This window comes from Acartia tonsa, chromosome 6 (assembly GCF_053477335.1).
Source record: "Acartia tonsa isolate MP-2025a chromosome 6, ASM5347733v1, whole genome shotgun sequence".
NCBI classification, from domain to species: Eukaryota; Metazoa; Arthropoda; class Copepoda; order Calanoida; family Acartiidae; genus Acartia; species Acartia tonsa.
Genome location: NC_137265.1, coordinates 43,640,766 through 43,712,854, shown reverse-complemented (window position 1 = coordinate 43,712,854; position 72,089 = coordinate 43,640,766). Strand labels below are relative to the sequence as shown.

The window sequence follows — 72,089 nt, the reverse complement described above, 5'->3', positions numbered from 1 at the left end:
TAAACTGACCTTAAAATAAATATTTTTTCTTTATATAATACAAAAAAACAATTAAGTATTAAATCAAAGGCAAGGTCCACTAAACATAATAGAAAAATTTAATTAAAAAATAAAGACTTTATCTTATAAAAAGGCAAATAATTGTACAGTTGCTATAATTAAATTTTAAACATATGAATAATTAAGAATTAGCAAGGCTCGGCAGCCTCAACCACAACAAACCATCTGCCTCGCCCACTGCTGCGAGACTGTCAGTCTTGTGGCTTAAGGTAGCTGTGGCTGTGTATAGAATAATTTTCATAATAAAAACTTTAGACTCTCCACTCCCTTCTCCCTGCATAGTGATCAGGGAGGTAGGGGACATTGGACTGTAAATTAAACTAGTACCCAACATTTTTCTTATTTTTGGATGATTTTTACAAATTTTGTACTTCTGGCTACAGCTAGGGGGGTAATTTTGTCTATCACCATAAATAACTCATATCAATTTATTGCCTATTGTCTTATCCCTTGGAATTCCTGAAAGTTATACAATATGAGCTAGTAAACAAGAGTATTGTTTGAAAACCAAAATAATTTTTCACAAGATGGCAAAATAGGCCTACATGTGTAGTTCGAGTAGAGGTGTGCAATCACTCGCACTGCGGCTGACAATCTAGGGACCTAAAGGGATAAGACAATGGCCGATAAATTGATGTACATCCTTAATGATGATAAATAAAATTACCCCCCTTGTAGATAATTAGTGGTTGAAACATTTGAACATTGAACTAAATTTACCAACCAATCCAAATTCCATAAAAGTACCCTAAGTTTTTAAGCTATTGAATAAAACGTTATTTTAAAAATTTTGGGACTAGTTTAATAAACAGCCCAAAGGTCCCTTCCCTCTCTACTGACAATTGCATAAGGACAAAATAACCTACAAGAGGTAATTAATTCGATGAGAAAAGAGGGGAAAGAACAGTTTGTGCTGTTCCCTTGTAATAATGCACTGCGATTATGATAATAATTAACAATTTTATACATTTGCGGAAGTGAAGGCACACCGTGTGATATGATTTTAATTGGAGCATTCTGCATTTATATTAAAGGGGTTTTTAGTTTGCCCTTTTTCTTTACGGATAATATTAAAATGTTGATGTTAAATTTCGAAACCCTGCAAAATGCAAACTTTGCATGATAATTCCTATAGCAGTTAGGTACGTCCATAAACATGCTGATTTTTGAAATGTTGATTCTTTGGACAACAAATTACAATATTATAAGCGAGGCATCTCTAAAATAAAATCCTAATTATAAAAGTTTGTCCTTTCATTGTATCCTCCATTGAAGCAATTTTACAACAAATTTATGTACAATTTCGTTTAGACTTTATTAGAAGTTAATGTTTTGCTTAATGTCCTTCCATCAGATCATAGATCTTCGCTTTTATAGATGTTGTCATCCTTGTTTTAATATCTGTTATTACCTTTTAAAGGGAGTCCTGAAAGGACAACCCCACCCCATTGTTTACGTCCTTGTGTGGTATATTATTTTTGTACGTGTTTTTCCTTATGGCGTTTTTATTTCATTAATTTCATTAATGCTTTTGTTTTCACTGCCAATTACAAAATTTTAACAAGGATCATTTTTTCAACAAGATGTAGCACAATGTTTAAAATACGACAGTAATGTAAAATTTATAGTCAAAATCAGAACAATATCGATGCAAAATGAAATCATAATAGGACTTGCATAATAAGTAAAGGATTAATCCTTACAATAAAGTAACAGGATGTTCTGTTTGTCTGTACTGAAGGATCTCATAGCCGCTGGACCGATATATTTCTCCTTTTTAGGTTAGTTACTCATAGGTCAGGGAATGGTTAGTAGCTATATGGGGGAGGGTACCCTTCCAAGAAAAATTTTATTAAAAATTGTGGTCGGGTCCCCCCCACCCCCGAAAAAAATCTAGAATAAAGAATTGAGTTATCGAATTAAACACCACCCTCCTCAATTTGCCCTAGAGGCCTCTAGGGGGCGTAGCCGCTAATATTAACATATAACAAAATAAGCATATACCAATAGAGTAGCTTTGCTTAATGTGGCATTTAAATTAAAAATGATTCAAATCAGTTGTTTAAAAAGTGTCTTTTATCCCAGAGAGAGAGAGAGAGAGAGGGGACAATGGACTGTTTATTTCACTAGTCCTCAAAGATTTACAATAACGTTGTCTTATTCGTTGTCTTAACAACTTTGGGGACTTTAGTGAATTTTGATTGGTTGGTTCGTTCAGTTGAGTGTTCAAACGTCACAATCACTAATTTTAAAATACAGAAGGGATTATTTTGTGTATTATTATTGGGGATGTACATCAATTTACTGGCTATTGTATTATCCCTTTAGATCCTATTATATAAAATAGAAAGGGTTTTTGGTAATCTTTTAAAATCTCTGAACTATTTTTCAAAAAAACAAAATAAAATCTCTTTAGTTTTAACTGTTTTAACTAAGATACTAAAATTTCACTTTAAAAACCTGATTAGTCACATACTTTTCCACCAATTAAACGTAAATAACCATTTTATATTGTCCCTTGAACCTGATTAAATGACTACCAGAACCACAGGGATAGGACAATACAACATATATTAATCTTCACGCAATCTATATATGTTCATAATTCTGTGTTTGTATTATAATTATTGCAGGAAAAAAAGTACTTAGATTATTTTTTCCCCTTGTCCTCTCCCTGAATATATTACAAACATAAAAACCAATACATTTTGTCTCAAAATGTCATTTTTGCTGACTTAAAAGTTATTTTTTTATTTAAATATAGCTTCGAAACCGATGAATATCCGATGGATTTGGACTGGTTTTTAACCATACTGAAAAATCATGTATTGCATCGTATTACAGACAATTTTCCATGAATAAATAAAATTAACCCTGGGGTCTAACAAAACTGGTTTAATTATTATAATTTTTCATTCTAATATCCGCGGAAAGCTGTCTATAATGCGATGCGCTAAATAACTATTATTATATTTATTATCACTATGTTGTGTATGATATTAACTGTATGGTAGCCACAAGTCTACTGTTGTTGTATTTTTACGTATCATTACTATTTGGTTTAGACCACTTTTTTGCCATACATATGCTCATACGCATTGCGTACAACCACACACACTAACGCACACATACACACACACACATAAATACAGACATACACAAAAACACAAAATATTTACGTTGTTCCACGCGTGAAAGAGATATTAATAAGATTTTTAAAAATGATATTTTTAGGAAATATATTTCATTTTCCCCCAACTAATCGTCCGGTAAAAATACTGTGAGTTTATTGTATATTACTAAATACTTTTACGTTATAACTGTTTTTTAGCTTATATGTTTATCTCTTAAGCTTTTCCACGCCCCTAGCATCTAGCACTCAAAGGAAAATCAAAAAAAATAGCCTAAAACCATCCCAAGACTTACAAACAAATATTAAATAGCCTAAAACCATATAGGGACCAATTTGAAGCTTTTAAAAAACGTAGAAAACTCAAACGGCTCAGTAGTTATCAATATCTTAAGCTACAGATTAATAAACTTTATACTATGTTATAAAAAAAACTATCAGCTGCGCCCCAAGCATACAGGGGCTATGTATTCAAAGGGTTATCAATGAAAAAATAGCTTATACAGTGTGTTTTTTTTATGATAACTTTTTTGAAAGCAATTTTACCCCACTTATAGTTATCAGAATTTAATGATTAATGGCTTATTTTCTTCGTTTTTTAAGGTAATTAATAGAACACCAAAAAAGGATTTCAGTTTTTATCTAAAAAGTACAGTAAAAAGTACAATCATTAAATTCTGATAACTATAAGTGGGGTAAAATTGCTTTCAAAAAAGTTCTCATAAAAAAAACACACTGTATAAGGCCTAAATCTAAAAGTAAAATAGCCTAAACTTACACAAGAACCTATATGAAGCCTCCCTTAAAAGGAGAACTCAATCGGTTTAGTAGTTATCGAAATCTTAAGATAGAGACAAAAAAAACCTAACTAATTTATATAATAGGATAGCCAATATCTTTATCCTTGAGTAACCATAGACAAAGCTGCGAGTTTTAAAAACTAATTCTTCTAAGTGTCACAGTAGATTTATTACTTAGAAACAGCTGTAATTAAAATGTTACTAACATATATGTGATTAACTTTATATCCCGTAATATAGTCAAAACAAATATTTGATAATTTATAAAAGCTTCCTTTATACCAATAATTGGTATTATCCCTGTGGGCTCTAGTGGATAAAGTATCCTTACACTTTATTGGTTAGGTAAGCCCCGCATGGTATTTAGTCCAAGAGAGACTAAAAACAATGGGCCGTTTATTACACTAGTCCCCAAAGTTTTATAATATTAATAACGTTTCCGTATTCGTTTGGTTTACAGCTTTGGGGACTTTAGTGAATTTTGATTGTTTGGAGCATTAAGTTGGTGTTCAAACGTTGCAACCACTAATTTTAATCTACTGAAAGTTTAATTTTATGTATCATCATTGGGAATGTACATCAATTTATCGGCCATTGTCTTATCCCTTTAGATCCCGGATTATATCCAGTAGAGCCTAATAGACAACTAACCCTTATCTTTTAAGTCTAACATAATATTTGCGCATTTTTTATGGGCTAATGCATTCCCCCCACACCAACTATCGTATCACGCACCTGACATAGTGGAAGTAGTGAGGGTAAATTTTTTTGCAAGTTTGCAAAAATGAAAATCTACACAATTATTTGATGTACCCAAAACCCATACACTCAACCAATAGACTGTAGTAGACTCTGAGCCCACTGAATCTTTGACATAATATTGAAGCTAAATTTGTTATGTTAGATGCGTGACATTTATAGTTATATTAGATAAAAAAGCTTTTAAGCATTCCCTATTTTCCTCATTTTCATCAATGGAAAAAAAGTGTATTTTTTTCTAGCTGGATATAAGGTTCTTAGGACATAATTCCTTTCGTGACATTGCTTCTTAAGGGGAGTTTCGTCGTATTTTCACAGTAGCTTTTCTCCTATTTCTAGCCTCTGCGGGGCAATCACCTAACCTAACCTAATAAAAAATAACCTATCAAAAGCTACTGTATAAATACGCCATAACGCACCTTAAGAGGCGATGTCACGAAAGGTACTATACCCGGTTTTTTCGTCCATTTGAAGCTTACGAACTGCTAATCCAACTAGAATTTTTCCCTACTGGTCTAAATGGTTTTAGGCTATTTTTCAGAAAAAAAAACCTTCCCCACCTAAATAGTGTTGAATGTGGTTATGATATAATATGGACCTATATTTCAGAGATAATACCTGCCAATATAATAAAACTCTATTGTTAACTCTACTAAGTCAACTCTTGAAATCACGCAAGACTCGCAAAAACATAAAAGGATTGTCAAGACTAAATTTCCTGATTTATACAGCATATAATGATAAATTACACGCTGTTCTACAGTGCAATCCGTCTGCTAAACCTAAATTAAATATCAGCTACGTTTCCAGCAATGTGCCTTATCGTCTTAGAAACATATATTTAAGAATTATTTTTCTTGGAATATTTTATTAGTTAAAATATGAATGCTAAAAAATCTTTATAATTAAAATGACTTTTTGATAATGATTAAAGGGTTCATTTGCTTTCTAGATATAAACTATTTTTATAAAAAATCATCAATAAAGGTTTGAAACCAATAGGGTGATTCTAAAATCTAATCAAGTGTATAGCTTTAATTTATGGTCAGCCAGACGGACGGAAGTAGAAATGCTTCTTTTAAATAATTTTTTTTTTAAAGTGTATAAGTTTTGGAAATACTTATGAGTTGTATTTGAATCATTTTAATTGACAATCAAATACCTTTCGTTAAATTCAACTAAACAGAAGAACATCGACTAGATTCGTGTTAGACATGGAAGTATTAAAATGACATTCGTTCTTAGTGGTTTATTTCGACGACAATATGGTATACATTTAGTACAATTCGTATTAAGCGAGATATTCCATAGTATAAAGTACAATAGTTTTTTTGTCTGTCAATTAAGACCTCGCTAAGTACTGAACTGATTGAGTCCTTCATTTTTGAGAAGATTCATTAATATAGGCTGCAACATGTATAAACAAGTGAGCATTACTACTAAAAACCTCCATTGACTTTGTAACACTGTTCTCATTATGACATAAAAAATAGGTATATGTTGATATAATATAAGCGCCAAAGCTTACAGGGAAACATTAATTATAAAAAAAATAAGCAAAAGAAATGTAATAAATAATAAATAATACTAATCCTTATAATAAAGTAAAAGGATGTTTGTGTGTTTGTCTGTCTGTACCTAATGATCTAGCTAACCGCTGAAACGATATGGTTCTCCTTTACAATCAACCTCCATATAGGTTCTGGGAAGGTTAATAAGTATTTTGGGGGAGGGTACCTCAATTTTTTTTCTTTTTAAAACTAAAATTGAAAATAGGGGGTCCCACAATAAATAACATCAACCCCCTAATTTTTTTTTAAGAGGGGGGGGGAATTCAATCCTACACCATCTCAAGTGCCCCTAGAGACCTGTAGTCAAGAAAAAAGTAAGGCTATTGCTACTGTTTACAATGTTTCCGTACAATCTACCACACAAAGTACAATAGCATGCTGTAATTGTTACCAAAGAAACCAATACATTATTTAATTATTTATTCCTAGATAGACTAAATATCATCTATGTAAGTCTAAAAAATTAATATAATAATGATGAATAATTAAAAAAAATTTAAGACGTAAATATGAAGATCTTCCTTTTTGTGTTTTTGTACCAAATCATCCTAGGTATTACCAATTCAAGTTGACAATTAGATGATTGAATCATATAAAAATTGGACCTTAAAATATATATACAATCAGCCTGTTTTAAAAAGCGAGAAAAAGTTTGAAATTGAAATTGATAGACCAATTCCAACATATCTTTTTAAGCTATTGTTAACACCTACAAACTAACCTTAAATGTAGAAAGTTTATCTTTTAATAATCTTGAATTGATATAAAGAACTATAAAACAATTAAAAATCACTAATTTCACTTTATCATTTTGGCTAAAAGATGTAAACTTTTCCAACTTTTCCAACCAAGTACAAATACACGTTATCAAATTGAAATTTTAAAAATATAACTGAATCTTGAATCTCATTCTCTGGAAATACACATAGGCCAGAGGGCGTGTTAGGGGGTGTGAAATCGTTTACGCATGTGTATAACATTATCAAGTCATCAGAACCGCAAATTGTTACTATAGCACAGGCTGCCTCTTTTCCTTTTGAGTAGCGTAGCTACCTTGTAATTATCTTTGCATGTCCGTCCGTGCGTCCGTTGGCTACAGATTCTTTTTTGTGAACATATCCCTTTCCAAAGAGCATTCATTATACAACTTACTTGGTCTGTCAATCTGTTGGTCATGCTACTAAATGTATAGTTTATTACCACTCAATTTCTGCTTTGTAACTCCCTTTGTCCATTTTCCCGTCAATTAAGTTTTTTGATTCCCTATTTATGTTATTGTCATCCTTGTAACTTCACACTCTTATCATTTAAAACGTTCATGCTTTCGCAATTGTTTTTTTTTGCGAATATGAAATACTATGATGATGTTATGATATGCAGAAGTAAATGCACACCAGAGCTTTATATATATGTATATATTTATGATTATATACTAAAGATGTATTTTAATATTAAAAGTCTGTAATGATGTTCGACAAATACCACAAAAAAATTCTAATACAGTTATAAAAATGGGAAGGAATTTTCTAGCACTGATTTCGAGTCGCTAAGTTTCTAAATTGTACCTAACTAAATATTATATGAATCAGCATACAAAATTTGAAATCGATTTCCAACATTTCCAACATGCCCACATTAGGAAGAAAAGTTATATCTTACGGATGGACGGACCAAAATTACTGAATGAAAATAAGCTTTGCCTTTAAAAATCAATAGACAAACAGTAAAATGTATTGGCATTTAAAGACGCACCAAAAATCTACGAGTTTGGGGAAACGTCTCTATATATCGTCCCACAGAAGTAAGACAAAAATCGCGGTCGGTCGGTGACCAACGCTTGGAATTTGGGGCATAGGAATCGGTAAAAATTTGCTGTTTTCATATCGAACTAAAAATTTAAAAAACTATTTTAAGTCTAAGATATATTAAAAGTAATTTAAAAAGCAGAAAAGTTAAGGGAAAAATTGTTGTTTTTAAGATTATCTATAAGATAATTACCCTAATTTTTATCCGTGGCATTAATTATTACAAAAAAAGCTTTTTGCCATAAGCTTTTCCAACAGTCAATAATTAGCTTTATACTATCCTTTTATATAAAGTAATAAGGTTTAATTGTCTGTAACTGAAGGTTGAGGTCTCCATTTTAGAGAAGGTTCACAAAAATCTCAAAATAGTTTAGGCTAGCCTTTTTTTTATAGATGTAAGTTTTTGAATGGTTTAAGGCTACTTTTCTGCTAATCCCTATACTTTCCAATACAAAGACCCTTAACGCTACAGGGTGCAGTCGCTATTAAACTTGAATGTAGATATAGAAAAAATACCTTTTTTCTACATATTTTTTTTAGCCAATATAGTGGTCCGTTTTTCTAGCTAAGAATTCGATAATTCATATGTAGGATTTAATGCCTTCTCTTTTTTAATCAAAAATGCCCCCTTCACTCCCCAACCTCTATCTCCTTTCTTTTTTAAATGGAAGGGAGAAAAGTCCAATGGCCAAAACTTTAATTTTAACTGTTCCCTCTTTAATGCTTAATTTCAAATGGTAAACCTTAAAATTAAAATTGGGTAAAATATAAATTTGTTGAACATTGTCTTATCCCTTTAACCTGATGCTTATGAATCGCCACAATGATATTTCTGTTCTTTCCCGTTGTTCATTAAAAGGACGGTACATTTATTTTTTATTAATTCTAATGAAAGTGCAAATGTACTTACTTATTTAGCAGTACATTTAATCAAAAATTTAGTAACATTCTTACTCAAAACTTTTTAAAAATATATCCGGTTTTCTCTTACCGCTTAAATATGGACCAGAAAAGAAACCTTTTGAAGAAAAATGTGTTTGGAGCTTTTTTAGGTTAGGTTAAGTAAAAGTTATAAGTTATAAGAGGCACGCAGGAATAGTACTCCGCAAAAACATGTTTCTTCCCACCCCCGGGAGCAAAAAAACGTAAAAATTACAATCTTCATAAATACAAAAAAATTCAAACCTTTAACTTTTTATTAAATCCATTATAATTACTATTTCTTTTTTTAAATGATTTTTTTCTAATTCCTTATTATTGTTGCGCTACTATTGTGCATACCTTTCAATATTAATCTAAAAAGATATCATACAAGTAGGCTTTCTTTAGAAAAATTGAAATGTACACTTCTTTTAAGTAGCTAGTATTGTCTCTATATCTACTTTAAATACCACCCCTGCCTGACAATTTACTGGGGGATTTTTACCCCCACTGAACTAGCGAGATGTGTGTAGAGTTGAACGTATAAAATTTCCGTAAGCGCTATATAGTGTTAGCGTATTTGCCTTCCCTTTCATATAGTCTGTCTGTTTATTGAAACGTTTTCAAGAAACTGCTGCAATTAAATATAGACAGCTGCTTTTTTTATGAAGGCTGCTTTTGCCGATATTTTTTTATACTTTGTCCGTCTGTCTGTCTATCCATAATCATTTGAATGAAGTTTGAAGACGGGAAATTAGTTTTTAGATGCGCTTTTTGCGTTTTCTAAATTAGTGGATTTTTTTGCTATGCAACATTATGAGTCAGGGGGAAAATTAAGGTGTCAAATGTATTTAAATTCATAAGATAGAAAGAATTTTTATATGTGCATTATTTTAATTATTCATTTAAATTATAATTGTTTAAACATTTTCCAAATAGCAAAATTGTTTTTTTTTTACATATTTGCTAAAAAATAACAATAAATTTCGATTTTGTCATTTCTTAACCCAAGTGCATTACTTAAGGACGGAAAATCCAAATACTTACAACGTCCCACTTAATCATGAATACTAATAACTTCCAAACAAGGAGAACCATTGCCATTTTGGAACCAATTCAAAGCTTCTTAATCGTGTAAGTTGTTATCGAGATCTTAACTAACATACATTAGAAAACATACTACTTTATATACCTGCTAGAAGCTATGTCTCAAGCATCTAGGAGTTCTGCATTTGCAGTGGCAAAAATAGCATAAAACTATCCAAAAACTTTAATCTGTAAAAAAGATAACCCAAAACCTTTTTTGAAGCTTACCTTTAACAGAGAACCCAATCGGTTCAGTAGTTATAGAGTTCTTTCGGAAATAAACTCTAACTACTTTATATGAAAGCGTAAATAGAGTTTACTTTTCAACTAAAATATGATTTATCATTATTGCGGCGCTTCTTATGGAAAAAAATTGAAAAAAAGCTTTCTTAAAAATAGTACGTTGATTTTAAATCGATATAAAAAATTCCCACACACGTATTTTTGATGTTACCAAATATTGTTCTTAAGAAATCTACTAAAATGATATGTGGGTGTTTTCCAAAAAAACAAGGATGACAACATTCATAAAAGCGAAGCTCTAAAACGGGAGGACAAATATTTGTAGTGTGTCAGAACTGAAAAATCAGACCATAAATGTATAAATGTCGAATCAAAATTGTTAGTAAATTTGTTGAAAAACTGCTTAAAAACAGGATAATGTTTAAGAACATACTTACATTTTTAGGACTTGATTATAGAGATGCTTCGCTTATAACATTGTACTTTGTTGTCCTAGGAATCAGTATTCCAAAAATCTGGTCAATCGGATAATTTTGCCACATAAAAATTTGTTTTTAAAAAGTTAAGAAATCAACATGATTAAAATGGACGTACGGACATTCTGGTAACAATTATAGAGTTGCTACGCTTTCTAAATCGTACCTAACTACCACAGGAATCACCATTCAAAGTTTGAAATCAATAGGATAATTCTAACATGCCTAAATTAACGAAAAAGCTATCTGTTCCAGACGGACGGACGGACGTACAGGCAGACGGAAACCTCTCCATTTTCACTTTATTTCAAAATAATGTGTGGGAGGGGGGGAGGGTTGTTGTGGTAACCCAACTATCCTTATAATTTCTGATAAATTCCTTACATAAATGTTTATGAAAAAGAAGGTGTATCAACTTTTTTTTTTATAGCTAGCCGGTTCTTTTAGTAAGTAGTAGATGTAAAATTTTTCATAGAATTCAGATATGCAATCGGTTTTTTTGTAGACCTCTTATTTTTTAAGTAATTTAAGTTTTTTAAAAAAATAATTAAGTCGGTTTTAAGGTACTAAAACGCAACAAAAATAGTAAGATCTTTAATTTGACACACCTTCTTTCTATAAAAATGCTAATATTTTATAGAACCTTAACAGTAAACAGTTTGTAAGAAAGATTAGATAAATTTTTAAAAGCGAAGCTTTTCTATAATTAGGGTCGGTCCGTCCGTCCGTACGTCCGTCCGCCCGTCACGGATAGCTTTTTTCGTTAATTTAGACATGTTAGAATTGTCCTATCGATTTCAAATTTTGCATGGTGATTCCTTTAGTAGTTAGGTACGATTTAGAAAGCGTAGCAACTCTATAAGCATTACCAAAATGTCCGTACGTCCATTTTAAACATGTTGATTTTTTACTTTTTTAAATAGCTTTTTTCGTTAATTTAGGCATGTTAGAATTGTCCTATCGATCTCAAATTTTGCATGGTGATTCCTGTAATAGTTAGGTACGAGTTAGAAAGCGTAGCAACTCTATAATCATTACCAGAATGTCCTACGTCGATTTTAAACATATTGATTTTTTTACATTTTTAACAACAAATTTGTATGTGACCTAATTATCCGATTGGTCTGATTTTTGGTATACTGATTCCTGGGACAACAAAGTACAATATTATAAGCGAAGCAACTCTATAATCAAGTCCTAAAAATGTAAGTATGTCCATAATCATTATCCTGTATCAAGCAGTTTTTCAACAAATTTACTTACAATTTTGCTTTGACTTTTATACATTCGCATTCTGATTATTCAGTTCTGACATTATACAAGTGTTAATATCCGTTTGTCCTACCGTTTCAGAGCTTCGCTTTTATGGATGTTGTCATCCTTGTTTTTTAACGTTTTTGCATTATTAAAATTTTCCTTTAAATTTATATCAAATTTTGTGTTCAAAATGTTTTTAATGGTTTTCATGGAATGGTTTTTTATAATAAAATTTTGATATTATTCAAAATCATTGATTAGCTAGAAATATACTAAAGTTTGAAGTTTGAATAACAAATCTTGGCGTTCTCCTCAGGCTAGAGAGCCGAGCGCTGCGGCCAGAGTTGTTCGTTGTCGGGGGGCGGAGGGGGGTTTACTTAAATTTTCAAAATTGAAAAAAAATTCTAAGAGGATATTACCCAAATCTATAACACAGCCTAAACCTAATTACAATGCTATCTAAAGTAATATAACAATAACAAGTCAATCCAAATTTATTTAAGAATGATTTCATTGTTTTCTTGAGACCTAGAGGATCAGGAACGGTATCATTTTCGTGAGAGATTTTTATCCGCTTGTAATAGATGCAATACTATAACACACACTATTGGATATTAGGTTAAGACACATCCAACAGATAATTGACCCTTTGATTGCACAATCTTTGTCTAAAAGTCCTAAATGTGCACTGTATTAAGTAAGGAAAGGGAACTGTTTCTTGTAGACTTGGAGGATCAGGATCTACAGGATCATAGCTGGGACATGAAATTAACTTAGATTACCTAGGTTATTGCCTCATTGGGACAGGATTCTGCTTCTTTTTCAAGTGTTCTGTTCATCTAGAGAACCCAAGGGCATCATCTGCTTTTAATTGGATGCAATACTCTAACACACACTATTGGATATTAGGTTAAGACACATCCAACAGACAATCGGGCCTTTGATTGTACAATTCTCCTTTAGAAGTCCTAACTGTGTATGGTAATTAGTGATGAAAGAACATTGTTTCTTGGAGACCTGGAGGTCCTAAAATTGACTTGGACTCTTATATTTAGTATTATTCTACTTTTTTATGTTTTTAGTAGCGGAGCTACTATATAATTCACTTTGTCCGTCCGTCCGTCCGTCAGTCCGTCAGTCCGTCCGTAACGCTATGGGGGAAACGTGATTTTCTCGGCTCCTATTCAAGATAGACAGCTGAAATTTTTAGTGAAGATTCCTATTACATATTTCCATCTAATCTATACATTGTTTTGTCCGTCTGTCTGTTAATTGGGGTGCTAGATCGATTCCTAGATTTTTACGTTTTTGTAATTTTCTCGATTCCTGTTCAAGACAAATTTTCAGGGATTGAATAAATTAAGATTTTACATATTCCGATTAAGTTTTATTTAGATGCCTTTATTGGTTGGGGTGCTAGATCGATTCCTAGATTTTTAAGTTTTCATGATTTTCTAAATCCCTATACAAGATAGACAGTTGAGATTTTCAGGGATTGAACAAGTTTACACTCTACATATTTCCATTAATTTTTATTAAGATACCTTTATTGGTTAGGGTGCTAGATCGATTCCTAGTTTTTCAAGTTTTTGTGATTTTATCAGCTCCTGTTCAAGATAAACGGTTGGATTTTTTAGTGATTAATTAAATCAACATTCTTCATATTTTTAAAGACCTACTATTTTTTGGGGTGCTAAATCAATTCAGATTTTAACGTTTTTCTTATTAGCTTAATGCCTCAAAAGCATAGGCGTCAAAGGGGGGGGGGGTAATGGGCCATTTGGCACCCCCAAAATTTTTTGAACAATACCCCCCCCCCCAAAAAAAAAAATTACCCCTACCTTGGGGGTGCCGTAGGCACCCCCAACGATTTTGGGGGGGGTATTTACCCCCCCCCCCCCAAATTGAATGTTCTTAAAAAAAAAATTTTACTGAAAATTTTTTTTTGGGGGGGGGAGGGAGTAAACCCCGCCCCCTCCCCCCCCTAAACCATCCCGGGGATCTATGATGTAATTGTAAAGCACTGAAGATTCCATAAAATAGATACCTAACTAAATTAAATATTTCATTAAATAATGAAAAAGAATTTCTATAGGCGATTTCTTTTGGGAGGATGTCAGGGTGTCTCAAAACTAGTTATAAAACTTATCAGGACCTATAAGACGCTTCACTTTAAAGTATAATCATATTGGTTCATTGGTTAGTGAGTTAATTATTGTATTTTTATGTTCTAAAGAATGAGATACTACTATATATTTGAATAGTAGTGGCGCCCTTAGCATCTAAGAACTCGTGTTTTCTAAAGGGTAAAAAGGGAGGAGAAAAATAGCCTAAAACCACTCAAAGGATTGACCTATAATAGTGTGGAACCATCATGGGATCTATGTGAAGCTTTCCTAAAAAGGAGAACTCAGTATTAAAAGTAATGAAATCTGAAGCTATAGTCAAATAAACCTTACTTACTACTTTATGTTATAGGATAGTACTTATTAACTAAAACTTAATAGATTAGGTAGGTGCTTTTTTTACATAATTAAATTACCCCCCACAAAAATTTTACCCCCGGGGTAAATTAGTTTGGGGGGGGGGGGTAATTACCCCCCCCAACAGATTTGGGGGGAGTATATACCCCCCCCAACAGACTTTAGGGGGGGTAATTACCCCCCCCAATCAAATTTTACCCCCGGGGTAAAAATTTTGGGGGGGGTAAAAAAAAATTTTGGCGCGCTTCGCGCTTCATTTTACCCCCCCCAAACACGAATTACCCCCCCCCCCTAAAATTTTTTACCCCCCCCCAAAAAAAAAGCTTGGACGCCCCTGCTCAAAAGACCATTATACAATATACATTTTTGAAAGGTTTCGTGATTTTTATTATGGAAGATTTTTATTACATACTCTATATATCATTTCCAGTTGTCTATTTATAATTTTTGAGCTTCGCTACTTATGGATGTTGTCATCCTTGTTTATTATCTTATCCTAACTTATAATATCTTAGTAAAAATCTCTCATAAATATTCTGCTTTATACCTCTATGACCCAGCAAAGATAATCTAAGAAAGAAAAATATGTATGAAAAGTAGCTGTATAGTTGAAAATTAATTACTTACGACTAATTAAGATTTTACTTTTCACGACTTCAAACAAAATATTGTCCTCATGTTGTAAGCGAAGCTTTTCCAAGTTGCTGGTACGTCTACTTTTAGGTCTTTTACGGTTAGCTTATAGACACTTATAGTTTATGCTTTTTTTGTTTTAGGGAAGCTTCCTTATGTGAAAATAAAAGTTATTATCGTAAGTCGTCGATTACATTTTAAAATCAGTCTATAGTTAGTCTTAAGGATGGGGATTTGTCAACCTCTCTTGAAAATAGCTAAAAAACCACGGTAAGACTCTTAGTTTTGTAAAACATAGCCCAATTGGACCGGTGGTTGGTGAAATCTGTATGGGACGGATTGATAGTCAAAAAGACAGCCTGACTGACACATAGTTATAGTTTGTATTATTAATATTTCTTTAATGTATTATGCTGGGTTTTTATTATAATTATCATGCTTGTTTAGCTGTAAAAGTGTGAGTGGAGAAAATAATTTTTCAATTTGTAGGCTGTTAGAATTGGTGTGCATTCACGCCCGCATATCACATAGATATCACATTAGCAAATAATAATCAGAACCTAGAGAGAGAGAGAGAGAGAGAGAGAGGGGGGACACTGGGCTGTTACACTAGTCCCCAAGTTTTATAACTACGTTTCTTATTCGTTGGCTTAGCAACTTTGGGGACTTAAGTGAATTTTGATTGGCTGGCTCATTAAGTTAAGTTTTTGAACATTTTAATCACTAATTTTAATCTAAAGAAAGGGTAATTTTGTGTATTATCATTGGGGATGTACATCAATTTATCAGTCATTGTCTTATATTTTTAGATACCTGCCTTTTTGCAGATATAAAAATTGTGGACATAATAATATGTGCGGAAGTCAATACACACCGTATGTTATGTGTCAAATGCAAGATTTGGATTACTATTTTTTGTAGCGCAGCTACTCTATCACTAGGTGTTGTTCATACGTCTGTCAGAATATTAAAAAGATAGTTGACTGACATTTGTAGATGCATATGCATTTGTATTAGGTGTGTTCAACAAAACAAAAGTAGATAAAGTTTTGCTTTCCCTCATAGTGCCTGTTGGGCATTGAATCCACCTTCCTGCGGTGCCCCTACCCTGTTATTGATAGAATTGTCCTTGTTAGCTAGTTTGGGTCGTCATAATTAGAAAAATGTCTTTTTATTTCTTTAAGAAAACGGAAAAACTATAATAAATACAATATAATATAAAAGAAACATACATTAAAAAACTAACTTTTACATATTCTTTTCAGCAAAATTGTAAAATACTTTTGTGACTTTCTTTCCAATCCTATAAGGCGATAAATTAGGTTTTTAAACTATGGCAACACTACAACTTTCATAATATGAAAAACAGATTTAGATGTTATAAAAAAATAGGGGTTGGCCTATTTTTGAGACAGCAGGCACCGACAGTGATATATTCCAAAATTGGCGGCTGACACCAAGTTGTTCTATTCCTGAATATTAAAGCAATACTAACAGAAGCTAAGCCTAAAAATATGTATGGACAAACTAAAGTAAATTATAAAGTTCACATGACATAGATATGAAAGGAAGAAACAATAACAAGGAATTACAAATAATTGATAAAAAATGATAGAAAATCACGAAACCTTCATAAACAATAAGTCTTTTGTTATAATAAGTTGTATATTGGATGTACTTTGGAAAGGAACATTCTCACTAACAGAATAGGCAGTCTATCTCCAATAGAACCTGAGAAAATACACTTTCTTTATAGCATTACAGACTAACAGGCGGAAGGACACACACAAAAAAACTATAATTTAAACAAGGACTGAAATCAATTTTAAATTAATTTAATTGCTTTTCTGACAAAATATATACCCCTATAGGGAGGAGACATTGGGCTGAATTATGCACCAGTCCCCAAAGTTTTATATTAACGTTTTCTTCTTTGTTTGCTTAACAACCTTGGGGACTTTTATTGAATTTTAATTGGTTGGTTTATTTAGTTGTGTGTGTTCAAAAGTTTCGACCACTAATTATAATCTATTGAAGGGGTACTTTTGTGCAGCATCATTGGGGATAAACATCACCTTTAAATTTCTGAGGACCAGTGTTTCGGAGCCGTTTGATTTTGGTGCGGCTCCGGCTTCGGCTCCGACCTAAAATCAAGAAAAACTCGACATATTTTTTTCGCATAAAAAAAATATTTTTTATTTTTGACTTTTGAAGGTTTTTAAAGTTCAATTTTTGATAAAAATGGACTTTAAAAAACCAAATTATAATTTATAAAAAATCTCTTTATTTATCTAGTCCGGAGCCGGAGCAGTTTTTTAACGAAAATTACGGCTCCGGCTCCAGCAAAATATGGCGGCTCCACGGCTCCCGGCTCCGGCTCCGAAACACTGCTGAGGACAATGCTTTTTTGGATTTTTTGTGAATATCTTGTGGGTTAATCTTAAAAACATGATACTAACAAACAACATAAAATATATTTTCTACAATATCCTGCGTATAAAGTAGCTTTAAATTATTAAACTAAAATAATATTTTTTTTGCTTAACCTAACCAATGTTTTAAAACTAAATTTTATTTTTTATAAATTCTATACCTAAATGTTTTCTTCAAATAAATGCTTTTACATTTTCGTATGTACTCTCGCGCTTTGCGCTTATGTCAGGGATTATTAGGGATCTAAAGAGATAAGACAATGGCCGATAAATTGATGTACATCCCCAATAATGATACACAAAACTACCCCTTCTGTAGAGTACATTTAATGGTTGAAACGTTTGAACACTCAACACTCAAGCCGAATGTCCCCTCTCTCCTGGGGATAATGGTATTAAATAAATATTATCAATTTAATTTTCAAGGATAGATTTGTCCATTAATAGTGAAACATCAAAGCATGGATTAAAAAACAATATTAAATTGTTTTTTTTTAACAAAAAGGAACAAAATAAACTGTAATTTTCATCTGCAATATCCCTTCTTTCCCTGAAGTTAATGTTCTTGTATTTTTCCCCTAGATTTTTTTATTTAGTTATTTTGTTTACAACTTCTGTGCATTACAACAAAATTATCTGTGAAAAAATGTAGATTTTTAAAATTTTTGAATAGTGTTAGAATTATCAAAAAACAAGGACGCACAGCGGCCATATTTGCGTATATGTTCAATGATTACAAATAAAAATAATCTAAGCAAGAAATAATAACAATTGTGAATAAGAATGAAATTATAGATTAATATGTGGTCAAAGAAAAGAAAGAAACAAGGATGATAACGTCTTTAAGTAGCAAAACACAAATAAAACATGGAATAGGCGAACGAATAAAGTGGTTGATAGAACAGATTTTTAAAAATAAGGTCTTTTGAAGCAAAATTGACATAGAAACAGACAAAACAAAGTAAAGACTAGATGCGCATATGACATAGGAAACTTCTCTGAAAATCCTTATCTATAATTCATAGCAGTTAGGACTATCCTAAAAAGTGAAGCATTTTTATAATCAAGTTTTAAAATGTAAGTATGTCTACGCATTTAGCATACTGTATTAAAGTAATTTTGGGATAGGGTTACAGAATTTTTTTTTAGACTTCTAAATATTGTTGAATATTGATTGTCTTTGTCTTGATACTTTATATTTATCAATGTTCGTTTGTGTGTCTAATTTATTGAGCTTCGATTTTATGGATGTTATGTTATGGATATCATTTTTGTTTTCACTGGATGCTCGATTTTTGGCATAATCAGCAATTAAAGCGGCTTGCTGTCTAATTTAACGAATAAATAGGATACTTAATAAGTCGGTTTCTCTAGCAAATTAATTATTAGAGTAGCTTTAGTTGAAAAGTTACCAAAGCGGCTTAAAAACAGGAATTTCAAAAGATCAAGTAAAATTTTATTTTTATCAATATTGAGAATATTTTTGATAAAAAATTATGATTTTTATAATTGAATATTCCTAAACTAGGAGATTTTCTAAATTCTTAAGTTTTCAGTTGGTCCGTCTTTTTTTTATTATAGGTATGGAAATTAACAAATTGTTTATAATTTTTGGTGGTTTCCCTCAAAGTGCTTAGACGAGCACAACCCCTATATTTAGATGAATTCAAAATTACAGAGATAGTGAAAAAATTTTGTATGATGTAATTTTCAGAAAAGACATGATAGTAATATCCTATCGATTTCAAACTTTTCATTATGATTTATGTAACAGTTAGGTACAATTTAGAAAGCGTTGCAACTCTATAATCATTACAAGAAAGTCTGTATGTCCATTTAAGACATGCTGATTTTTAAATATTTGACAACATTTTTTGCATGACATGATTATCCTATTCATCTGATCTTTAGAAATTGGAATTATGATTCTTAGGACAACAAGATAAAACAAATCTATGTACAATTTCGTTTAGACTTAGAAATCAATTAAGTTCTGACCCTCTACAAGAGCTATTGTTGTTTTTCGATATTTTAATGGATGTTTTTTATCCTTGTTTAGATAAAAATGAGAAGATTACTAATTTTAATTCAATTTTGTCTCACCGCCACTGCATTTCAAAACAATGACACTGAACAAGATTTTGGTTATAGAGAAAAACGTTCATTTTACAAGTAAGTATTCTAGTGGTCTTATTGTCTATTAGCAGATATGGAACACCCCTAGAGTCCCTAAAGGGAGCGGGCGAAGTCAACCCTAAACTTCGGAGGGTTGAGGAACTATTCCCCAAAATAGCAAAATATTTTTAATTTTCTAGTCAATTAATTCATTGTTATGATAGGTTTTGTGATTTTCTTTAAAGATTTCCAAAATTGATATTACGTATATATGTATGTATTTTGTAAGGTTTAATAATTAGAAAATAAGTAACTGGATGTATGTGTGTAATGTGTATGCCATTTTAAAATTCTTTGAGAAACTTCTAAAAAACATCTAGATATTATTCTTAAGATCTGGAAAAGCACTGCAACATGAGACCTCTAGAACCTTGGAGTATCTCCCATCTAAACTAAATTATCTAGATATTATTATTAAGATCTGGAAAAGCACTGCAAAATGAGACCTCTAGAACTTTGGAGTTTTTTCCATCTAAACTAAGCTATCCAGATATTATTCTTAAGATCTGGAAAGGCATTGCAACATGAGACCTCTAGAACCTTGGAGTATCTCATATCTAAATCAAATTATCTAGATATTGATATTAAGATCTGGAAAAGCACTGCAACATGAAACCTCTAGAACCTTGGAGTATCTCCCATCTAAACTAAATTATCTAGATATTATTATTAAGATCAGAAAAGCTCTGCAGCATGAAACCTCTAGAAGCTTGGAGTATCTCCTATCTAACTAAAAGAATCTAGAAATTATCATTAAGATCTGGCAAAGCACTGCAACATGAAACCTCTAGAACCTTGGACTACCTGCTCACTGAATCTGGATATAATAAACGGGTCAGACCCTCATTTGGTGGCAACCCTGATGAGGTTAGTAAATTTTAATGTTACAAGAATTTATAGACAGCTTTCCGCAGATATTTTGTTGCCTCTAGGTGCCGATGGATTATCTTATAGTTTTTGTCTTATGATTTTTATTTTATTTCTCGTGGAAAATTGTCTGTATTACGATGTTAAACATAGTTTTCAGTACGGTTTAGAATTGGTTATTATCCATTTTCGATGCAATACTAACAATTTAATTTTGCAAACTTTTTCTAGCACTTCTATTGCCACCTATAAGATATTCAATTTTCTATATACAGAAAAGCCTTTTTTTTGTTAGAAGTCATGTTCATGCAGTTTTAGTGATGCCTGTTTATGAACCATAACATACCCCCCCCCCCCCCTCTACTAAGATGTTAGAGGAAATACTGTGTTAAATAATGTATTTTAAGATATTGTTCTAATTATAGGTTTTTGTTAATTTAGCAATCCGATCGATGGGTAAGTTTTCTTCTATTTTAAAATTAATTCAAAATGTTCAAAATTAGCGCAGCAATTTCAGACTACCGAAATCTAAAAAAATTTAAAATATCATTATTGCACAAAATAAATAAAAACCTGCCCAGATCTAAAACAATCATCCACCAGATTTTTAGTCAGGTAATTAGCGAGATCATTTTGCACAAACAAAAAGACATACAGAAATCGATATGTTGTATGTTGCACCAGAATTTAATTTACTCTGATAAAGTGATACTCGCAGCTGGCTAATATATTTCACCCCGTTTACCCCATCCCATTGCATCCCCTCCTATAAATGAGGTCCATAATAGCAAGCTAAATTGACGACAAATTTTCCCGTCAATAATTCTACGTATATCCTATTTCCATTCATACAGATATACAGAGTTTATTTTAGGAATATATTTATAGAAAAGTTCTATAATATTTATGGACAACATCCACAAAGCGAAGCTATGAAACAGTGAACAAACAAACATAAACATTTGTAGAGTATTATAGAGTTACTTCGAATATTGTACCTTGTTGTGATAGGAATCATTATTCCAAAAATCAGATTAATAGGATAATTATATAACATAAAAAAAATTTTGTCCAAAAAGTTTAAAGTCTACAAGTTTTAAATGGACGTACGGACTGTTATAGATTATAGATATTATAGATTTCTAAATCGTACTTAACCACTACAGGAGTTCCCAGCCGAGTTTGGACAATTATAAGATACTTTAATTAACGATAAGAGCTATCCGTTACGAATAGACGGACAGACCAACCCTTATTACAGAAAAACTTTACTTTTAAACATTTTTAAGTAACAAGCTTCAGATACTTTAAGAGTTTCCATTCAAATAATTTTCCCTTTCATACAAAATTTGATTCAAATATTCTCTAACAAATAGCTATACTGTTGATAAGAATACAGGTATAAGCAATGGCCCATTCCTCCTCAAAATTGAATGGCAGAAATTTAAAGGATTTTTGCATAGAATCGGGTTTGATTTTCTCATAGGCAAGACATAATTCTGACATTCTAGGGGGTAAAAAGGGGTGTTTACTTTCTCAAACTTTGTAACCCCTTATTTTACCCCTCTAAAATTTTTAAAAATACATTAGATTACCCTCTTTCAAACCTTTCAATCCTACTAAAAAAAGCTTGGACGTCCTTGTATTTTGATGTTATTTTAGGCGTGTATTTGTCAAGGACCTTCGAGAATATTTTGTACATTCTTATTGTTATAAAATTTATGAAAAGAACAATGACAAAATTTACGACGTCACTTCATTTAAATAATATTATTTAAATAATATTTTCTACATTAAATTCCTAATTTCAAGAACTAGATTGGATATATGAGGGATAGGATTAGTTGTTGTGTGAAAAGGTACATAGATTTCTAGGTGTTCTATAATTCTTAGCCTCCCTCTTTATGTCTGTAAATAACACTTACTATTGTAACTTTGGATATCATTATCTTTAAAAATACACTTTATACCTGCATTTCGATTTTGCAGCAAAAAATAAAGATTACCCATTAAGATATATAAGTTTTCCGGAATTTTAAAGTTAGGGGGAGATTTGAAATCTGCATCAAATTTTGAGGATTTTTTATAAAATTAGTTTTTTCTATAATTCTTTATCTAAAAGCGGAAATGCAATTTTAGTTAATTAATTTTGGCATCTGTGATTGGTGGATTTAAAAAATCTGCGCTCTGATTGGATGGCGTACATCATTCAACCAATAAGAGCGCAGGTAGTTTAAAATCCACCTATCCTATTGGTCAAAATTAATTAACTTAAAATGCATTTCCGCTTTTACATAAAGAATTATACAAAAATCGAATTTTATAAAAAAAATCCTTAAAATTTGATGCAGATTTCAAATCTCCCCCTAACCATAGAATTCCAGAAAACTTATATATCTTATTACCCATATCTGATCCTAATCCCTGCAAAGGGCCCTAACTCAATATAACCTAAAATACTTTTATAAACTATTAATCGAAACCCCCATCCCCCTACGTTTATTTTTATTTATTCAAATTAGATTTGTGTAGTATAATCTTAAAAAAATATTGTTTGGGTGAAAATTATTAATTTTGAATGTTTAAAGGTCCTGTGGATGAAAATAGAGAAATATTTTCTTTGGATTGTTACTTTAGACAATACTGGTTTGATAATAGACTAAGGTAGGTTATACTCTTTGGATTAATACTGGTTTGATTATAGATTAAGGTATGTTATACTCTTTGGATTATTACTTTAGACAATACTGGTTTGATAATAGACTAAGGTATGCTATACCCTTTGGATCATTACTTTAGACAATACTGGTTTGATAATAGACTAAGGTATGCTATACTCTTTGGATTATCACTTCAATATTGGTTTGATAATAGACTAAGGTATGTTATACTCTTTGGATTAATACTTTAGACAATACTGGTTTGATAATAGATTTAGGTATGATCTATACTCTTTGAATTAATACTTCAGACAATACTGGTTTGATAATAGACTAAGGTATGTTATACTCTTTGGATTATTACTTCAGACAATACTGGTTTGATAATAGGCTTAGGTATGATATACTCTTTGGATTATTACTTCTGACAATACTGGTTTCATAATAGACTAAGGTATGTTAAACTCTTTGGATTAATACTTTATCCAAAACTGTTTTGATAATAGACTAATGTATGACATACTCTTTGGGTTATTACATTCGTGGTTTGGTACAAGATTAAATTTGTTTCTACTCTAGCATATATACAGTTTTATTATGCACCTACGAATGCAAGTGGTTTTTAGTACCTTCCAGCAATGAAACTAAGTATTTCCTTTCAGAATACTCTAGTTCACTAATAATTCTTGCTTTTTTAACGAAAAAACTATGTTTTACCATCTTAAAATGAAGAAAAGTGAAAAATGCCCATTTTTGTCGAAATTTTATCAAACATTTTGTTGACTTCAAGGTGGAAGATTTAAAAATCTCAAAATTGCATTAACTATTTTTCATGTATGTTTGAATTAACACCAAGGTAGATTGGTTTACAACACCTATAACAGGAGTATTCTCATGTGAGTTAAATTTATAATTAAAATGTTTGAGTAAAAGATTTACAACTTATATCACAAAAATACAAGTTTTTAAAACAATTTCTCATAAAAAAAATTGCGAAAATCTAATTTTTTTCTGGTTTAGTGTTATAATGCCGTTTGCTGAAAATAAATGCAAAAAAATGTTTATATTCACTACAAGGAGGTGCTAAACATCCCTTGTCCTTGTTAATGCATAGTACCCTTTGTATGTATTCAATATTTTTATCTGCACATGTGTTATCATAAAATCAGAATCAAAGTTTATCAAAACAGTACAAACTTCCTATCTCGTTAACTTCAATCTAAAAGTTATACAGTCCCTTTTAATTATTTGCTTTAAAACACTTTGCGGATGTAAAAGTGTGTGGAAGTGAATGAACACAGGCAACATTATTTGCGATGAAATTTTTCGACTATATAATTTTTAGTAAGCTAACTTTATTCTAAGAAATTTAACTATTCTTAACTAACTAATTTAATTTTTTTCAAATGCTTCACTTTATACGATGGAAGAAATTGTTACAAGAATTAAATTACCCAAGAAAAGCTTTTTTATAAAATATGCGACAATTTATAGCTGACTCATAATGGTGGAAATAAAAAATTATGCCATTTCGTTACAAGATCTATAAATGTTTCAACCAATGAGATATCTTGAATGTCCCTTTAGTTTTCTCTTATTGGCTGATTTAGACAGTACGTCTCTAGGTTATCTCAATTCTAGGTACAATACCAGCGGCCTCCTTGAGCTGGCACTGAACTGGGCTTTCCTGGCAAAAATCTGGAAACCTGACACATTCTTTCTCAATGGAAAACAATCCTTCCTACATAAGATTACCGTTCCAAACAGGTATAATTCAGGGACTTTTCTTATTTTTTTATAGGTTGGTTCATTAAGTTGTGTGTACAAACGTTTCAACCTTGTAATTGTAATCTACAGAAGGGGTAATATTTGTATCATCTTTGGTGATGAACTTTACTGTTTCAGCCATTGACTTTAGAGGACCTATATAATACTTGGAGTTTAGCAGCTAGTTACTTTGTTTTGTAGGTTTGTTCGTATAACTCCAGATGGGAAGGTTAGCTATTCTCAGCGGTTGACAATTTGGGCTGCTTGTCCTATGAACCTTAGGTAACTTTTTTAACAGCGCAGCTACTCTATAACTAATTAGTATCGGAGCTATTTGAGCGGTTGTCAAATTAGCTATATTAATTTCATCAATAAAAAAATCATTAGTAGAATCGTCCTTCCAAATGAAACCATTACAGTTAGCTTCTTTTTATTGTAACTAGTTAAAATAAAAAAAATATTTATGTTTTAAATCGATTTTTAAAATAGTGCTCGCTAATAACTGATGATTATAGATAATAGCTTTACAAGAGAAAATAATAATTAAATTTTCATAAATACTTAATTGAAGTAAAAATCTATAGAAAAAATTTAAATTAAGCATTTTAATTTTAAATTATAGTAGCAAAAACGTCCGAAGAGAGGTATTATGGAATTTCTATAAATAAATATTTATATATACTGTTTCATTTATGAAATTCAGCCATTTTAAATAATAGCTATTATTTGGTTAGGTTAGGTTGAATTATGTTTCTATAGATTTAGCTAAATTTGTTGTGTAAATGATAAATTCACTAAGTGAAAAAGTCTTTGATACTTCCCAGCTATTTATTGAAATATATTTCGGTGGACATTGCACCCTCATCAGTCTAAATGACATAAATCATATTAATTTAATTTACATATTAAAAGATAGGTAAAAATAAAGAATTTTGTAGAACTATAAAGGCAGAAAATGTTGCTAAAAAAAGAAGAAAATTGTTGTGTAAACTTTTACAGATTTGAGATGTCTCATTTGTCATTCCGCTTAGCGCCTAGATGTTAGCTCAATTGGTTAAACTCATATTTTGTCACAAGCAAATTAAGTTTAACTCGAATTTTGTTGTAGAAAATTTCCGCTTGACTCCCAAACGTGCAGACTAGAGATTGGTTCCTTTAGTTATTCAGCTGAAGAATTGCATTACAAGTAAGCTTTATTTTTATCTTATATTCATTAATAAGGAAGGGACAACAATGAGCTATAAATTATCCTGGTAATAAAAGTTGTTAAAGCACACTCTCTTATTCCTTATCTAGAAGGCTTTGTTTACTTTTAATAAATTTGATTGGTTGATTCAAACTAGCAGTGGTCAAGTTATTCCAATAATTTTATTATAATCTACCGAATCGGTTTAGCAGTTGGCAAGTTATTTAGAGGAAAAACCAGACGGACGGTCTGACGAGTAGAACAGGATAGCGTCATTCCATTGTATGTGTGTCATAGATGTTGTTATTTTGATAAAAAAAATCTAACTATGAGACAAAATAGTATACATTTTTATATTAGGGCAGCTCCTCTATTCTATAAAACTGTGTTATGGTATTACATATAATATGACTATCTGACTTTCATTCGTTTTTCATTGACAATTTCTGGGGAGGGGGGGGGGGTTCTCACACCCCCCTTCTTATTTTAAAATTCAAATTAAAAACAAGGGGGTTAGAACTTCATGTGGAAATGTTTTACTTTAGGTTAGGGTAGGTTTTAATGGCCAAAGGGTAGCCAGGTAGGTTTGGGAAACCACAGTTATAGGCCCTGTAGGGTTACAGCCACCCTTCAGGAGTTTCAAAATAAGAGGGGGTTTTCTGTGCTCACCATATACTTTTAGGGAAAGCACCGATTTATTAATTATGAAAATAGCTCCTGCTGTCTAACTTTTAAGACAGTTGTCTATCAAAAATGATAAACTTTTATTATTAACTTTAACTTTTATCTTCATTTTTTAGTAGACAAACTACTTAACAAGTCTTACGTGTATGTCTGAATGTATTTTGGTTGTTTGGTAATGCTCGTGACGTTAGGATGACGCGATACTTATTTTTTTTTACTCATTTGGGGGGGGGGAGACCATATAATGGATATAAAATTAACGTTGATATAATTACAGGGGAAAACTTTACGTAAAATTAGGTTGCTAACATGAAACTCATTTATTGGTGAATTCTTTAATTCAGTGGGATGGCAGGATATAGGGTAAAAGGGGGTGGATGGGGGGTACCGCTGAGAGTTTCACTTTTTTAGAGAACATCCAATAATTTAATATATCCATTGATCTTATACACGTGTACACTCAGTAAAGGGGAAAAGAGAAAAGAATAAAAATACTAGAATAAAACTACTTATTATAATTGTTCTTGTTATGTGGGATGTGTATAATTCAATATTCATAATTAATTCATTATTATCAAATTATTTCTTTGTCTTTCCTTATTCTTCATTAAAGGCCTCTAGGGGCAATTTAAAGAGGAAGGGAAGTGGGGAGGAATCAAAGTAATTATTCAAGACTATTAGTCATACTCTATCTATCTATCTATTTATCTTTTATCTGTCTGTCTATTTTTATTGTTTAGATGGCAGAAAGATCCTTTATCAATTGATAAGGTAAATAGATTGTTTGTTTTTTAGAAGATGCTTTGCATATTTTATAAAGCTTTGGTTTCCTAACAACCTAACAACCTTGGGGACCTTGATTGAATTTGGATAGGTTCATTTATATGAGAGTCCAAACGTTTAAACCACTAATTATTATCTACTGAAGGAGTAATTTTGTGTATCATTGGGTATGCACATAAATTTATCGGCTATTGTTTTATCCCCTTAAATCCCTGCCCTCTCTCTCTCTCTCTCTCTCTCTCTCTTTTCTACTTTTTTCTGCATTCCATCCTTTGCATGTATTCTTCCTTTATCTTTTCCCCTTTTTTCCTTTTGTTTGTCGTTTCGCTACTTCTTTTAAAATCTGCGACTCTGGCTAAATACACAGCATACGCTCGTCGTCGGGGAGGTAATGGGTTCAAATCTCAGCTCAACACCGCGTCATAACTAAAAATATTTATATGTTCCTCCTGCTGCTATGTCAGGTGCGTGATATTAATAGTGGGGAAAATGCCTGGGTTATCCTTGGTTGTTAGACCTGACGTTAGAGTGTCATGGACAGAATCATATGAGGTACATTTATATCAACTATATGAAAGAGATTGATACTGAACAACTCAATGCTCAGATAAGATTATCTAAATGCTGTTTTAATTAATTAGGACGTTTCACTAGCTCAATTTCACCTGGCACATTGGTCTATTTCTAAGAATATTGGACACTCTGGACTTAGAACAAGGTATTAAAAGAATTGAAGCTTCACAAAGTGTCTCAAAAATCAGCCATGTAACGTCATAAAAATAAGGGATTATCCATCCTGTTTTTAGAGGTTTTCTTTCCCACTTCTCCTCTCATCCATCATTTTTTGACGTTACATGGCTGATGCATTTTTATGCATTTTATATAGCTTCAGAGAATTTAAACTTTTCCTTAAAACAGAATAAATTTATTTTAAATGTAATATTACTAGCTACTTCGCCTCTGGCATGAAGGGGCCAGAGAAAGGTGGGTAATAAATAGCTTTAAACCATTCCAATAAATTTATAAAGCTTCTCTGTAAGTATCAACAGACAAGACCATAAATTTATAAGATCTTAAGCTTCAGAAAACTGCGCCTCTTGCATATGGGGATTCAAAGAGGTAAAAAGGAAACAGAAAAATAGCTTAAAACCATCCCAAGGGAAAGATATAAAATTAAATTAAACCATACCATGACCTATGTTAAGCTTCCCGTGAAGAGAAAACTCAATCAAATTTATAATTAAAGAAAATTTAATCTAACTAATAAATTTAATCAACTTTGGGGACTTGTGTGAATGAATTTTGATTGGTTGGCGCATTAAGTTAAGTGTTCAAACGTTACAACCACTAATTTTAATCTACATAATGGGAATTTTGTGTATTAACATTTGGGATGTACACAAATTTATCGACCATTGTCTTATCCCTTTAGATCCCTGGTTATTTTGTTATTGTTACGCTGTATATTACAATGTTTGTCCCTGTTAAGATATGGATTAAGAAATGACTCGACAGTGGCCATTGACTTCTATTTTGAACGACAAACTGGATTTTTTCTTTTACAGGTAAAAACAAAACTAGGATGTAATTTTCCATAGAATTTTTTTAAATTAATTCTTCATTGAATCATTTTCATAGAGTAAAGAATTTCGCGTTTAAGTGTTATAGTACTAAGTTTTGATGGAGCTGCAACAAATTTGATTTTAAGCTGTTGATTGTAAAAAATGACGACTTCGCTATGTATGAAGATTTGGCAGCCAGTTTGACGTCTATTACTGCTGTTTATTTTTCAAAAGCATTTTGACTGCAAAGTGCTTACTTGCAGGCGGCTGTCTGCAGATTGTCTAAAATAGGACTGCCTGATGCAACCGCAACGCTAGTAAATATTTTATTTTTGTAGCTGCCGAGCTGCGGCCCATTCAATTAAGTTACAAGTCTTTTGGGAAATGTGTTCAAATAAAGGATTGGTTTTCTGTTGGATGTTTCTTTATCATTATTAGACTTACAGACAGACAATTTTAGTTATAGAGAAACATAACCATTATAAATTTGGGTCATAATAAAAAAGATTTTATAAAAAAAATTATTAAGACAAAAGAACAAATATCTATTGTTTTAAAATATTTTTTTATTTTTTTAATTGTTTATTTCTAATAAAAGGCGTAGTTTCTAGAACTTAACAAGGATGACAACAATCATAAAAGTGAAGCTTATCAAAAAATTTAATATGCATAATTTAGTATAAATTCAACCCAAAATTATTTAACATTGTACCTTTACTCCCAAGAAATCATTCTTCCAAAAAAATTAAGTGTTATCAAACTTTCTTAAATGTACCTAATTGTTTCAGGAATTATCATATCAAGTTTGAAATGGATAAAACATTTCATATTCAATTTAACTATAAAAGCTTTATGTTACGGACGGACAAGCCCTCAATGAAGAAAAGATTCACTTTTAAAAATCTAAATACATTGTACAGAAAATCAAAATAGTTTTATAATCTAAAAATATTATCATAGAAATAAACTATAATTAATTTTTATATATTTGTGACTATGCCCCTAGAGGCATAGAGGGGCAATTGAGGAAAGGAGGGAAAAGGTCGACCCTCCACATTTTTAGTTTCAAAATTAATGTTTTTGGGGGGTATTTTTTCCCAGGGGTGATTTCTCTTGAGGTGAAGAAACCCTTCCCTGAAATAAATGTAAATCTTACCTGAACCACACTAGATTTTTCACTATAAAGCATATCAATATCGGTGCAGCAGTTAGCGAAATCCTTCGGTACCAAATTTTAGTTGTGAGAATCATTATCAATATGAAATTATGTTTTTTAAGATTTACACTCCGCTGACTTTGATTGTGTTTTGTTCTTGGGTATCTTTCTGGCTCGTCAAAACGGAAAAGGTCAAGTAGATTTTATTTTTAATTTATTTATATTAATATTTACAGTACTAAACAAAGACATCCAAGCTTTTATATTTTTGGGGGTAAAAAAGTTAAAAAGGGTGGCTAATTTTTTTTATGTAAGGCTATAAAATCTTGGTGAGAAGCGCAAAACAAAGTTTTTATGTAGGTTTCTGAGATTGGGGGTAAATATTTTATTGAGTAAAAAAAATTATTTCCAAAAAAATCGAGGTAAAAAGATGTTTACTAATCTAGGGTGGAGAGGTACCTGCCAGAACAGCGCTGGGTACTACAACTCATACTAACTTAACCTATTCCAGGGTGGAGAGGTACCTGCCAGAACAGCGCTGGGCGCCACAACAGTGCTCTCTGTTGTTAACCTGGGCTTTGGTGGCAAATCTAAACCTAAGGTATGAGTATAAAAAGTGCTTCACCACTAGCCTCTAAGGGAGTACTGGAGAGGTCAGTTAAATGGTATAAAACCGACCTGAGATATCTATAAACTTAAAACTTTATATTATTCACTTCTGAAACACTATAGACTTAGGAAAGAGAGGAGTATTGATTAATTATATCTTTTCTGTTTTTACCAATCTCTACAAAGTAAGAATAGATGTATCTATTTCTTTTTTAGGACTTTCAATTTACCACCTATGTAAAAATATCAAAATTAAATAACTTAACTATTAAAATAAATAACTTAATTGGTAGAGTTTTATTTTATCTTGTTGTTGCTGTGTTACTTATGTACACAATTGTCCTAATATCATATTTTTACTTTAATTAGGTTGGGTATTCCACAGCCTTGGATATTTATATTATCCTGTGCTTTGCCTCTGTTTTCTTTGCTCTAGTGGAGTTTGCCTGTATCAACTTTATAGATACTTTTATTAAGCGGTTCAGGTAAGCTTTAGTTGCATGGGTATACAATACTGTCTACCTAAACAAAACCTTATAAAAATACGGGGAATGGACAGTGATTTAAATCAAGATTTATTAAAAGTAAAAACATAATTTTATTCAATAATTTTGGGTACCAGTATCATTTACAATCCAATGTCTTCTTTCCTGCAAGAAGAGAACATTTTAGAGAAATAAGAATATAGTAAAGGATGATAAGCTTTATTGAACTCGCTTTGTGCTTTTAAATGTAACACGAATGGATGCAGAATATAGGTGGATATTATGACAGGGGAAAATTGTCGTAAACTTAGGTTGCAATTTCCCCTGTTATTTGTTGGTCCGTTCGTTAATCCAGTCGGATGGGAGTGGAGGGTGTAAAAGGGGTGGAGGGGGAGCGATATTTGAGCCCACTACAAGTTTTACTTTATTAGAGTACATGAAAATCTGGTGTAAAATCCAAGTAGTAATAAATCCATTGTAACATGTCATAGGATTTGGGAAGATGAGCAATTGCAGAAGAAAGAAAAATTAGAAAAGGCAGAAACAGAGGTTTGATCAATTTTATTTCTCTATAATCAAGTTTTTAAAATGTCCTTAAACAGCATCCTATTTTCAAGCAGTTTAGCAACAAATTTACTTAACCCTTACAAATCAGGGGGGGGGAGGCTAATTCACCCCCCCCCCTCTAGTTTTTTCAATGTCATTTTTTTTGTAGGTAAGATAGAGAGCTGTGACTTCATGACTTTTTAAGTTTAGTAATTATACGTCGGCAAGAGTTGATTTTATAAGGATATCTGGTCTGTGTCGGTCGTGGTGTCCGGTCAAAGGCGGTTAGATAGCACCAAAATTAAAAAAAAATTCTAAGTAAATCTTAATTTCTACATTATGACTGTTGTGTATAAGGTAGAGGCCTAAACTTTTTTTTTTGGTGAATACTTAGATATCAATGAACATCTGAGAGAAGTAGTTTTATGACCGATTGACCGTTTGACCGCTCCCTGACCGATTTTATGGCCTATTTTTTGTCCATCTTTTACTATAGACATATATCATGAATATCGTGGTTTCTATTACAGCTAGAAACCTATAATTTTTCTATTCCTACCTGTAATTTTGCCGTTTGTAAGCTGCCGAATTTCAAAACAGCTCTAGACCAGCCAAATTTTTTATCTAGTCTTTTATTGTGATAAGAAACAGATAAAAATGTTAAGTAATTTTCTCTAAAAATACATATGAACCACCAGAAAAAAATTTTACGTCTCTATCTGTAACAGTGCCGAGATAGAGGGGGGGGGGGCTAAATTACATCCCCCCCCCCCCCATCTATTAAGGTGGGAATTGGGGCCCGATCTGTAAGGGTTAATATTTAGTTTAACTTATATTTTTTATTTTCTGCTTCTTTAGTTCTGACACTCGATCTACACTTGTTTATGTTCGTTTATCCTACCATTTCAAATTTAAATTTTTTTGGATGTAGCCTTATTTTTTTCTGTTTTTTAGAATGTAGAGAAAGACGAACCTGAATTGGAAAATCAAAATATTCTAACATATTGCAGGAAAACAGATAAAAAATAAAAATCAACATGTTTTAAACGGACTCAAGGACATTCTGGTTACGATTATAGAGTTGCTACGTTTCTTAAATCTTAAATCTGTTATAGGAATCAAAGAGTTAAACGTTCCAGAAGAACGGACTAAAACCCTAATTATAGAAAGCTTGATTTTTTTTTAAACTTGTAAAAATTTCTTTATTGAACAAATATAAAATACAATAAAAATATAATTTTCTAAATTTTCATCCGATGTAAACAAAATCATTTTAGAAATAGAAGACATTTTGCAAAAATTAAATTCGATTTCATTTTTTAAATATTTTCAATTTTTAGTAGTATGAAGTTTGAATTTATGGAATCCAAAAATAGTTTTATCAAATATTTGAAATAAATTTTGTATATTTATAGACAAGAAAGGTTTTAAATCATATTCGCGATTCAAGGTTATGATAAAATATTTTAAGTTGTCTGGATGTTTTGAGAAGTACAGCTTCTTTTCTTAGGTACGTCTGTCTGTTCGTTTGTCCCATCTATCAGACGTAGAAGTCTCTTAATAGTTTTTAACAGATTTACATTCTTGAAATTTTATTCTTTAAGATTAATTTTTTTAGCATAAATTATAAAAATGGAAGGATAGTTTTTTCTACGTGTAATCTAACCCCTCTGGGTGGCCACTGTCCTGTACCCTAACCCATCCTGACCTAAAGTAAAGAACAAACACACAAAAAGTAACCTCTCCTATTTACTTAGTACTATGCTCGACTGGTAATTTGAAGGAAATGCTAAAAAAAATTTTTGACTTTTCTAGATGCTTTGTAGAAACGTATTTTGCTGCGCTGCTTATGGATACAATTATTTTTGTCTTTATTAAAATTACATATTTCTTTTCAAATATTTTAACTTCAATAATTTAAAATTTTAGCTGTTTTTTTATTAGTTATGAGGACCAAGTGAAACATGGTAAGAAAATATACAAAAAAAATATCTTGAAATCAGAAGAAATAGGTCCCACAGCTTACAAGTTCATACTTAGCGGACATATAAACATACAGACACACATCTTGTTACTTAATTCAATTGAATAATCTGTATAAAAGTTAAAATAAATCAATTCCAGTTTTCAGGTTTACTTTTAATCTATTATTTTTCATTAAAATAACCGCGGAAAGATGTCTATAATACGATGCGATAAATAACTATTATAATATTAATTCTATGTAGTTACTACTAGAATTTTTAAAAATATTTACCTGGAATTTGGATGGCTTCTGTCTATAACTGCCAATGTTGATAGATCCAAAAATAATTTTCACGAAAAGTTGAAAATTTGTGCCATTTGAAAAGTCAGATTTTAAATTATATCTTTCACACTGTAAAATATATTTAGGGAGATATATTAAATCCCCCACCCACCACCCACCCCTCCCGGAATAGGGTTAAACAAAGTATAATTGTTCATGCTTTTTCATTTGAAATTTTGGATATTATTTACTTTGCAGATATTGACTTGGTTTGCTGTGAAGAAGGTAATATGAAAATACAGAGCCCAGGTATTTGAAAGTGTTGGACAAAATAACCCCTTATATTGTCTAATATTAATGGTGGAAAAGTTTGGACACTTAAGGTTTGTGGCAACCAATCAAATAAGATTTTTAAACATTTTGGTTACCAGTAAGGAATGAAGAGGACATTAGGCTGTAAATAACACTGGTACCCAAAGTTTTATAACATTAATAATGTTATCTTATTCTTTGCTTCAACAAGGATGACAACATCCATAAAAGCGAAGCACTGAAACGGTAGGACAAACGAGCATTAACATTTTTGTATAGTGTCAGAACTGAATAATCAGAATATAAATGTATAAGAGTCGAACCAAAATTGAAAGTAAATTTGTTGAAAAACTGCTGGATACAGGATAATGTTTATGGACATACTTACATTTTTAGGACTTGATTATAGAGTTGCTTCGCTTATAACATTATACTTTGTTGTCCCAGGAATTAATATACCAAAAATCAGATCAATCGGATCATTAGATCACATGAAAATTTGTTGTTAAAAAAGTAAAAAAATCGACATGTTTAAAATGGACGTACGGACATTCTGGTAATGATTATAGAGTTGCTACGCTTTCTAAATCGTACCTAACTACTAAAGGAATCACCATGCAAAGTTTGAAATCAATAGGACAATTCTAACATGCCTAAATTAAATAAAAAAGCTATCCGTTATGGACGGACGGACCGACCCTAATTATTGAAAAGCTTCGCTTTTAAACACTACTCAAATTTTGATTAATTGATTCCAAACTAGAAGTATCCAAACATTTCAACCAATAATTGTAATCAACACAAGGGGTATTTTATTTTAATAATTAAGGTTAGTTATCCATTTATCATCCATTGTCTTATCCCTTAAGATCCCTGTATAAAATGATCTGATATTTCTCTTCTTTTAAATTATCATGTATCAAAATATTAATTTCTTGTAAACCGTATATGTTTAAAGAAAACAATTTTGGTAAATTAAATTAATTCCTACGAAGTTGAATAGGAAAATAGCGGGAAAAATAAATTGAGTTCGGACCTGTGTTATTCAAAGATTCGACAGAAATTTTGTAAAATAAGAAAATACAAAAAAAATATAATTTTAGTTTTGGTTATATTTATATAGAATTTTATTTTAAGTTATTTGGAGGGTGAAAAAAATTTAAATGGAAGAATATAAAAATATTTTTCGATTTAACATTAATATGATTATGAATATATCAAAAGATTTTTGCTTGAAAATATTTCAAAGAAGTTTAATATTAATCAGGGGAGGGTGAGGACACAGAACTGTAAATTATTATGGTACCCAAAGTTTTATTATCTTTCTCTCTCATTGGATAATTTGTTTATACATCAATTTATTGTCCATTGTCTAATCAGTCAAGAGCCAAGGTAATATTTAATGATAGGTCAATTAAAAGATGCTAACTTAAACATGAGAATTAACTAAAGTTATAAGATTGCTTCGAATAGAAGATTTTTAGTAGCGAAGCTACTCTATAATTCACTTTGTCCGTCCGTCAGTCAGTCCGTCCGTCCGTCAGTCAGTCCGTCCGTAACGCTATGGGGGAAATGGGATTTACTCAGCTCCTATAAAAGATAGAATGCTGAAATTTTTTGACAACATTCCCATCATTAAGGAGCACAATTGACTATAAAACATCATTGGCGTTCGGACCGATTTTTAGCAGGTTTTAGGCTATTTTTATATTTTTCACATTTTTCTCCATATCTTCAGTGTTTATGGTCCGATTTTCAAAATTTTTTCAGTTACAGATATCAAAATTAAATTTCCCGTCGTTTAAAGGAACAACCATGAAGGCCAGACTGCCTTTTTAGCAGGTTTTAGGCTATTTTTATATTTTTCACATTTTTCTCCATAATTTCAGTGTTTATGGTCCGATTTTCAAAATTTTTTCAGTTATAGATATCAAAATTATATTTCCCGTCTTTTAAAGAAAACAATCATGACGGCCAGACTGCCTTTTTAGCAGGTTTTAGGCTGTTTTTTTATATATTTAACATTTTTCTCCATATCTTCAGTGTTTATAGTCCGATTTTCAAAATTTTTCAGTTATAGATATCAAAATTAAATTTCCCGTCTTTTAAACAAAATAACCATGACGGCCAGACTGCCTTTTTGGCAGGTTTTAGGCTATTTTTATATATTTAACACTTTTTTCCATATCTTCAGTGTATATGGTCTGATTTTCCAAATTTTTTAAGTTAAGGATTTAAAAATTAAATTTTTTGTCGTTTCAATAAAACAGCCATGACGGCCAGACTGCCTTTTATCAGGTTTTTGGCTATTTTTATATGTTTTACATATTTCCCCATATCTTTATTTATTTTGATGCAATTTTCAAACTTTTATGGTATTTCAGTATCAAAATAATTTTTCCCATTGTTATGAGCATCTTTAATATAATTTACTTTGACAATCGTCATCATGCAAAATAAAACAAGGTTTCATGTTTATTTTATCCAATAAATCTATTCTTGATTTTAGTAAAAACCTTTTAGATCTACCTGTATATTCCCATCGACGATTTTTTGTGCTTCGCTACTTATGGATGTTGTCATCCTTGTTTACTATATATTTACTATGGCTATTCTATATCATGTCATATTACAGATAATCTAACGAAAAATAAAATCAGATAATAAACCCTTGTTTGGTTAGGCCAGGCCATTGGCCTTTAAGGGCCAATAAAACTGAATTTAATCCTATAATTTTTCTTTAGAATTGGATTGTCTGGCTCCAGTGGCCAAATCTGAATGTGTGTCCACTGTTTCTACACAGGTATCAAAATTAAAAGTCACAAGATATGACTGTGTCCGTGAAGCTCTGTAAATGACCAGGAAAGTCTTTTAATTAACTTAGGGGGAAATAACTAAACCCTCCCGGGAAAATTGTCTATTTTAAAAGCAGAGGGTCGATTTCCTTGGTTAAAAGCACTTAGAATAAAGCTATTACACTTAACGTCTTTTGTGACCAAGAGGTAAGGAGTTTAGGGGGAAAACTGAACACTAACTGAGATTTTAAATATCTTTATATTATAAATTGAGCTTTGCTTTTTATGTATAGTTTTATACTTATCTGTTATTTAAATATATACATGTAATTACTTGGATATTGCACCATATTTTAGCCTACTCTAATATATGAAATGGTGTTCCTTTCAGATGGCTTATATAGGTATACCCTACATCGACCCCATATATTCCATCACTCTCCTCCTACTGGAGGAACGAACTGACCAATAAATAAGAATTGTAGCAACCTAAAATGACGACAAAATTTCCCCTGTCACAATATCCACGTATAATATAACTATTGTTATTGATGAGGACGCCTGTGTTTCAACCGAGGACGAAGATTTTGAAGATGTAGAGGACGAAACAGAGAAGATCACAATGTATTCTGAATATCTTACAAAGGAAGCTTTTTATAGTGCCTGACAAATGACTTCACTCTGGCCTACCATTGGTCAATCAAAATGTATACTGGCCTGCCATTGGTAATTTTGTCTGTGTATTAGCCTATTATTTGTCATTTGTATTGTATGACGTCATTTTTATAGGCACTATAAAGAGCTGCTTACAAAGGTGATGGAGTGTATTGACCAAACAGCTGACTCAGTTCTTCAGAGGATTTTTAGGTATATTATTTTCCAGTATGGCTTCGAAACCGATCAATATCCGCTGGATTAGAACTGGTTTTAAGCCATACTGTAAAATCATAAACTCATGTATAGAAGCGTATTACAGACAATTTTCCACAAATATTAATATCTAAACTAGTTTTGTTGGCAAATCTAGTGTTTCTATAATGCTCAGTCTGTTTAATTAATGTTTATTAATGATTTATATTCTTTTCCTAAAATTATGCATCGAGCATAGACTCCCCCCCCCCCCTTTATAAATTGTAAACTTTTAAAGTAGTTTTTTTTATTTATGCCTTACCCCCCTGGGGGTGGGGGGTGAGCTAACTTTTTAATTTTTTCTACGCATTATGACTTTTTTATTCTTAATAAATGTAATGAAGGTTTAAAAAGAAAAATATTTTTTAACAATTTATTCATGGATTTATAATGGAATATTTATTAAACATAATTTTTTAGGAAATATTCTCCAGATATTGTGAATATGTACATCTACACTAACACACTAGGTGATAGTTATTTATCCCATCGTATTATAGACAGCTTTCCGCGGAAATTAAAATGAAAATTATAAGATTAAAACCAGTATTTTGAGCTCCGAGGGGCCAAAGTCCCTGGCTAAAAAAGCTTGTATTGAATTTATGATTTTTTACATTTGTGAAAACTGTCTGTAATACGATGCTATGCATGCTTTTTCAGTATGGCTGAGAACCGGTTCTAATCCAGAGGATATAAATCGGTTTCGAAGCCATACTGGACGAACCAGCGGATTCGTAATACTGGAATACTTTCTTCCAGTATTACGAATCCGCTGGTTTATGTAGAACCGGTTATTAACCATACTGAAAAATCATGTATCGTATAGAATTAAAGACAATTTTCTATGTACAATGAAATAAAAATCATTAAATAAATCCCTGTTATAACAGGAATGATCACTTTAATATGAATTAGGAGGATATACCATGTTTGATTTGATATCAAATAAAATGTTTAAAAGGAATGGAAGGACTTGCTTGTAAAAATCAACAAGGATGACAACATCCATAAAAGCGAAGCACTGAAACGGTAGGACAAACGGACATTAACACTTGTCTAGTGTCTGAACTGAATAATCAGAATATAAAAGTATCGAAAGAGTCGAATCAAAATTGTAAGTAAATTTGTTGAAAAACTGCTTGATACAGGATAATGTTTTGGACATACTTACATTTTTAGGACTTGATTATAGAGTTGCTTTGCTTATACTATTGTTCTTTGTTGTCCCAGGAATCAATATACCAAAAGTCAGATCAAACGGATAATTAGATCACATAAAATTTTTTTGTTAAAAAAGTAGAAAAATCAACATGTTTAAAATGGACATACGGACATTCTGGTAATGATTATAGAGTTGCTACGCTTTCTAAATCGTACCTAACTACTACAGGAATCATCATGCAAAGTTTGAAATCGATAGGACAATTCTAACATGCCTAAATTAACGAATAAAAGCTATCTATCTCGGACGGACGGACGGACCGACCCTAATTATAGAAAAGCTTCGCAATCGAATTCAATATTGTATTCTTTACGCAAGGGTTTAAATCGATAGGTTGATTTTATCCGCCTAAAATTATGATAAATAAATTAATTTCCTTTCCAAAAATTGATTAGAATACCTACCAATAAAAAATTCAAAGAATTACGACACATACATAATATGTTCCCAAATGTTAAAGTTTTTAAATTTTCCATCTTTAATTTGTGAAAATTAAACATATTTAACAATTTTAGGAAAATTGAATCAATATTTATGAAAGAATTTTTTAATTTATCAAATATTTTGAAATTAAATATTATGATTTTGGTATAAGTTAAGAACAATTAGTTGCAACTGACTAAAATTTGGCAGAATATCAAAACTCGTATTAATTTTATGTTTTTTTTTATTTTAATATTCGTAAAAATTGTCTGAAATACGATGCTAAACGTGATTTTTAAGTTTGGACGAGAACTGGTTCTAATCCAGTGGATATTAAGCGTATGAGAGTGCGTCAAGGGGGGAAGGGAGTACAAAAATATTTCCAAAAAGTGGTGTTTACGGCACCCCAAAACTTTTTTGGGGTGAGTTAAACATCCCCTATTAACTTTTTTGGGATGAAGTAAACATCCCCCCCCCTTCTTGGATGTCCTTGCATGTATTTACTATGAAATCAGTGAATATTTTAGATGTAATCTACAGTATTGATGAATGGGCTAGAAAACATGGGGGGGCATAGACGTCCAAGGGGGGGGGGGGTAATGGGGCGATTACCCCCCCCCCCCCAACTAATTACCCCCCACTTAAAAAAAATTTTACCCCCCCCCCCAAAAAATAAAAAGCTTGGACGCCCCTGGGGGGGGGGGTATTGAAAACACCCCCTTTGAGAAGTCCTAAATTTACATGTATTTACTATGAAATCAGTGAATAACTATATATTTATATTTTAGATGTTATCTACAGTATTGATGAGTGGGCTAGAAAACTGTTCCCCCTGGTTTTTATCTGCATTCAATTAATATATTGGTCGTCTTACATTTATATTTTTTAACTTTGGAATTGTTAGACATGTATATTTTTCTCTCTTACTAACAGGTATTGAGGGTACATTGGATTATATGGGTACCAAAAGTTTTATTAGTCTACTTTAACTTTGGGTACCTATTCAAAATCATTTGAGTTAGGTCAAACTAGAAGTGTCCAAACATTTCCACTTATAATTTTACAATAGAATTTTGACTATAATCATTTGGGATCTAAATTAAATTATCATTTATTGTCTTATTCTGTAAATCCTTGATTATTAACCAATTACTCGTAGAATTATTGGCCAGTATTTAAAGCTATTCTTCGATTGCCGTTTTACCTTTTTCTAATTGCACAAAAGCAAAGTTTATCTAAAAAAATTAAAATTGTATAAATAAAAAATCAATAAATTTTGAATAATTAAATATTTCTTTTTGTATCTAAGCTACAGTATAATTTACTTAATTCCGTCTGTTCGGCTATAGGTATACAAAATTTTCGCAGCTTTTATAAAAGATAATCAGTTGAAATTTCTTGTGAAGATCAAAGAAGATAAAGTATAGAATAGAATCCAGGTAGAAGATTCTGCCTGGCTAACCTGAATTAAAATTGGAACATTTGAAAGACCAAAACGGCTATAAGGCTGTTAGTAAATCACATGATTTATGTAATTATTCTGAAAAAATATTCAAAATAAATTCCTTTTGCAATAATTTACTAAAAGCCTTGTAGCCAAGCCTCGAGCTTTCTCTTCCCTATTCACAATGGATCAAAATCGAATTTTATGTGCAAAGCCTTAAAAATTTTAATTAAAGTAAGCAAATTACTTTTCAAAAATGTACCAAAATTATTGGTCCCAGCATAGGTTTCGCTCCTATGCTGTTTTCAAACAGCTGATTATACATACTAGGAACTACATCCATACATGAATTTGAGGTAGGGGGGGGGGGGGGGAGGGGTTGTACCCATTTAGCTGACCCATAAAAATTATAAACATGGTCAATCATACTTATCAAAACAAGGTGTACATTGAAAGTAACTTTTCATCTTTGTCTAAAACTACCAAGCATCTAATGTTGGAATAACTTCCATATGAGGTGTGTTTTAGTGGTGGTTTTTTTAGTATGACACCAATATATAAAGGGTTAAAGTGTACCTACTAGCAATTTATTCAAAGACAAATCTTACCTAACAAAGGAGAAAACTAAATTTTAAAGGTTTAAAACGAATAATTAACAGTGCAGTGTATATAAGATTTTGATACAAATTAAACCTTTTTAATTTTGTCCAACTAGTCAGTGTGATTTGTAATTTAGCATTATTGTCTTTACTGCGCAAGTCAAAGATTCCTTCAAATTTCCCAGAAATATTTAGGGATTTCACTTCTATTCCTCCTTATTCTATGGTGAAGATTCCTGAGACAAATTAAAAAGTTAACATACCAATATCAAGATATCAATAATATGTCAATTTAGTGCTTTCCCTTCAAGAGACTAGCGAATACTCTCCCATATAAGTAGTGAAGCTGCTCTATAATTCCAAATGTATTTTAGACACAATTTTCTCGGCTTCTATTTAAGATAGAAGGCTGAAACTTCTTGTCAAAATTTCCATCATTATGGAGCAAAATTAATTATAAAACATCTATGGCGGTCGGACTGCCTCTTAGCAGGTTTTTTCTATATTTTCACATTTACCCCCATATCTTTGGTGTTTTTGGTCCTAATTCAAAATTTTTGTATATAAGGGTATAAAAATTAAATTTCCCTTCGTTCTAAGGAAACATCCATGACTGACGGACTGCTACACCAAAACATATATTACTAACATCAATGCGCTTAGTACAAAAATGTTGTTTATAAAAAAAATATATTTTTCTTTCTTTGCCAGAAGATAATTTAATTTCCTGATTATCTAGAAAAATCTACTGGGAGACCTGTTGAACATCGTAATAAATCCGCGAAAATAAAGTCGAGTTTACAATTTTTGTACTTATCTATTCTGATGTATACATGATATATTATCCTTGGGTGAGAATTTTACTTTTAGCACATAGTTTGTAAAAATATCCAACCCATTAGTCAATTCTTTTGATTGCTCCATCCTTGTCTTGTAGTCTTATTAGTTATAAAAGTATAGTTGTTTGTTTTCATGCATTTTTTATTATAATGTTTTAGCACAGTGTCTTTTTACGCTATTCAAATTTTCAAATAGATTCCTTTAATATTTTTGTCGATAAAATATCGTTATGGCGATAATATGTCAGTTACCGCAACCTTTTTCTGGAAAACCTAACTGTTAATGGTAATAAGTAAAGCCTGTTTAATGACCATTTAAGCATTCCCCCCCCCCCCCCCACTCTCACTAATAGTGTTACTCGTCACACATAGCGGCAGTAGGAAACATTTTAACTTGGTTGATCCAACACTTCCCCACCAGCAAGCAGGCACGCTAGCATTTGCACGAATGCTGCTGGTATTTAAAACTAAACACGAGCTAATACAACTCCTATCTAAAAAGATGCAACACAGGCAGAGGAGACACTGTACAAACCGTGAAAACTTTTGTTGATGACCATTCTTATTTCTTACAAGTCAACAAAGGAGAGAAAATTATAATTTCATGAAATTCATTATAAATTCATGGAATAATTTATACTTGTTTTCTTTGACACAAAAATATTTTCTTCTGCCAAAAAATGTGACTTGTTTTTGCAGACAAAATTAAAAATATTTTTAAAAAAAGACAATTATGTCCCTAAATATCGTGGCAGTATTTGTTATCGGCATATTAAAGAAGGCGGGTGCGCCCATAGAGGCCTCGGGGGCACTTTAAATAAATTAAATTATGTGCAGGCATAAGAGATGGAAGCGCCTCAGGTAAGTGATTTAAAGGATGAGTGTTTAGAAACAGGATAACAACAACTTAACAAGCGAAATAAATCTAAAATGATATTTTGGGGGCAGATAAAATTCTACTACGTGTTGTCCCCCCAACGATACCAGAAAATAATGCATAGGTTTCGTGTTTTTTTTTCGAATTAATTTTGCTGTTAGTATAAGCTGGTTTAGAAACACAAAAATGCTTAGACAATCATAAATGCTACGAGGAGAATATGTTGAAGTATTTTAGAAGTAATGGAGGAATTAATGCAAACAGATTAAAGAGTAGATCACTACTAATTGGTTGAAACATTTTTGTCAGAGAAATTTCAAGTACAAATTTTTATATAAAAAACTATTCCCCAAATCGGCCTTTTATATTTCTATTTTTACTTAACATTTACTAAATTATTTCTTGAACCAATGTTATACAGTTGAAAGAAAAAAATGTTAAATGATACATTTTTTTATATGAAATAAGAAAATAAATCAACGTTGTACCTTTAACTTAAAATTATAGATTAAGTAAATAGTAATCCTATGTACTGTAGAAGTTGGAGGTGATTATGTTTGTTATCTAATACCACTAAAACAGGGAAATTTTACAGTATCATAACTATTTTTAAGCAACAATTAATCCCTTTCAATCCCAGATATGATAAGACGTTAAAATGGATCCTACTGCTGATAAATTAGGCGCACCTCATTAATATCTATAGTAGAGGTTTTGGCACTGTTCATCAACAGTCACATCCAGGCAGGTATCTATAGGGATAAAAACAATTGCCGATAAATTAATGTACATCCCCAATGATTATACACAAATATACCCCTTCTGTAGATACCAATTTTGGTTGAAACGTTTGGACTATTAACTTAATGAATCAACCAATCAAAATTTAATAAAATGTCCCCAAAGTTGTTGAGACAACGTATAAAAAACTTTTTCATAAAACGTTGAACACTCTTGTATTAACCAGCATAATGTTCCCTTCCTCCGTGACATTTAGAACTTTCAGACAAAGGAAGAGCAATAACAAATGCTGATCTATGGGATGTTGAGTGTTTTTTTTAGAAAGTTTGGGGGAATTTATAAGTTCCTCAAGAAATTATGGTTCTTGGTCATTGATTCTAATTTATAAATTTAAGACCAATCTATGTAATTGTAAATTTTCTGATATCTCATCTAATTTAATTAATATAAAGATAATTTTATTTGCAATAACAAGTTTTTTTTCTGAAACCAAACGTTTCGAGATATATTTATCAAATCACAGCAAGTGGATTTTTTTATCTGAAACTTATTTCTAAACAAAGCTTCGTCAATTCAGGAAATAATCTTACTTTAGTGATAAAAAGTAACAGTATATAGCACGTTTAAAAAAATACTATCAAGATTTTCCACAAATAATTTTAACCTACATTTTAAATAAGTCATTGTGTTTCGTCCATACCAATTATTCCATAAACATTTTTGTTCTTAAGTAAGGGAAGCTTTTTTATGCATCAAATGTCCCTTTTAAGTCAAAAAGACAAAAAATATAAAATTTTTAAGTAACAAAAATGACCTATTCCTAAAAGCGGATTAAAAAATGTTTAATGTGGACTTTTTTAAATGATTCCAGAGGTGCTAAACTTTCTGAATTGTACATATAACTGTTTTAAAAATAACCCTGCAAATGATTGAAAATCTGAAATTGACAGATTTCGTGATTTTTAAAAGCGAAGCTTTTCTATAATTAGGGTCGGTCCGTCCGTACGTCCGTCCGTCCGTACGTCCGTCCGTCCGTAACGGATAGCTTTTTCCGTTAATTTAGGCATGTTAGAATTGTCCTATCGATTTCAAATTTTGCATGGTGATTCCTTTAGTAGTTAGGTACGATTTAGAATGCATAGCAACTCTATAATCATTACCAAAATGTCCGTACGTCCATTTTAAACATGTTGATTTTTTTACTTTTTTAACAACAAATTTTTATGTGATCAAATCATCGGATTGATCTGATTTTTGGTATATTGATTCCTAGGACAACAAAGTATAATGTAATAAGCGAAGCAACTCTACAATCAAGCCCTAAAAATGTAAGTATGTCCATAAAAATTATCCTGTATCAAGCATTTTTACAACAAATTTACTTACAATTTTGCTTTGACTCTTATAAATTTATATTATGATAATTAAGTTCTAACACTATACAAGTGTTAATGTCCGTTTGTCCTACCGTTTCAGTGCTTCGCTTTTATGGATGTTGTCATCCTTGTTATATTTTATATACCATACATATATTTTCCAACTACAGAGTAGTGTAACATAAAGTAAGCTATTCTGGAATATAAACAGTCGTAAATTTTGAATGTGGCTTGTCTGCGAATGTACGAGAATTTGGCGGCTACGTTTTTAGTGTGTTTTTTTCCACTAAGAGTTATTGAATTTTTTTCAATAAATGCCGAAAGACGTTTCTAGCTAAATGACAAATTTTATTTGGGCGGAAGGAGGGGGGGGAGGGGGGGGTTAGAACCCAAAAAAAAACAACACAGAACGTATATGTATATGAGAAGTAGAGCACAATCAGTGCAGCAGTTAGTGAGATTTTAAGCTTCATCAGGACAGACGGACTGAAATTGTTTTACTTTTTTTTTACAGATAATGTTAGGTTATATAATACAATTGAAAAAGAAATTTCAATAAAAATATATTTAAACATGTTTAAGTTTATAAAAAACAAGGATGACAACATCCATAAAAGCGAAGCACTGAAACGGTAGGACAAACGGATATTAACACTTGTATAGTGTTAGAACTTAATTATCATAATATAAATTTATAAGAGTCAAAGCAAAATAGTAAGTAAATTTGTTGAAAAACTGCTTGATACAGGAAAATTTTTATGGACATACTTACATTTTTAGGACTTGATTATAGAGTTGCTTCGCTTAATACATTATACTTTGTTGTCCCAGGAATCAATATACCAAAAATCAGATCAATCCGATGATTAGATCACATAAAAATTTGTTGCTAAAAAAGTAAAAAAATCAACATGTTTAAAATGGACGTACGGACATTTTGGTAATGATTATAGAGTTGCTACGCTTTCTAAATCGTGCCTAATTACTAAAGGAATCACCATGCAAAATTTGAAATCGATAGGACAATTCTAACATGCTTAAATTAACGGAAAAAGCTATCCGTTACGGACGTACGGACGTACGGACGTACGGACGGACGGACGGACGGACGTACGGACGGACGGACGGACGGACGTACGGACGTACGGACGGACCGACCCTAATTATAGAAAAGCTTCGCTTTTAAAAACATTACAATTAATATTATTTTTATACATAATTCTATGATTTATTATGAGGTATAAGCTCAATTAATAATGGCGAAAGATTAATTCATTTCTTTTGATAAGTCTGTACTTCATTTTAAAAGGTTTCTTTTAGAACATCTTTTTGTGCTCTTTTTAAAAGCGAAGCTTTTCTATAATTAGGGTCGGTCCGTCCGTACGTCCGTCCGTACGTCCGTAACGGATAGCTTTTTCCGTTAATTTAGGCATGTTAGAATTGTCCTATCGATTTCAAATTTTGCATGGTGATTCCTTTAGTAATTAGGTACGATTTAGAAAGCGTAGCAACTCTATAATCATTACCAAAATGTCCGTACGTCCATTTTAAACATGTTGATTTTTTTTACTTTTTTAACAACAAATTTTTATGTGATCTAATCATCGGATTGATCTGATTTTTGGTATATTGATTCCTGGGACAACAAAGTATAATGTATTAAGCGAAGCAACTCTATAATCAAGTCCTAAAAATGTAAGTATGTCCATAAAAATTTTCCTGTATCAAGCAGTTTTTCAACAAATTTACTTACAATTTTGCTTTGACTCTTATAAATTTATATTATGATAATTAAGTTCTAACACTATACAAGTGTTAATGTCCGTTTGTCCTACCGTTTCAGTGCTTCGCTTTTATGGATGTTGTCATCCTTGTTCTGTTAATATTTATATCAAAGGTGAATTAACAAAAATAAAACAACAATAAATATAATAAACAAATTAGCGCATTTTTTATCATGAAAAATATTACATTAGATACTTCTACAATAAGAATTTAGAGAAAATTGTGAGGTACCTTACGATAGATTAATATCAGATGATTAAATGATTATTAGCGACTTCATTAGTTTCACATTTCTTGCAAACAAATTGAAGAGAAAAAAACAATGAAAAGGTTTAAATTGCTTATTTAACTTCTATTTACATTTATCCTAGATTTGCTTCTTTAGAAAAAGTGTTGGCTCTTATTTAAAATGGCACTAGTGAAGCATATGGTTTTCTCATAAATTAAGAATTATTTATAAAAGACAGTATTTTTTTTATTTGTCTATTAGAAATAAAATTAAAGATAAAAATTATATAATCAAAATAAAATTAAAATGCTTAGGTTAACTAAAGCTCTTTGTACTTTTTCCTCAAAATTTGCACTTTTAGTATAATTTAAGCTCTAGCTCAAAAATAACTATAATAATTTCAGTTTTAATTAATGTAATAAAAGCTCAATTCTTAAAAATAAGCATTATAAACATAAACAGTTGTATGGCATTACTAATAGGTGTATTCACAATAAAGTTAGGACTACCTAAAAAAGAAATAGGTATACCAAATATTTTTTTGTGATTACAGCTAATTACAATATTAAAATCAATATTAAAATATTTTGAAATAAAATTTTTCAACATTTAGGAGTTACAAAGGTATTATTTAAAGCCAGTAATGGTGCAAGCAAAGATAAATTAACAGCTGGTATTTGAGACAGCTGACCTTCGGCTCTCAAGCTTGTAAGCTGGCTCTCAACAGCACTTGACAACTGGGACAGATGTGACAGCTGGCTGCTGCTTGACAGCTGCGACAAATGCGACAGCTGATTGCTGCTTGATAGCTGTGATAAATGCGCCAATTGTGTTGAACTTGACAGCATGCTGTTGATGGTAGCCTGCGACAGCTTTGTAGAGCTGCTTAACAGCTGCATATGCTGTTCTTTAGTAACAGCCAGGTCATCGTTTGATTTCTGATTGGTGGATAAATTCAATGCTGTGTTCTCATTGGTTGGATCTTGTGAAGCAGTCGGCTTCCTTTTATCAGGCGTTGGGGTGACTAGTTTGTGAGCTGGTTTTCTGGTGTCATTTGATTCTGGTTTGGAGGGCAGGGGTTCATTTTCATAATACAAGGATATTATTGAATGTTTCTTAATGAAAGCCCACCACCATCTAAAATATAAATCTTCATTAGAATTAACTAGAGGAGGTCATATGCTATGTCAAACGCGTGACAATAGTAGCAAAAAGTATGATTAAGCTCTTTTCCAAATAATAAACAAACGCGCTTCTTAAATATGTAAACAGTTAAGACTTTCGAAGTCCTATCTTACCCTATTTGCTAGATTCCAAAGGCAGGCTTCAAACTTATTAATTTAGCTACTAGATAGATCCTTCGCTACATACAGACAGTTAGACAAAAAAACATCCTATTACTTTTATACAAGGATTACAGGCAGCTTATAGTGCCTATAAAGATTAAGTCATACAATATACATGACCAATGATAGGCCAGTATACATTTGAACATTGGTTAATTGAAATAAATACTGGCCTATCATAGGTCATTTGTATTGTATGACGTAATTTTTTATAGGCACTATAAGCTGCTTCAAGGCAGACATCCAAATTCCAAATGCTTCCAAGATTACTACCTGAACCCTTGTCTCATTGTGATGTTGAATTTTGTCTGTCCAGAATCCTGTTTCATCTTGTGAACAAAGCTGATAACATCCCTCAATGATTTGTTGGTCCTCCTGAATAAAAATACTTTATTTGAGAAAGCTATATCTTTAGCTTTATATGATTGTTCTAGAAACTTGCGAAATTTTCTATATTGTTTACAACCAGGGATGTTCAAGCTTATTACTTTGAGGGGGGTATATAACGTGGGGTTTTAAAGTTTGAGGGGGGTAAACAGGCCATTGTTACCCACCCTTGGACCTTTGTTTGGTAGCAAAGCTTCTCTATAATTCAAATGACCATTCCGTCTGTAAGAAACCGTTAGGGGGAAACGTGAATTTACCAGCTACTAATAAAGATAGAAGTCTTGATTTCTTGATTTTCCCTATACCAATCATCAGTTATGTAACTTTGGTCCGTATGTCTGACGGCCATGCTGCAAAAAACCAATGCATAAAAGGTGCAAAGAGGTTTCGTGATTTTATCAATTTTATCCAGTTTTAAAATATATAAATCTACTAAAAATGTGATTATAATTTATAAAATTATTTTCCTAAATCTTTGAGAAAGTATTTCCGGTTAAAGCTTTTTGCTGAATAAAGTTTTCAGGGAAAATTTCTTATTTACAACTCTTTGAAATCTGAACAATATAAATTATAAATACAAAAGAAACGGAACTGAGAGATAATATTATTCTCAGTTGCGAACCTACTCTATTATTCTAAATAATCTGTTTGTCTGTCTATTTCTAAACGTTACATTTCAGAGGAAACATTTATTAATGGGTGGGGGGGGGGCATAGACGTCCAAGGGGGGGGGGGGGGGGGTAAAGGGGTGATTACCCCCCCCCCCCCTCTCCTAAATGAATTAAGATTTTGGATTTTCAATTTTTACCCCCCCCCCAAATAAAAAAAATGCCTCTATGAAATAAAGATTACCCCCCCAAAAAAATCTTTATTTTCAAAATTTTACCCCCCCCCCAAAAAAAAAAAATAAAAAAGCTTGGACGCCCCTGGGGGGGGGGGGTTGTTTATGAAGCTAAAAATGAATTTTAACACACGTTAAATGTTCAAATTCTAGGAAAATACAAAGAACATTTAAAACACGATTTCACGAGATTTAAATTAATCAATTAATTAATCAATCCCCCCTCCCCCCCCCCCCCTAGAATAAAAAGAAGATTTAATTTAGTTTAAGTATATGAAAATTTAATTTTTTCGCTTGTGGTATGAAAACATTCATGAAAATTCCCGAAATTAATGGGCATCGACTCCTTAAATGAAAATCCGTGTGTTCGTTTGTAATATTGATACATTATGAGCGCTTATTGTGGGTGATATCATCCTTATTAAAATCTATATTGAATAAATGTTTACAAAATAAAAACCTTTGTAACTTATTTCCATTTTTTCTTTTTGATATTTTATGGAAAGTTTTTTAACTCCTGTCTTTTTTAGATTTTAAAGAAGGTGTATTAACTTTTTTGCTTTTTATTTAAGATAGCTAGCCGGTGCTTTTAGTAAGTAGTAGATGTAAAATTTTTCATAGAATTCAGATATGCAATCGTTTTTTTTTGTAGACCTCTGATTTTTAAGTAATTTAAGTTTTAAAAAAAAATAATTAAGTCGGTTTTAAGGTACTAAAACGCAACAAAATAAAAGAAGAAAATGGCCAGTATGAACAAAAATAGTAAGATCTTTAATTTGACACCTTACTTTTAAAATTCTGTTGAGTAATTATTGAAAAAATCTATTTTTTTAACCTCGGTTTAATAAAAACTTTAAACCTTAATATTTTCTCAAACAGACATAAAAACATGGGTTCCTATATACCTTTAGAATCAGAAAAATATTACGAATCCATTCTAAGCAAAATTGAAAAAAAGTAAAAACTTAAAAAAATAAAAATGGCCAAAAATATTATATTTTTACAGGCAAAACTTAATTAAACTAGCCAAATCAAAAATCTCTAAAATTGACAAATCAAGAAGCTTCACCTCAAAACTTAAAAAAAGGATAATGTTCAAACAATATATACATTAGATACTACAATAAAAATAGTGATACTTACATAACATGTAAAGAATAAAAAATTATGAACAAGTATGCTTCAGTCTGTTTATAAACTTCAAAACAATGCAGTTAAAAATGCATTATTGTTTCTTGTGTTTAAAAAATATCTGTTACAGTGTATGTACATTTGTTTAGGTTTTGTTCAGGTTTTGTTCAAGTCAACCCTTTAAAGCCGAAAATTATGATTCTTAAAATAAACTTATTTTTTTTATTATAGTTTTATAAAACTTTTTAAATTTTGCTTAGAATAGATTCGTAATATTTTTCTGATTCTAAAGGTATATATGAACCCATATTTTTTATGTCTGTTTGAGAAAATATTTACGTTTAAAGTTTTTATTAAACCGAGGTTAAAAAATAGATTTTTTCAATAATTACTCAACAGAATTTTAAAAGTAAGGTGTCAAAAGACCTTACTATTTTTGTTCATACTGGCCATTTTCTTCTTTTATTTTGTTGTGTTTTAGTACCTTAAAACCGACTTAATTATTTTTTTTAAAAACTTAAATTACTTTAAAAATAAGAGGTCTACAAAAAAATCGATTGCATATCTGAATTCTATGAAAAATTTTACATCTACTACTTACTAAAAGCACCGGCTAGCTATCTTAAATAAAAAGCAAAAAAGTTAATACACCTTCTATAGGATTTGCCATAGTACTAGTATTTGCAAAAAGAAACAACAACTTTCCAGTATGGCTTCGAAACCGATAGATCCGCTGGATTAGAACCGGTTCTCCACAACAGAGCGTCCAAGCTTTTTTTTTGGGAGGGGGGGGTACAAATTTTTTAAGGGGGGGTAATTTGTTTTTTTTTTGGGGGGGGGGGGGTAAAATGGCGCGCGAAGCTCGCCGCAAATTTTTTTTTACCCCTCCCCCCCCTAGAACGAATTACCCCCCTCCCCCTCTAGAACAGCTGATTCATCATATGTGTGTAATGGTGTGTTTGGTGTGTGTGTGTGTGTAATTTTACCTGTTATATGGCATGTTTTATACTTCACAACAAAACTCTAGAACAGCTGATTCATCATGTGTGTGTGATGGTGTGTTTGGTGTGTGTGTGTGTGATTTTACCTGTTATATGGTATGTTTGAGACTTCACAACAAAACTCTAGAACAGCTGATTCATCATATGTGTGTGATTGTGTGTGTGTGTGTGTGATTTTACCTGTTATATGGCATGTTTGAGACTTCACAAGAAAACTCTAGAACAGCTGATTCATCATGTGTGTGATGGTGTGTGTGTGTGTGATTTTACCTGTTATATGGCATGTTTGAGACTTCACAACAAAACTCTAAAACAGCTAATTCCTCATCATTTGTCAGACCAAGCTCATCCAATATCTAATAAAAATAATTATAATTTTAAGGCGGTTTCCCTCAAAGTGCCAAGTCGAGCACAAAAAAAAACGCTTTAATAAAAAAAAGGGGAGAGGTTGGTTTGCTTATGTTATTGGTTTATCTTAGGTTTGGTTAGATTCTGTTGTTTTGGGTTCAGGGTAGAACAGTTTAGTGCTTTAGTTAATACTAGCGGCTACGCCCCTAGAGGTCTCTAGGAGATAAATTCGATAACCCAATATTCTATTTTAGTTTTGAAAAGAAAAAAGAAAAAAAATTTGAATCTAATTATTTTACTTTTTGTTGTATTTTTTATACTATTTGCATATATATCAAAAGAATTGCAAACGGTGAAAAAAAAAGAAAATTTAGATATTTTAATTGATCTAATTTTGAATATAAAATCTGTATAAAAAGAATCAATTAAATAAAATTCAATTAAACCTATGTTAAGACACTAAAATTATGTATGATTATTAAACAAAAAGATTTTTGAAACAGTTGTTTGTTTGGAAGAGGGAAGGTTATCTTGTATGTCAATTAAAATCTCGCTAATTACTGTTCTGCTTCCTAGAGTCTTCACATAAAATATGGTTTAAAGCTATTTTCCATACCTTCTCTTAGAATAAAGTGCCCCAAGAAGCGAGGCGCAGAACCTCTAATAATTTAATGCTTATATAAAAGTAACGGGATGTCTGTTTGTCTGCTAAACCGTTTTGATTCCGTGTGAGGCATCAGTAGACAATAGACATGTTAAATTGAGTATAATACCGGGAGAGAAAATATGTACCTGCATCCGTTTTGATTTTCCAAGTATGTTGTCATACAGTGTGCCTTTGGGGATTCCATATTTTGTACTTGCCTAAACATTTGAAAAATTATAAAAAGTAATAATGTTTTCGTCTATAGCTTATTAGCTCGATAACTTCTGAACAGATTGAGTTCACCATTTCATGAAAACTTTGCACATGTCCCGTAATGATTTTAGGCTATTTTCTGCTTTCCCTAATCCATCTTATGCAGAGCTATGGTTGCAATCGCTAGTTTATGGTATTATAAAAGAAATTCCTATTTATAATTACTTTCTATGTCCTTGAATATTTTGCCCCCCCCCCCCACACATTGAACTAGTTTGGCTCAAAGTGGTCGGCAACATTTTTACTTTAAAAATGTATATGTGACTTAAGTTTACCTGAGTAAAACGCATCCTCTGTGTAATAACAGCCTCTATAGCCTCTTGTAACTGTGTTTGTGTCCAAGTCGGCACCTTGCTTCCAGTTAACACTGGACCTCCGTTAGGCTCTTGGACCTTTCCTCCATGTTGACCGCTGGTATGGCAATTTGTTTCTGCTTTAGTAACATCTACAGGTTTGTCTTTTAAAGAAATTTCAGTCTTAGGTGCTGTGGAGGTGAAGGAACAGCTGCTGTTAGAGTGGATAGAGAGGTCTTCAGGATCAGAAGAGAGTCGCAACAGCTGATCATTGTTGGTGACAGAGGCCGGTTGACCCATGAGAGGTGGAGAGGAGGATGGGTGGCGCATGGGGGATGATTGAGAGTAGCTTGACAGGGAGGAGGGGTAGACAGGGGATGATACTGAAGGTGAACGGGAGGAGGTAGGGATGAGAGAGGTGTCTGTGAGACGGCGCTTTTTTGGAGTGCTGCAGGGATAGTTTGCTGGCACCTCCATATTTTGTTCTGCCTTCTGAGAGGACACAAGCAGGGGAGAATTGTGCTGTAAACTAAAAAGAAAATATTATATAATTTTCTGCAATTCTAATGACAGTTATGAAAGTGGTACTGACTGACATTTAAGTATTTTTTAAAATGACCTCTTTAAATGGTAATTTAAGTGGCCATGGCTACAATATTATAGTTAGGTTTTAAAAAATGTCAATATCATTATGATTAAAAATAGGGCATTATTACTAGAAAACTAGCGACAATGCTACACGTTCGTGATAATTCTAAAAGTCTAGTCGTTAAGTTAGATATCTAAAATAAAATTTGACCAAAGATTTTTTAAATAAGAGAAATCTAGATAGTAAAATGTAAAATTTTTGTTAAAATGTTGACTTTTTTATCAGCAGAAAAAAATGCCCATTTCAGCCTTTAATGACCAAATGTCATGAAATTTTTTCAACTAATAAATTTTTCTCTAACGACGCACAGCAACGAATAATTATAGAGTTGCCATGACAAGGATTAAATGCATTTTCTAATTCTATCTTACAAAAGATTTTTGCAAAATATAATTGTTTACAAGTTCAAGTGTAAATATAACAGGGTGAATTACAAATAATACAAAAAAAATAAATTTTATCTTAAAAACCAAATGATTATTCTAGTTGTAATGTTCTATGGGGCTTATGCGCATCTTTGTATTTCTTTCTTAATTTCTCTTTCTCTCTCTCTTTCTATCTCTCTCTCTTTCTCTCTTTATCTGTCTTTCTATGTCTCTCTAGTCGCGCCAAGATAAGAAAACAATAAACTTTCAATATAAGAGGGCCACCAAAATTTATTTATAATTTCTGTACAGACAAAATAATTTTTCTGGATTGTAATAATAAAATTAAATATCACTCCTTTTAATAGGATAATTATATCATACAAAAATTTATTAAAATTCAGACATATGGACTTTCTGGTAATGATTAAAGAGTTACTATGTTCCATAAATCGTACCTAACTATTATATGAATCATCATGCAAAGTTTGAAATCAATAGGTAAATTCTAAAATGTCTAAATTAACAAAAAGAGCAAATGTTATGGACAGACTATAGACGGACCAACGTAATTATAGAAATAATATACAAGCAAAACTTTATTTAGTTCATAGGCAAAGAATGATAGGAAACATGTTTAGTTCTGGTTTGTTGAATCGCCTTTGTGATGAGAAATTATCATCATAAGAAGTAACCTAATAATTAACACTAATTTTACATTCAATAAGATTTCTGTGATAAAAGCTTTGGACATTCAAATGTTCTGTAGGTATAGAGTAGCAACGCTCAACAAAGACTCTAGAACACAACGAATATTTTTACAGCGTAAAATAAGTAATATTTTAGAATAGACAAAAACACAGTAATTTTTTTTTTTGCTAGTTGTAGAAATGGCAGCTACCCCCCACTGAACAAATATAGTAAATTAGTCTAGGCAATAATCATGATAACCATCTATTAAAAGAAAACTAGAAATTTACAGTCAAAACTTTTTGGTCCAAATTAGAGCAAATTATTTAGTACAATTCAAATAACATTGTGTATTAATAGCTAATTATGCCATGATTAGCCTTTACAAAAATTATATATAAATTATTATGTCATTGATTAAATACAATAAAATGTATCTTGTCTACATTTTGTAAATTTTTGCCCTTAAAGACCTCTAGGGGCACTATTTGAAAGGGGAAGGGGAGTAGTCGGCCTTCCATTTTAGTTTTGAGAAGAAAATTTTAAAAATTGAGATTCAATTACAAAACTTAACATATAAGATAAAGTTATCATACTCGAGGTTTATTAAGTTTTATTATAAAAAAAATAGTTTGAATCGTCCTAAATTATTTGTACATTTAGTATCTCCATAAGACAATAGTTGATAGAGATAGCTTTGCATAGAAGTAACTTAGGGGGAAAGGGATGGTTAATTAAAGTGTCAAATATTTTTTCCACTGTGAGAGGCCCTATCTTGCGGGGCGTTTACCTCCTTTACCCTAATCTTGCGGGACTACCCAGTACCAAATATAACCTAATATGGTAATTTACAGGGGGTGGGGGGGTATGTGCTCGCTAAGCAATTTGAGAAAAAAACGACCATACGATCTGATTACTTTCAAATCACTCACAAAACATAGATAGTGATTTTTTTTAAGATCCTCATTTTGATCTTTATGTAAATTTCATATTCAAACTTTTTATAGAAGAGAAAATTTCCATTTTTCCCTGACGCGAGCATCCCCTAATTAATTGTGAAGCGCCGGGCTGACGCCCATCATCAGAGTAGTGTAGCTACTCAATGATTAATGACCTTTAAAGTGACTTGACTTGATTTTGGACAATTAAGCTGTCAAGACAATGACTGACAGGGAGGGAGGTCACATTGGACGATTAATTATACTGGTAACCGATTTTTTTTTGTAAACATGTTATCTTATTCTTTGACTTTAACTTCAATTAAATTTTAATTATTATTAGTTCTATTATATTAGTGTTCAACGTTTAAACTAAAAATTCGTATGTCATTTACGGTTAATTTTGTTTATAATCATTTCCATCAGTTGTATTACCCTGTAAAAACTTTTGACATTATATCTATATGTAAATCTAAGAGTTCATGTTGACTACATGACTTTATAAAAGTTGGTGTTACTGACATATTATCTACATTAAGATATATAAGTTTTCCGGAATTTTAATGTTAGGGGGAGATTTGAAATCTGCATCAAATTTTAAGGATTTTTTATAAAATTCGTTTTTTCTATAATTCTTTATCTAAAAGCGGAAATGCATTTTAAGTTAATTAATTTTAACCAATAGGATAGGTGGATTTTAAACTACCTGCGCTCTAATTGGTTGAATGATGTACGCCATCCAATCAGAGCGCAGATTTTTTAAATCCACCAATCACAGATGCCAAAATTAATTAACTTAAATTGCATTTCCGCTTTTAGATAAAGAATTATAGAAAAAACGAATTTTATAAAAAATCCTCAAAATTTGATGCAGATTTCAAATCTCCCCCTAACTTTAAAATTCCGGAAAACTTATATATCTTAATCTACATGCTAATTTTGAGAAAGTAATTAACACTCTATGTCGAAATGATATTGTTAATCGTAGATACAATTTCATACATTTTAGGGTCAGACATTGTGTTTTAATTTTCTCCTTCTGTGTTATTATGAAAGTTTTCAATCTTGTTTATTGGACCAATAAAGGTTGCAAATACGACCTACAATAAACTTATTTGGATTTATTTTTTTCAATAAATGGCATTAACAAAATTATCTTCGAAAGTTTCTATATTTTTTGCTATAAAAACAAAGTTGAGAATTTACTTTCATTGAGCTAAAAATGATACAAAAAAATCAGAATGAAAAATTTTCTTGGAATATAAATCAGATGTAAAGATTAAGGAAAAAGATCAAAATTAGTAATAAAAAAAAGGTTAAAAACAAAAGAGAAAAGGTATTAAAAACAGTATTTTATATTGATTGTCCTTATTGAGCTTCCTAAGTTTTCACTATTCACTAGAATCAGATTTTAAACTCTGTGAAAGAACCTGAGTTTAAGGTTTTTCTAGTTGTCCTGTGAGAATAATTTAATATTAAATAATCCGCAAGAGTGTTCCCTAAGGCTGTCCTTTAAAGGGTTGTGTACTTGTAGCCCCAACCAATTACAATTTTTTCCCGAAGTATTAAAAACTCGTATCAGTCAGAAACTTGTACATGAAATTTCTTAGGGGATGAGAGAAATAATCATTGGAGGGAAAATTGTAATGTCCACCTTAGGTTCTTTCAATGAGTTAAAAATAGTGTTAAAGGTAGAAGTGTTTTATCTTTGTACTGTCAATATAATAGTTAAAAATATTATTTTTTTAAAGTTAAGAACACATTAAACAGAATAGGATATAAAAGCAAGTAATATATCCTATTTGAGAAAACTAAAAATTAAAAACAAAAAATATAAATTCAGAATAATAAAATCCGTGTTTATCATGATTTGAATATAAGTATTATGTTTTTAAATGAAATAAAAGAAAAACAAAAAAATAATAATCTTTTGAATTTAAAAATTATCTTATTCTTAAGAAAAAAAGCTGTATCCAAGTGAAATTTGTTTCCTATTTACAATTTTAAATGGACTTCCTTAAAATCCAGGCAACGGCCGAGATTTTAGATTTATTTTTAGTAGCTAAGTGCAAAAAAATCATTAATGGACAAATGGATATAGTTATTTATATAGCAATAGTATACAAATGACATAAAAAAAGAGAGAATTTGTGATAAATCATAAAAGGTCACGTATCTTTTATAAAAGAAAGCAATGTGTTTTTTTTCTTTGTAGCATAACCGACAGACCGACGGACTAATTTAGTTGTTACTGGAAGCTCCTTTTGGTAAGGTTTGTCTTCACCAATGAAATTTAACAGTTTATCTTAAATAGGAAACAAGAAAATCTTAGTGCTACAGACGGACTGGCAGCTAACTGACAGAAAGACGGATGGAATAGTTATTTCTCGCATCGTATTATAAACGGCTTTCCGCGGATATAGAAAGTACAATTATAAGATTTAAACTAGTTTTTTAAGGACCCCAGGTGCCGAAGGCACCGGCTAAAAAAACGGGTTTTAATCTTATGATTGTACATTTTTATAATCGTAGAAAGCTGGATATAATACGATGCTAGACATAGTTTTTTCGTATGGGTGAGAACCGGTTCCTATCCACCGGATTCGAATGAATACGAGAAAGATTATTTTTAATTTCTAGGCATTTTCATACCGTTTGTAAAAACGCAATGTTACGTATTAAACGGTTTCACCCATAGCAACTTTTAAATTTTTCCTTCGAAAAAAAGGACGATGGAAAGTAGAACTATATCAGTATAGCAGCTTTGCTTCAAAAGTTCAAATGGTTGAATGGCTTTAACGTTTTGACCTCATACGCAATTTTACAATTTTACATAGAGAAGATGCGCAACAAAATTTTAAAAACTTACTTAATATTTTGATTTGTTTGTTCATCGGTCTGGGGAGTTTCTCCAACTTCAACCAAACCTCGAATCTAAAACAAGGATAAACACATTATTAAATAGCAGGACTATGTAGCAGTACGTCATACACCTGTATGATTAAGTGACATATAAAGTAGTAAGGTTTCATCGACTGAAGCTAGATTTTAAAAACTGAAAATTGGATTAGCTATTTTCAAGATCTTACGCTGCAGAAAAAAATAATATAGCTGGTAAAACCTGGCTGTATATGAGTCATTCGAGCCTCAGATAATTTCGATTTAGGTTTAGTCTTTTGTTCCTGTATGTCCATCTGTCTGTCTATCTGTAATACTAGAATTATTTGAATTTAAGTAACAACTGTCTGTCTGTCTGCCTATCTGTAGGTCTAGATTTAGTTTATTAGTAGTAGCGAAGCTACTCTAAGTTTTCCTGTCTGTCTGTCCTTCAGTCTGTCTGTCTGTAATTCTAGAGTTACAATTTGTATTTCAAGCCTCTCTTTTTAGATGTTGCTACTTAATCATCTTTTAAATATCAAATGTTTTGGAAAAATACGTATTATAAATTCTTTTAAAAAATAAATGAATAATATTTATATTTTTTTTCTTAATTCTACTTATTGGTTATAATCAAAAGAAACATTAAAAAACACATCAACCAGGAACAATTATGCTCATGAGTAGCAAAGACAAAAAAATATAATAGTCAAAACGAGAACAATAAACTGTAATTAATTACATAACAGGATTGCTATCTTGACGAATACAAGCCTTTGGGGATTATGAAAAGAAAACAAAGTAGCGGGTTTCGTCGTATTTCTCAGTAACTTTTTATAGGTTATTTCAGGTTAGGTTAGGTTAGGAAACAGGGTTAGGAAATATATCCTACAGGGTTAGGGCACCCCGCAGGGGCTAGAAATAAGAGAAAAGATGCTGTGAAAATTCGGCGAAACCCGCTACTTCGTTTTCTCTTTTGAACCGTCTTTTGCTCTCTTGTTGTGTATTATCTTGTGTATATATGTGTGTGTGTGTGTTGTGTCATGTGGTAAATAACGAATAAAGACAAACAGACAGACATAATCTGAATATAGAGCATTTGAGCTACTCAGCATTAAATAAAAATATTTGTCTCCCTATCTTTCTTAATATTTCAGTTCATTAGAAATAAATCTAAATGGGTAGCTCTAAATAATCTTTTGAAAAGGTGTTTTTAACTTATTTGAAAAAAATAACTTATTTTGATAAACATGTTAGTAGATTATTAAGGCGCATAAAGTAAAGTATTAAGGATATTTGCAGGTATGGAGGAGACATTGGACAGTTTATTACACTAGTACCCAAAGTTTTATAATATTATTCGTTGGCTGAACAACTTTTGGGACATCTATAATACAAAGTAGAACGATGTCTGTCTGTCTGTCTGTCCGTCTGTCCGTCTGTCTGTCCGTCTGAAGCTTAAGATCTCGGTAACCACTGAACCGAATGGGCTCTACTCTTCAGGGAATATACCTACTGGTCCTGTGGTGGTTTTAAGATATTTTCTTGGGGGGTGGGACACCCATAACCCCCCCAAAAACAAAAAAATCCCCCCTTAGGGGAGACTTCAACGTCAAATAAGGTGGTATCGTACATAAAAAATTAAATTTAACAAACAAAAACATTTAAAGTGCCACTAGAGGCCTCTAGGGGCGTAGCCGCTAGTTTATTATATGCTAATTGGTTGGTTTATTAAGTTGATTGTCTAAACAATTCAACAACTAATTGTAATCTACAGAAGGGGTAATTTTGTGTATCATCATTGGGGATGTATATCAGTTTATCGGACATTGTCTTATCCCTTTAGATCCCTGGATATTAGAGTTTATATAACCATAGAATTAGTTTGAATTGAATGGAATATCACCAACACGGATTCAAGCCCCTACAGGGCCGGGACCAAACCTTCTTATTGCCAAATCATTAATTATGAGTAAAAATACAAAAAAAATACTTCCTTTTAAAACTTTATAAAAGATTTCAATCCTGAACTGATTGATTTCTCCTTTTTATATAGGTCCTGGGATGGCTTTAGGCTATTTTATCATTTTATTTAAGCCTTCAGATCGTCTTAGGCTATGTTGCTTTCCTTTCTAATACTTTTAAATGCAGAGCCCCTATATACTAGAGGCGCAGCCGCTTGTAAGTTAATAAACTAGACAGGTGATCTTTATTTTACATGAAAAAAGAATGATAAATTGTTGTTTAGTTAAATTTGTTGGCTTTTATCTATAGAATCGCTTCTACTAATAAATAAAGCATTTCCATATTTAATGTTTCTAACCCTGCGGGTGGTTTAATTAATGTGCAGAGACTCTGCTAACCCTTACTTTTAATTATTTTAATTTGAACTGGCGGACAAACAGACTTATGCTGATTATAAAGTAGCTGTTCTATTGATAAAAATGTTATAATATGATATGACTATGATAGTGCAATTTTTGGGATCACGCTTCCTTTTCCACACAATGACAAACATCATTTATGTAAAACAATTGGATCTAAAGCTATTTAAACATTAGACTATAAAAGTTTTAAAGATCAATATAATAGATTTGAAATCTGCATAAAATTTTAAGGATTTTTTATAAAATTCGTTTTTTATATAATTCTTTATTTAAAGGCGCAAATACGATTTTGACCAATAGGATAGCTGGATTGGAAACTACCTACGCTCTAATTGGTTGAATGATGTACGTCACTTAAGCTTCTCAAATCAGAGCGCAGATAGTTTTCAATCCACCAATCACAGATCTCAAAATTATTTAACTTAATTTGTATTTGCGCCTTTAAATAAAGAATTATATAAAAAACTAATTTTATAAAAAATCCTTAAAATTTTATGCAGATTTCAAATCTATTATATTGATAAAAAATCTTTAAAACTTTTATGGTCTATTAAACATATTTAGTTGAGGTCTCTAAGTCACATTAAAAGAGCGGACAGGGGCAAGTTTGACACACCAACTTAATTATTTTATTCTTTTTTTTTTGGGGGGGGGGTTAATCCTTACTCTTAAGATTTATTTAGATTGAGCATTTAGCAAGATCTTTCTGGGTTAGAGACCCATTACCTTGTTTAATTACGTACTTGTTTATACTTAAGCGTCGACACTCTACTTTATGTCGACACTAGCGGCTGTGCCCCTAGCATCTAGGGGCTCTAAATTTGAAGAGCAGAAAATAGCTTAAAACCATACCCAGACTTGTTTAAAAAAATAAAATATCCTAAAACAATCTCAGGGCTTATACTAAGCTTCCCTCTAAAGGAGAACCATATCGGTTCAGTGGTTAGCGAGATCCTTCGCTACAAACAAAAAAGCTTAGTACTTTATATTATAGGATTGTATCATCTAATAAAAGCCACTAATCTTCAAGAATAAGACAATAGTAGCAATACCAGTAGACATAATATATCTCAATACCCAATAATGATAAACAAAATCACCCCCTTCTGTAAAGTAAGATTGTTGGTTTATTGTGGAATTTACAGTTCTATGTCTCCCCCCCCCCCCTCTTAAATATAGTAATAATTACACAAAACGTTGAAAAGAAAAAAGAAAATATGTGATTTTTAAAGATTTTGCACACTTTTGTACAATTAAATTCTTGCCATTCTTATTCAATAACAAAAGGGTGGTGTGCAATCATTTCAGCATATCACTGCAACATCCGAATAAAGTTTCATATTTGTACCAACACAAAAAAAGCGAAGTTGTATTTTTATTCAGGTATCTAAAGAGATAAGACAGTGGCCGATAAATTTATGTACAACTCCAATGATGATACACATAATAACCCCTTCTGTAGATTACAATTATTCTTTAAAACCATTGGACACTCAACTAAATGAAGAAAACAATCAAAATTAATTTTAAGCACCGAAGGTTATTAAGCCAACGAATAAGAAAGAGTTATTTTAAGACTTTGAAGACTAGTGTAATAAACAGCCTAATGTCCCCTCCCTCCCTGGTTTTTATGTTGTAAGGAAATAAAGAGGGGAGGGGTAGTTTGTGCTGTATTAATAATCTGCGGTTCTGATGATGTAAATGTGCGTAAGTGAATGTTCATCCAAAAAGATTAGTTTTTATTGCGCAGATTATAATAATGTGCAATTTTTTCCGCTATTAAATCTATTTTTTTTAAAGAAGAATAATTTTAAATCCTTATAATAAAGTAACAGAATGTGTGTTTGTCTATGTGTCTGTACCGAAGGATATCGCTAACCGCTGAACCATTCGGGTTCTCTTTAACAGGGTAGCTTCTCATAGGTCCCGGGAAGGTCTATAACTATTTTGTGGGAGGGTACCACCACCCTCCCAAGAGAAATCACAAAAAAAAATTATATTTAGAGACTTGAACGAACATGGAAATGTTACGTATTATTTAAAAAAAACATTTAAAGTGCCACTAGAGGCCTCTAGGAGCGATCCGCTAGTATAATTATAATGTAAGCAAAATATGTTCATGGCATGAAAATTTATTTGTAGCGATGGTCCATTAATTTTTCCTTTTGTATGGAATAGGAGTAAATGAATATTGGTAACAGATCATTACAGACAATTAGACGGGCAAAGAAGGTAAGTTATGGGAATCATCACAGTAAAAATGTAATTTTACATTATTTTCTAAATCTGTAAACATTTACACGGCTCTATTTTACCACTTAAGCTTAAATACACCATTTTTCTGAATTTAAAGATAAGCGGTTAGTATTGTCATGCACCCACTTGCAAAAATAAGGATTTTAACTCTTTTTTTGCTTGAGATATTTGTACATTGTATTGGTGATCTGATAACTATTACTTTTAAAATTTAAATCGGTCCAATCTCAATTTCTCTTTGGCAAAGATATTGTACATGAAAATAAAGAAGATATTATCATTTTGTTATACTCTTATTCCTACTAGCGGATGTACCATAAGCATCTTGGGGTTGTTATGACGAGGTAGGTAAGAGTACAAAAATGGACTAAAACCATCAAAAGACTAAAATTAAAATTAAAATAGTCTAAAACCATCCCGAAACCTATTTTATTTCATAGGATAAGCCTATAGTTTTTGCAAGTTTGAACTATTACATGGAGTTTGAGAAAATTAGGCCCTAAGATAAATAAAAATTATAAAAAAAGCATTATTTTCTAAAGTATCGAAAGGCATAGAAAGCTACTTTTCTATCAAAGAAAGTATTATTTTGAACTGATAAAATAAAATTTTTAACCTTATAGTATTGGATGTTTGTGACAGGTCAATACTATTTTCACCTTTCTAGTGTCCTATTGTTTATTTTCATATTAGTTCTTAATAGGGCAGCTACTATATAACTGAATTTTGTGTGTCTATCTATACATCAAAGTACAATACAAATGTGCTCTTTTTATGTTAATTGGCATAATATAATCAAATTTAGATAAAGAATTTTATGACTTAAAAATAAACATCTACATCTATACATAAAAAGTAGAACGATGTCTGATTGTCCGTTCGTCTGAAGCGTAAGATCTCACTAATCAATTGGGTAACACTTTTCAAGTCATACCAATGTCTAAGGCTATATTATAAGGTTTAGACAACCTTCTCCCTGGGAAAACCCACTCCCCCTCCCAAAAAGTTGGTAAAGAAGTATGTATCATTGTATAAGCTACTTTTTTATACATATATGAAATGTGGTGGTTTACCAAATATACCTGTAGCTCCTGTGCTGCCTGCACGACTGTCTGTATATCCTGATACTTAACACATGACATAATCAAATATACCTGTAGCTCCTGTGCTGCCTGCAGGACTGTCTGTATATCCTGATACCTAACACATGACATAATCAAATATACCTGTAGCTCCTGTGCTGCCTGCAGGACTGTCTGTATATCCTGATACCTAACACATGACATAATCAAATATACCTGTAGCTCCTGTGCTGCCTGCAGGACTGTCTGTATATCCTGATACCTGACACATGACATAATCAAATATACCTGTAGCTCCTGTGCTGCCTGCAGGACTGTCTGTATATCCTGATACCTAACACATGACATAATCAAATATACCTGTAGCTCCTGTGCTGCCTGCAGGACTGTCTGTATATCCTGATACCTGACACATGACATAATCAAATATACCTGTAGTGCCTGTGCTGCCTGCAGGAATGTCTGTATATCCTGATACCTGGCACATGACATAATCAAATATACCTGTAGCTCCTGTGCTGCCTGCAGGACTGTCTGTATATCCTGATACCTGACACATGACATAATCAAATATACCTGTAGCTCCTGTGCTGCCTGCAGGTCTGTCTGTATATCCTGATACCTGACACATGACATAATAATCAAAAATACCTGTAGTGCCTGTGCTGCCTGCAGGTCTGTCTGTATATCCTGATACCTGACACATGACATAATAATCAAATATACCTGTAGTGCCTGTGCTGCCTGCAGGAATGTCTGTATATCATGATACCTGACATAATCAAATATACCTGTAGTGCCTGTGCTGCCTGCAGGACTGTCTGTATATCCTGGTGCCTGACACATATTTGTCCTGTGTACATGTATTCAACTAACTGGGCCAGCTCAACAAAACCAACATCCTTCAGAATCACAATGGGAAACTAAACAAAAATAACAATGGCAACATTCAAAAATAGTAGAATCTTGAACTTGAATAGAATCTTATTAAAATACGAAATAAACAAAGACAAACGGACAAAGTGAGTTATAAGATAGATATTCAGATCGCTTAACAGAGAAATAAAAAGAGGGAAAATGCAAAAAAAAATCATGAAACCATTAAAATATCAGGGTTCTTAAAGCTTGACAGACAGACAGACAAAACAATGTTAATATTAGATGCGCATTCATAATAGGAATCTTCACTTAAAATTTCAGCTGTCTATCTTCAGTTATATTTTCATAATATCGTTTCGGACTGACCGACTAACATCCTGATGGGCGGAGGGAAAGGCAAAGTTAATTATAGAGTAGTTTTACTACTATATATAGTCTGTTAAGGGTAAATGTTCAAAGAGTCACAAAATTTAATAGTATCTGAGAAAATTGTGTTTCATTTAGAAATCTTTTATTGGAAAAAGACATATTTCGTCTATAAAGGGTTAAAAAATTAAATTTTTTATAGTTAAATTTATAACCGCTAGGCTGTCTAAATATTAAATTAAACACAAAGAAAGAGTCTGTCTTATCAACAAAATGCAGTGTTAATATTACTAAAAAAATTTGCATTTTATTTTATTGGATTAAACGTATTTATTTTTATTTTGATATCATCAATAATATACAGAACTCAAACAATACTTTTATATGAAAATTATGGTATTTTATCCAACATTTCATATATGAAGACTTAATTGTCATTTTTACTTCATATAAATTAATACATTAATTTAGTCTAGTAACCACTTATTTCATTTAAATATAATAAATAAACGATAACAAATGAAATTACCAAAGAAAATTGTAAATGAATATATTTCATTCAGGAATAAGGTATAATCAACAAGCGAAATAAAATTAAGGGGACAGATGTAAAGCTCGTCAATTCTACTATGTTTTGACCCCCAAAGACAGGTTTCGTGATTTTTTTCGAATTAATTTTGTTGTTTGTGTAAGCTGTGTTTCATTAGACGAACATACTAATTTTATAGCAGATGCTACGCTACAAAGAAAATATAACAAACCTGCGCTTCGTTTTCAGCAAAAAGTTTCTCAAAATATGGACTAGCAGCACATAAAATTACCTAAAAATAAAATTATTAGCAGGGTGGAAAAAAAGACATTGCACTAGTCCCAAAAGTTTTATAATAACGTTTCTCGTATTCATTTGAATCCGGTGGATAGGAACCGGTTCTCATGAATACGAAAAAACTATGTCTAGCATCGTATTATATCCAGTTTTCTACGAATATAGAAATGTACAATCATAAGATTAAAACTAGTTTTTTTAGCCGGCGCCTTCGGCACCACGGGGCTAAAAAAACTAGTTTTAATCTTATAATTGTACATTCTATATCCGCGGAAAGCCGTTTATAATACGATACGAGAAATAACTATTCTCGTATTCATTTGAATCCGGTGGATAAGAACCAGTTCTGATGAATACGAAAAAACTATGTCTAGCATCGTATTATATCCAGTTTTCTACGAATATAGAAATGTAAAATCATAATATTAAAACTAGTTTTTTTAGCAGGTGCCTTCGGCACCACGGGGCTAAAAAAAACTAGTTTTAATCTTATAATTGTACATTCTATATCCGCGGAAAGCCGTTTATAATACGATACGAGAAATAACTATTCTCGTATTTATTCGAATCCGGTGGATAGGAACCGGTTCTCATCCATACAAAAAAACTATGTCTAGCATCGTATTATATCCAGCTTTCTACGAATATAAAAATGTACAATCATAAGATTAAAACCAGTTTTTTTAGCCAATGCCTTCGTCACCTCGGGGCTAAAAAAAACTGGTTTTAATCTTATGATTGTACATTCTATATCCGCGGAAAGCTGTTTATAATACGATACGAGAAATAACTATTCTTATTCTTTGGCCTAACAACATTGGAGACTTTTATCGAATTTTGATTTGTTTCCATTAAGTTTCAACCACTAATCTACGCAAGGGGTAATTTTGTGTATGAACATTTAGGATGTAAACCAATTCATCGGCCATTGGCTTATCCCTTTAGATCCCTGAATTATTAGTGTCGCTGCTATAAAAAAAATATGCTCAAAATATGGACTAGCAGCACTTAAAATAACCTAAAAATAAAAAAAATTACGTCAATGATTTAATTATTACAGTAAAACACTAGAGGGGAAAAGGGGGTTAAATAACTGTATTTCCCTATCCCAATGACCTTGTGCCGACTCTTAATTGGGTCTTTGAAAATCAACCAATGGTATCGGGAATATTTACACAGCCAAGTAACAAAAAATAACTCGCTAGCAGACGAGGTCATTGGAAAAGGGGGGGAGGTAGTTATCTGTATATACTACAGATCTGTTGTTTGATTAAAAAGTAAAAGGTGCAAATGAAACCATGTATTGTATAGTCTACCTAGGGACTTTTTGAGTAGATTCGATACCAAAACAATAATTAACTAAATATCTGAAGGAAATATGACCTTAAAAACATGGATACAGGGATATTCCAACTGATAATTTGATAATCTGTATTTTATATTTATTTTATTTTTCTAGCTCCTACATGCATGTACCTGTAACCAAAAGGGCTCTCTTGACTATTATTAATCCTTACTAAAATAAGCTTTAAAATATCTTTTCTTTTTTATTTTCCATGTATACATCCCTATATTCTTGGTATAAAAAAAATTTTGAATACAATTTCATAACAAGCCGGTTAAGTACGCATCTTCGAAAAAAGCAGAAGAAAAAGGTTGTTACTACTTTCAAGCTAATTTATAACTTTAGCTAATAAAGTAGTAATGTGTATTTTGGTATGTATATGTCAAGAATGATCTCAGAAACCATTTTCAGAAAATCTTTATTTTAAAATCGGGGATGGGGTTGCAACATTAATGGCCCTAAAATCTACCAAAAATGAATAAAGCCCCAAGAATCAATAGGCGGAGTCGCTATTAATCAATATATAAAAGTAACAGTATCTTTATCTGTCTGTTTGTGTGTGTACAGAATAATCTCGCTAACCACTGAACCGATATGGTTCTCCTTTACGGTGTAGCTTTGGATAGTTTCTTGGAAGGTTCATTACTAATTTGGGGGAGGTTACCAACACCCTCTCAAAATAAATCGACCCTAGAAAAATCCCCCTTTCCCATTAAAAAATTCTTTTTCTTTTTTTATATTTCACTACCCCGCTCTTGCTATCAACACCCCAAGTGCCCCTAGAGTCCCATAGGGGCGTAGCCGCTAGTAACATAATATATTGGCAATATTTAAAAGTTAATTGAAGTTATTTTTGCAGAAACGTATCAACATCCCAGGAAAAGGTCAAACTTGCTTTTATAGTGACGCGTTTATTTTCAAGAATGAGGGGATGGTTGGTGGGCATTTAAATATACTCTTTCAGGGATGTACAATGGAGGGGGGGGGGGGCAAAGGGATGTATACACCCACCAAACGAATTTGTAGAAGAAAAAAATTATTTTAGCCCCTTTAAAAAAAATGTACCCCAACCATTTTGAGAGGGGAATTTTAAAAAGATCGGGCATCCTTGTATTTATTTTATTTTTAAAATGTCATTCCAAAATACACAATTTTCTAGAGAATATATTTTCATCATAACCAGTCTTATTTTAAATTTATATTTTTATAAGTATAAAGTACACAAATTCTTAATCCGTGACATTTTTGGTAGAAAACCAGCATTTTTTGCCCCCCAAAAGCACCTAGCTCGTCTGATGTGCGCTAGTTTCACCATCTAGAAAGAAAGCAACAAGAACTATTTCGGGTTTTATCAAAAAGGTCATACCCATGAAAATATTTTCTTTAGTACTTGGTTTAGTTTTTAATAGCGAAGCTACTCTATAATTCGAAATATTTGTCAGTCAGTACGTCTGTAAGAAATTGTATGCAGAAAACATTCATTTCTCGGCTGAAATATTTTACAAATTCAGCGAAAAAGACATCTACATCACATCTACTGAAACTTCTTTCCGATCAGTTAAGATATTAGGGTCAAGTGCATTTCACGGTAAATTGTTCCTAATGACGAATAACCCCAGAAATCTAAGAATTTTAAAGGCTGCCTGCTGCTAAACGGCTGAACATATATGCCAACACACCGTTTTAAGCGGTATAAGAAGGCCGACAAACCATGAACTGCACTTGACTAAGAAATTACAACCTTGCAGTGGGGGAAGTTTACACTTACAAAGATGCAACACATTTACAGTGAGGGACGCTGTCAATTTGAGAGATGCAACACATTTACAGTGAGGGACGCCGCCAATTTGAGAGATGCAACACATTTACAGTGAGGGACGCCGCCAATTTGAGAGATGCAACACATTTACAGTGAGGGACGCCGCCAATTTGAGAGATGCAACACATTTACAGTGAGGGACGCCGCCAATATGAGAGATGCAACACATTTACAGTGAGGGACGCCGCCAATTTGAGAGATGCAACATATTTACAGTGAGGGACGCCGCCAATTTGAGAGATGCAACACATTTACAGTAAGGGACGCCGCCAATTTGAGAGATGCAACACATTTACAGTGAGGGACGCCGCCAATTTGAGAGATGCAACACATTTACAGTGAGGGACGCCGCCAATTTGAGAGATGCAACACATTTACAGTAAGGGACGCCGCCAATTTGAGAGATGCAACACATTTACAGTGAGGGACGCCGCAAATTTGAGAGATGCAACGCATCCGCAAAAAATTACCTTATGACATTTTATATTCTTGCCCTGGGCCGTCAACATCACATCTACCAGAATTTCTTTTTCCAGCAGCGAGGAAAATACAGATCCGAGATTGCATAGATAATTGTTCCATCTGAAGTTTAGATGCCGTCATACTTTTTGCAACACTCGCGGATACGCGGTCATGGCATCTAGGGGAGCTGTCTTCAAACGGGCAGAAAGGGGTTAGAAATATAGCTTAAAACCACCCAAAGACTTAAATATTAAATAAATTAGCCTAAAATCATCACTGGACCTATGTGAAGCTTGCCAAAATAAGGGAACTTAATTGGTTCAGTAGTTATTGAGATCATAAGCTCAGACAAAAAAAAACATTAATTCTTTAAAGAACAGGATAACTTATTAGTGCACCTACCATATAAATAGGTTTTTTTTGTATACATTTGACCTTAAGTACCATAGATATCCTATCGTACAAAAATAAAAGAAAAAAATATCTTATTCTTGTTAACATCCTATAGAAAAAAAACATTAATTACTTTAAACTATATACCTTCCTTGTTTTAATACTTAAATTAAAAGTTTTCTTTAGATATATCTCAGGAGAAGGTTGTCCTATCTCAGCTGCTATATAGTCAAAAACCTGCTAAAGCACTATTCTCTTGTTGAGCTGTTTTAGAGATTTGTAGAAACACATAACGCTTACACAAAATAAGTACATATACAAGTATTACTTTTTAAATATGTAGTAGTTGTAACTCAAATTTAATTTTCATTGCCACTCTTATTTTGCACTACTTTTTATTTCGAATGACCTTGCTTCTATAATCTATGTATTTGGATACATAGAATGGTTACTTAAAGTCTAGTAAACTGTTAGCTAAAAAGGCAGGGAGGGATAAGATAATGGAATATAAATTACACTTATGCCCAAAGTTCTATAACCCCGTTATCTTATTC

General features: G+C 31.7%; 2 protein-coding genes across 2 annotated transcripts; one reads left to right on the top strand and one right to left on the bottom strand.

Moving 5' to 3' along the window:
• Window positions 1-19,712: 19,712 nt before the first annotated feature.
• On the top strand, window positions 19,713-41,270 carry LOC145322751 (gamma-aminobutyric acid receptor subunit alpha-6-like). The gene is made up of 22 exons (XM_080164999.1): window positions 19,713-19,828; window positions 20,590-20,698; window positions 21,124-21,154; window positions 23,287-23,362; window positions 25,000-25,125; window positions 25,327-25,407; window positions 26,234-26,311; window positions 27,736-27,766; window positions 28,420-28,496; window positions 29,268-29,343; window positions 30,619-30,687; window positions 31,008-31,097; window positions 31,475-31,590; window positions 32,082-32,139; window positions 33,091-33,146; window positions 34,081-34,103; window positions 34,643-34,693; window positions 37,441-37,499; window positions 38,048-38,138; window positions 38,307-38,358; window positions 38,821-38,870; window positions 40,834-41,270. Exons 1-22 carry the CDS (start codon window positions 19,722-19,724, stop codon window positions 40,932-40,934), a joined length of 1,608 nt encoding a protein of 535 aa, XP_080021125.1. The 5' UTR covers window positions 19,713-19,721; the 3' UTR covers window positions 40,935-41,270.
• Window positions 41,271-48,159: 6,889 nt separating this feature from the next.
• Window positions 48,160-71,283, bottom strand: LOC145322750 (uncharacterized). Its single transcript, XM_080164998.1, has 9 exons — window positions 71,151-71,283; window positions 67,452-67,511; window positions 66,237-66,368; window positions 59,713-59,777; window positions 54,184-54,730; window positions 53,782-53,853; window positions 52,912-52,997; window positions 49,555-49,656; window positions 48,160-49,072 (listed from the first exon to the last, which is right to left on the bottom strand). Exons 1-9 carry the CDS (start codon window positions 71,187-71,189, stop codon window positions 48,538-48,540), a joined length of 1,638 nt encoding a protein of 545 aa, XP_080021124.1. The 5' UTR covers window positions 71,190-71,283; the 3' UTR covers window positions 48,160-48,537.
• Window positions 71,284-72,089: the final 806 nt, after the last annotated feature.

Excerpts from the sequence above, each read along its gene's own strand:
- LOC145322750 (XM_080164998.1), bottom strand. The coding sequence starts at position 71,189 with ATGTTGACGGCCCAGGGCAAGAATATAAAATGTCATAAG. Across the intron at positions 59,778-66,236 it reads AGGCAGCACAGGCACTACAG|ATTCGAGGTTTGGTTGAAGT; the intron begins GTATATTTGATT and ends TCCTTGTTTTAG. Across the intron at positions 49,073-49,554 it reads ACAATGAGACAAGGGTTCAG|ATGGTGGTGGGCTTTCATTA; the intron begins GTAGTAATCTTG and ends TTTATATTTTAG.
- LOC145322751 (XM_080164999.1), top strand. The coding sequence starts at position 19,722 with ATGAGAAGATTACTAATTTTAATTCAATTTTGTCTCACCGCCACTGCA. Across the intron at positions 25,126-25,326 it reads AAGATTACCGTTCCAAACAG|GTTTGTTCGTATAACTCCAG; the intron begins GTATAATTCAGG and ends TTTGTTTTGTAG. Across the intron at positions 30,688-31,007 it reads GGCTCGTCAAAACGGAAAAG|GGTGGAGAGGTACCTGCCAG; the intron begins GTCAAGTAGATT and ends AACCTATTCCAG.